The 72,089-nt window shown below is 39.3% G+C and overlaps 2 protein-coding genes and 1 long non-coding RNA gene across 3 annotated transcripts; all 3 read right to left on the bottom strand.

Annotated features, from left to right (window-relative positions):
• Positions 1-28,161: 28,161 nt before the first annotated feature.
• LOC115430205 (neuroepithelial cell-transforming gene 1 protein-like) lies at positions 28,162-35,525 on the bottom strand. The gene is made up of 9 exons (XM_030150118.1): positions 35,225-35,525; positions 32,318-32,425; positions 32,033-32,197; positions 31,513-31,575; positions 31,090-31,263; positions 30,725-30,982; positions 30,450-30,620; positions 30,026-30,212; positions 28,162-29,920 (listed from the first exon to the last, which is right to left on the bottom strand). The coding sequence occupies exons 1-9, from the start codon at positions 35,315-35,317 to the stop codon at positions 29,460-29,462; spliced, it is 1,680 nt and encodes a 559-aa protein (XP_030005978.1). The 5' UTR covers positions 35,318-35,525; the 3' UTR covers positions 28,162-29,459.
• Positions 35,526-36,507: 982 nt separating this feature from the next.
• On the bottom strand, positions 36,508-61,052 carry LOC115430610 (neuroepithelial cell-transforming gene 1 protein-like). Its single transcript, XM_030150715.1, has 4 exons — positions 60,826-61,052; positions 51,059-51,122; positions 42,158-42,220; positions 36,508-36,648 (listed from the first exon to the last, which is right to left on the bottom strand). Exons 1-4 carry the CDS (start codon positions 60,969-60,971, stop codon positions 36,508-36,510), a joined length of 414 nt encoding a protein of 137 aa, XP_030006575.1. The 5' UTR covers positions 60,972-61,052.
• A 5,424-nt stretch (positions 61,053-66,476) lies between these two features.
• LOC115429272 (uncharacterized) lies at positions 66,477-70,464 on the bottom strand. The gene is made up of 2 exons (XR_003936754.1): positions 69,669-70,464; positions 66,477-67,456 (listed from the first exon to the last, which is right to left on the bottom strand). It is a non-coding gene; the product is annotated as an uncharacterized LOC115429272 (long non-coding RNA).
• Positions 70,465-72,089: the final 1,625 nt, after the last annotated feature.

Here is a 72,089-nt window from a genome sequence, read left to right as displayed (position 1 = left end):
GGTTATTGGGATAGCAGCAGTGAGTGGAAACTGGGAAATTAGGGAAGAAAAAGTGTCAGCACATCTTATTAAGTACATTTATTGAAGCTCAAGATGAAACGGCACATTTTTTTGTCACAGGACAAGAAATGAGGGATTTAGGGTTAAATGTTTCTTTCTGTATGTACAATGCAGATAGATGACTAATTAAGACAGGATTAGAGCTGAAAAGTGGAGGTTAGCAGCATCAACAGATACTTAAACACAAACTTCACATATGCACAAATCTTACATAGAGGACTTGCCTTTTTTATTTCCAGTGTGACACCTTCCCTAATCTCTCTAACCCAATGGGCACCATATTGATGTGGGGGTCAACACTTCCATCTCACAGCCAGAAGGACATGTGTTCGGTTCTCAGTTGGATCAGGTTTGAGTTTGTCTGTTCTTGCTGTGTTTTGTGAGTTTTCTCCACCATTAAAAACATATAAAGGGTAATAATTCTCCTGTCTGTGCCCTTGGCTGAGGTAGTGAGTGAGTTAACAGTAGCAGCCTGTCCAGTGGTTTCTTTATGTGGGGGACATCGGTTAGATTTTCTACCATCTGTATGCGTATTCCTAGGTTCTTCAGTGCATCTCTTTTCTCCCTCTGCAACTGCAAAGTCTGCAACAAAAGCTACAGTTAGTCTAGAAATGGAGTCCGTTAATGGTATTAAACACCTGACTCAGCACAACACACACTTCATGTGAGAATGTGAACATGCATGAATAGTACTTAATACAAATGTCTGCTGTTGGTTATGCTTCCGTTTTAGCAGAATTAAAATCAGAACTAAAAGGAATAAACTAGGGTTGTCAAAATTTATGTGTTAATGCAGATTTATCCATCATCATGATTAATCTGATTAAAATTTTTTACACAATTAACTCATCTGCAGTGCAGAACGACTTTGAACGTCACTGCCAATGCAGTTGGGTCAGTTTGTCCAAGTGGAGTTACTGTCGCGTATGCACAAATGGGCAGTTGATCTGGTAGTGACAGGCAGCAGAACCAACCCAAAAAGATGGAAGACACTAAACAGGACGTTGGTGCTCTGGATGGAAATATGAGGACAAAAAAAACCCAAGACAGAACAGTTGACCAACATCAAGTATTATACACACTCTGCAGGAAGGAGGGTTCTTTTCACCGAAGCACTTCGATCTTAAAATACCACATTAACGTGAAGCATACGTTAGTCGGGGATTCTGTTAGCACTTTGGCTAACGCTTCACCCAGCTTGCAACAAACACTTTAATTGTATATATATTCCATTCTTTCTTGAGTCTGTTTGCTCATGCAAAATGAAACATGATTAATATAGAATGTAGAATACACTAAAAATGAATGATATTTAATCATGATTAATGGAAATTAATCCACAGCCACCCTGTGATTAATCTGATTTAAAATTTTAATCATTTAACAGCATTAGAATAAATGTTTCCTGACTGTTAGGACTCAATCCGCTATTAATCATTTATTAAAACGTCATTATCAGTGCAGCTGTAGCAGTTGTTGCTCTACAATAAAAGTACATTTACAGCCTCTGACATGACGTCAGATGAACATGTTTGGATTTGAGTCTGGGCTCATATTGATTCATACTGATAAACTGATTGTAAAACATGAAACCCTAAGCAGGTCAAGTCAGATATTAAACTTGGGTGATTTTAAACAAACTGACCTAATAATTGTTCATTTAAAGTTGTGAATTTCTTATGTTTTATAACTCCCTCCCTCTCTCCCTTGTGTTGTTCTTGTTTCGGGATCATCTGCTGCACCACGGGACGCCTCACTTCCTTTCACACTAATCTCTGGCTTTTATCTTACTCCAGGTACTTACCTCGTCACCTTCTCTGTCACTTCAGAGATGCACAGAAGTAGGTGAGCCAGTAGAGACACAATAGAGGCATTGTTGAAACCTGTCCTAGAAACATCCAGTGACACAAAAACAGGGATCTGAATGACAGCAGGGAGCCTAAAATTTTAGATGCAACCAGAGCCAGGTGTGCAGCACAATTGGTGCGGCTTGGTGAGTTCACCGCACACATGCTTTGAACTTCAAACAAACAAAAAGCTGCTCAGAGAATTGAACACATGCGGGACCAGCTTGTTCCCTCGAGGCAGAAATTATTTCATCGTCTGACTCAAACATCAATGGGCAGAGCAAGACGATGAAAAAAATCCCAACATAACAAACATGGAAAACAGTAACTTCTCATCTTATGCAGGTGGTTAATAAGTAAGTAAGTAAGTAAAATGTATTTATTTAGCACTTATCACAGAGAAACCTGGCTAAATGCTTTACAGATTAAAAGGATAGAAGACAGCAGCACACACACAAAAAACAAAAACTACAAAATGCTTTACAGATTAAAAGATATAAGACAGCAACACACAAAAGAGTACAAAGTGCAAAAGCCTAAACAAGTCAAAGCTTTTACTAAACATTACCTGAGGGGTATCAGATGGACTCACCTTTATGTGCAGCTTTTATTATGGAAAAACAAATTCTGACTTCTGAGTAAATAGGAGAATCCTGCTTCATTTATTTCATTGTATTTATGCATCTGTTTAATGGTAAAAGTTGATGCAGTCCATAAATAAAACACCACTTTTATTACATAGTTGTAATATAACAGTTCTGCTTAATGGAAAAAGTCGGATGTGACTGTTTATATTCAAACTGCAGGAAAAAGAATCTAATTTTTTCTTCTGTTCAAACTGTACACATTGTTTAAACAGTACACATGTCTTTTTTACTGTTTTGTGACCTTATGATTTGTGTTCTCCAGTCAGATACAGGTCTGATTTTTTGCAGGTTGACCTCTGTCACATCAGAATCCATGCAACGTTTTTGACATGACACTGCACGGTTCTCTTTCTCTTCATCCTCATCCGTGTTGTCAACAAATTTCCCTGCTTCAGCACAAACTTGTAACTGAGACTATAATCGCTGACTTCAGAGGCCCCAGCGTTCACATCAGTACAACAGCGGCTGTGTGTGACGTCTTTGTTGTTGTTCTTCTGCAAATGTGGGTCAGTTCACTTTGGAATCTGATAGTGGCCACATGTAAAAGTTTGTGTAAACAGCCAAATAACAGAATCTGATCTGAGCAATAAAATGTGAATTCTGCAGCAGAGTGAACGTCACCTGCAGATGAAGCTCAGTATCAGCAGAGACTGGTTATGGATTCAAAAAGGTCATGGTGGAGGTGAAGCACCTGATGTGAGCAGGGCCGGTCAAAGAACTCAATGTCCATCTACAATAGTGTTTCTCAACGGGGACGGTCATTGGGACATCTTCGGGGGGCATTTGAGAAGAGAAAGCTGAGGGGGGGGGCTCAGGCACAAATGGGGGGCGTTAGTCGCTGTTGTACATTACAACATTATACATCACTTGCCCCCCCTCACAGTGTAAGGAGCCTGTGTTCGACATATAACAGAGGCACACACTCACTCACATACTCACCCATAGTCTTACAACCCCTCCCCCCCTCCCATCGCAAATGTGCCAGGTGGTCAATGATGAGGTGAGGGGGGCTTTACCGACTGAGCTATATGACCACCACCACGTCCTCTGCAAACAGGTCTGTCGTAGTCGCAATTTTTTTTCAGCTGAATGGGGGGAGCAGGAGACTCCTGATGCCGTTAGTGGGCATTTGTTCATAAAAGGTTGAGAAACACTGGTCTACAAGAAGACTCAGAGTTACACATGTTGTGAAGGCTCTGGTACATCCTTAACCCACAAAGACCCAGTGCTACTTTTGTGACTGTTCCCAAATGAATTCGTCTGTAGATTTAACCTTTCTTAAATGATTTATCTGCATTTATCATAATATTATCCTCTGTATTTTGCTTCTTTTTTTTGTGAAAACTATGTATTTTCCTATATTTAATTCACTGATTATGTAGATGTTCATAAAAGCTCAGATTAAAGTTGAGAGTTTTTATATCAGGAATAGTGAAAACTGAAGAAAAAGTGACTTTTTTGGTAAAATTTATCATTAACTGAACATAAACCAAATGTTTCCATCCACTGTCATTGATCCAACTCCATGAGTTTTACTGGTGAATCAGTGTTGTAGAAGATGACGGTGTTTCCATGTTCACTACGGAGCCTCTGAACATCCAAAAAAGACACAAGTTATACTATTGAAAAACTGCATTTTAAATCATTTACATGTAGTGATAGAATTAGTGGATCAGCAGGTATTAAACATTTCATATCAGCTGATGCTTTAAGTTGCTGGTGGCTGTTTGGGTGTTTATAGGTTAAGGCCATCAGACTCCTTTATCACTGCCACCACAGTAAAATTGTATTTCTCATGAGTGGTAATAGACTTCATCACTCTGGAGTTCTTCACATATTTATATTTTTACATGTATACTTGTATTTATCTGTTATCTCAGTGTTTACTCTATGAATATATAATATAAGTAAGTTCCTCCCAGGTAAATAAAGTAAAAAAGTGACTTTGAGTCAGGTAAAATTATTACAAACACTGCAGCCCCTCCTGATATGATTAAGCAACATGGCATGTGAAAAATCTATATTTAAACCAAACGAGACAGATGCCCAAGAAAACAAGGTGTAATATCTTTTACAGATCCCTTCACAGGTATGGAGCAAAACAAACCGCATGACCACATAAAAAAAAACAACAACTAACGCGCATAGTTGAAATCTGTTAGATCTTCTAAACAAAACTACCTCCCATTAAAAAGAGTAAAACCCACAGAAGGAGACATGCATATTTATTCACCAAAGACATTCCAGAGGTTCTATTTACATCAGTCAATATTAAACACAAAACTTACATTTAATTTATATGTAAATGTTTGATCTTTGCTTGATGTGCTTGAAAACAGTGTGACAGTGTGCCCACAGTGCCCTTATTATTCTTAAATGAGTATGTGTATCAGCAGAAAATTAAGCATGGTATTTTGGTTTTCTACACTGAATAAAAATGCCAGAGAAATTGCTAATGCTCACAACATGATTTTATTTAATTAAGGTGATTACATAAAAGTATGTTTTGAGGGTATGAAGTTACAAGCCCAATACTACCTTTTTATTCCTGAAGTAATCCCTGGATGCCTTTTCCATTCTGTACTGTTAAATGGAGCATCATCACACTCTGTGTCCACTTGTCCCTCAGGATGTCCAGCCTAGTGTCGTAGTCATGTGACCTGTAATGGAGAACTCCACCAGGGAGTTATTATGAGATTAATGTGACAATGCAGGTAAGAATGGGAACAGTTGTGTCATGTAGCATCCCTTGGGTATACGACAGGTTATTTACTGTTATAATGACCCAGATCAGCCTGATATTCGATGTTTGAGAGTAGAAATGAGTACCAGCGTTAGTGCCAGAAAGTTATAATAAACTAAAAAGTCAAATATAGAAGTGCTTTTACAAAACACCAGTAATAACAGAACCACTTTAAGCACTGTATTTGACAGATGGGTGCTTCTATGAAACTGGTACCTAAAAACAGGACATGGGGACATGGAGAAACAATTTTTCAGATAGAACACATTTTCATATTGTTTTTATACAAGAATCCACATGTAACATGATAAAAAGGACATGAAAATTACACGCTACTATTTATTCGAATATCTTTTTATTCTCTCACAGGTACATTTTGGGAATTGAACCAGTTATGCAAGGCAGAGTGTTTCACAAAAATGACCGCTATTGCAAAATCACTCGTGATTTATTTGTGTTTAAATGGGCAGATTGTGAATGTAACACCAGTGGACACGATGGGTTACACACGAAACCTGGAATGAGACTGAGATTCATGAAAAACCCACATGTCTGGATTGGAAAAACCACTAGGATCCTGAAATTTAAGACAGTGTCTTTATTTATAGCGATATATAAGACCATTTCAAACCCTGTTTTCCAGATTAAATGCACTGACACCTAGGTAGCTTTTCCTGTCCCAATTTTGACCCTACTTTATCAAAAATTCATTAATTTTGGGATGGCTCAGAGCAAGAGTGTAATTTTTTTTTTGCATTTATCTGAGGTCATCATTAGGTACATCCTGGGGGGAAATATGTCTTAATTTCTCTTTTATTATTGGGTCTAAAAAAGCTGGCAAAGTGCCAGGTACCAAATGAACCCAGTTTCATAGAAGCACCCAAATACAGAATCCTAGGTTACATCCTGTAGTGGTGGAAATCAGATGAAAGTAGACTTTGAGCAGTGTGAGACGTTGTATTATGCAAACCATGGGACAATATTTCAGAAAAAAAAAAGCCTAATGTAATTTCTTGATCCTGTTTGAATTTAACTGTGCCATCATTGACTCAAGATGTTTAAGGATCTGACTGAAAACAAGTAGAAAGACTTAACACACAAACATCACAGAGGTGACCTCATTATAATGTTCTACACAGTCTGTTCTGTTGCTGTATGTTGTTCTTTTATTGTTTTATTTGTATGTTTTAGTTGTGAATTTAGTATTTTTTTTGTTATTACTTGCCCAGGGATTACAAATGCAAATTAGCATTTCATTTCATGTCTTCCAGCATATTTACGTCTGATGTTGTCTCAGTACAAATGTTCATTAATATACAATGTCCCTACCAAATAAACTAATAAATAAATACAATAAATAAGGTAATGGCCACTTTGGTGTTGGGGATATGTGTCAAATGTGAGGAGGCATGAGCAATGTCACACAAAACCATACATTAGTTCACCATCTTTACTGTAAACTGCCAATGTCTCCATGAGTAAAATGATCTTTTAAACTGACAGACATCATACGTGTAAACACTGGCACAATTCAAATGGAATCAAAAAAGTAGTTCTCTCACCCTTTTTTTCTGAAGTTAAGTCTTATGGGGCTTTAACTTCTCTATAGAGTGAATGTCTTTATGCAAACACAAAAATGGCTGTTTTCCCGCTAAAGGATTAAGCAAAGTCTAAACTGATGAATGACTTGAATGCTGACATGTAACAGTCAGAGCTGAACAGCAGGTTGTGTTACTGTCGGGTTTGTATTTTGTGGGATAAAAAGAACACCTGAACCAGTTATACTGCTAATATATAAGAGAGCGTAGAGTAGATGTTAACCGTACATGTTCAATGAAGAGTTCTGGTTTCTGATTGGTCAGTGACACCATGCTATATGATGTTATTGCACATAACAGTTTATTGTTGAACCTTACTGTTTTTCTACCATTTTTGTTTTGTATATTTGTAATCTATTATGTATAGTGTGTTTGCTCTTGTATTCTATGTTGATCTTATATTCTATTTTTGCTGTCTGTCATGCTGCATTACAGTTTCCCAGTTTGGGATCAATAAAATCTATCTATCTATCTATCTATCTATCTATCTATCTATCTATCTATCTATCTATCTATCTATCTATCTATCTATCTATCTATCTATCTATCTATCTATCTATCTATCTATCTATCTATCTATCTATCTATCTATCTAGAGCAGTGGTTCTTAACCTGGGTTCGATCGAACCCTAGGGGTTTGGTGAGTCAGTCTCAGGGGTTCGGCGGAGGTCAAGACACACACTCAACTCATTAGTCGGGTGTGTGTGTCGGGCTAGGTCCGTGTATGTAAACAAACAGCTTCGGAGACTCTTTCTCTGATTGACATCCAATATACGTGGTGTATTGTTGTTGCTTCTAGCACTACAACACATCCGGAAGTGTTTATAATCTCTTCCACTCATCTGACAATGAATTATTTGAGTATTTTCCACATCGTTGTTATGACTTTTGCTACTTCCTTTAAACCACGGAGGCAGCCATGTGTGGCGTTTGTTTACATTTTTCGGTCACCGCACTGGTCAGTTAGAATCATGTGACAACCGACGCACCATCACGGATGGAGAAATCGTATTACGCTAAAGCCGTCAGTCACACTGATTTGCAGTAAATATTCATTATTATTGTAGCCTGATGGAAATTAGGTGATGGATGTGTGTTAAAATGTTAAAAATGATAAATAGACTAAATACAATAAGTTCATTATTGGAACACATAAGGGTAAAAATTAAAACCATTTCAGTGTGGTAGTATTAAAAAGGTCATGTCTTTGTGAAAAGATATGTAATTTGTTGTGAGTTCATGCACTGTATTGGTTTTGTTCTTTGAACACAGTGATGTTACTGCACGGTTCATTTTGTGCACCAGTAAAACCTGTGTCTTGAATTTAAAAAAAAAAAAAATCATATTTTATTTTTTAATAAAGAAGGGTTTGGTGAATGCGCTTATGAAACTGGTGGGGTTCAGTACCTCCAACAAGGTTAAGAACCACTGGTCTAGAGGAAGAATCTTTATTTTGTCAGTAGGAAACATGCGCCACACACCGACATTTGTCTTCTACCTTTAACCCATCACTACATCACTGCATGCTAGGAGCAGTGGCCATGTCAGGCACCCGGGGAGCAAATGGCGGGGGGGGTTAATGCCTTGCTCAATGGCACATCAGCCAACAACTCTCCACTAGTCCAGGGAATCTATCTATAACTTGCTCTACATTCAGTCCATTGACTCTGACAGATCTCACTGTCAGATCAATCCAATAATGTTTGCTGTGTTTTTTCACATTACTGATGTTTCCTCAGCAGTATCAGTAGTGTAGATAGGGTGGATAATGTTAAAGGAGTCGGTCATTACTGCAAAACAAACTCCACCAGGGTGACGTATGACCAGACCAGCTCACGGTACTCTGACCTGACCTATAGATCAGTTTGTGTAACGTAAGCATGTTCTCTTATTTTTTTCCAGTATCTCTTCATTTTTTCCCTTTACATCTCTCAAACTCTTCCAAACTTTGAGACTTTAATATTCAGTTTCTTCTTCTTTATTATTTACTGTTACTATTTACCCGGCCTAAAAAAAAAAAAAAACAAAAAAAAAACACACACACACAAAGGAGCTTTATGTACTGTGTAAGGTGAACGAATATACTCCATGTCGTATCTGGTTACATTCGTCAGAAACTGTTGCGTGACAAAGATAATGACTTTGACTTTTTCTTCAAATAACACAAAGCTTTGCAAAGGAATGTGGGAAAAAACAATGGTATGCAGGTTATATAAGGGTGTTTTTATGAATAGTGACTGATGCACAGACTCTATAAAGATTATTGTTTTCATAATCCATCTGTTGCTATCATGAGATTTGTGTAGAAGGAATCTGATATCTGTGCTTGTGGCTGAGCTTTCTGATGTGGCATCACCTTCATTGTAAACGTTGCTTATTGTTTTTTTTAGTTATATAATGTTTTGATGGGGAATATTGTTGATAGGTTTCATTCATTGTTGGCTGAGTCACTGGCTGAGGGATGAGAGAGTCTAGCTTGGTTTCTTTTATCACCACAGGCAAGAGGTGTGTTTGTTGGCAAAGACCTACTTGTGCTGTGTTGGCAGCGGTGGGGTTGTCATGCATAAAGATGTTTTTCATAGCAAAGTGTGAAGGCGTGAGTAATTCTGCACCAGGATGAGTAAAGGCTTCAATAATGGGACGCGTTCCCTGAGGTGAAGGTAGAGGTCCAGGTGGCTCGCAAGAGGTTAACACGCAACGGACCGGAAGAAAAACCCGACTCAGGTGAGGTCAGACAGATGGAGTCAGCCATGAATGGGTAAAGAGCCCGGTGATGTTCAGGTTGGCGGTTTGACAACACTGCACTAATGTGTTCAGACGTGTTCACTCTGAGTGTTTTACAGTAATTTCTGAAGCCTAGAGCAAATTTTTCTTGACTTCGCTTCATTACACCTCATGGGATTCAAAACTGCGCTTCCTTTTTCAATTTGTGGCTGGAGTTGGTTTCCTGGAATTGTATCAAACTATGTGACTTTAAGGTAATTTCAACAGTTTGTTCATGCGTTATCGATGCAGACTGACAGCAAAATATGAGAGACAAATGTCAACCTCAGAAAACTGTAGACAAAACAAGTGAGTTCTGGGCCTTTCGGATCAGGGTGAAACTAATTTTTAGGTGCAGTGTATGAAGAAGCTACTCTAGACTTTTTACAGGAAGACAGACTTCGACGTCTCAGCAGAAACAGTCTGTAAATGAGACGAGCGAACCTCCGCCAAAGTCAACAGTCCACTGGTCTTCATTAAACCACAAATTATAACCTGTGTTTTCCTTCTTTTTGTCAGTTGATGCCACGGGGCAATTTAATCAACTTGCTACAGTTAGCCTGGAGTTCTACAATGCTAAAGGAAATAAAAACTACTCCAGCTTCACACCTTTTTCTGGATTTGCTCCAAAATGGGTTCGTCCTTGGCCCATGTCCCACCCTTCCGTGAAGTTTCATGAGAATCAAAGCAGTAGTTTTGCACAATCCTGCAGAGACACAGACGTCACTGATCACATAACCTTTAAAACTACTCCTACAGATCAATGCTCTCACCCTGAAAACCACACTGAAGCAGAGCAGCACATCAGAATAAGTGCTGCAGTTGTTTAGGAGCTAAATACTGTGGACATGGGATTCTTATGACCATTAGTGACCACAGGAGTCGCCACATCAAACAGGATCTAGAATAATACATATCACTCATGGATTTTAAACAAATGAGATCAACGTCATGGAGGATGTTATTGTTTCTGAGTCTCCACACCATAAATGTCTTTGCACACATAAATACAAATACATGTTTTTTTATGGTCCAATGGTCACAGATCAGTTTGGTTTATAAAACAGAGGCCATAACCCTGATTCATTAGAATTTATTCACTGTGACATTCTCATAAATCATTCAATCACATCCTCATTTATCTTACAAAGTGTCTGCTTGTACATGCACATGTGGCTGATTACTTTCAATCTTTAATCTTCAAACAAATCTTTCTCAACATTTCCTGTGATTTTACATTTTTTCCTTTCCTTTCCTTTCCTTTCCTTTCCTTTCCTTTCCTTTCCTTTCCTTTCCTTTCCTTTCCTTTCCTTTCCTTTCCTTTCCTTTCCTTGCACCTACACCTCCTCTGAGGATCTTTCCTTTTCTTTCTCATATTTCCAGTTAAATCCAGGCCTTCACCTCTAGACCTCAGACCTTAACCTCATGACCTGTGCAGCTGCTGCCTCATCCACAGCCTGCAGGCCAAACTGTAGGTGTGATAAGACCAAAGATTTCTGCATCTTTGTTTCAGTGAGACTTCATTTGTGTTGAGCCGGAATACACTATTATCTGTTTCTTCTTCTGTGTTCATCGGGCCAGTAGAGTCAGTATACAGTGGATTTATTTTGCTGTTATATAAATTATGATTATGAAACCATTGCTGCAAGTTTGTACTTTTCCTCGGTCACACCTTGACAAGGAACACCAACATGCCATCAGATGTCATACTGTGGTGGCTCGGGTAAATGTTACGAGACAATGCGGATTAAATAATTACAACTGACTCTTAGAGGTGGAGTTTCGCTCTGACATGACAGGCATGTTTGTATGGCAGTGAAAAAACATTTTCACAAGTGATTTAATGACAGGTGGTATTTTACTTTTTACTGTATGCATTAGAGGCATGTAACCGGATCTCTCTGCAGAGTTCCCACGCTCTGCAGAAATCCATCATTGCTCAATGTCAATGTGATCTGATAAACTGGAAATTTGAATGCAAGTAACAATGTGCCAAACTGATCTGTTGTTAATGAATGTTAGAAGTGGTGTCCTGATGCTTAAGATGGTTTAGCCCCGTAATCAAAGAAAAGCTCACACAAACAAACTTTAACACTTAAAGATTTAGAGCCAGTTTTGTGCCGATTTCCAAATGATTTTTTTTCTCCATTTAACCTTTCAAAAATTATTTCTCACCAGTTATATAATATTATCCTCTGTGTTTGTGATTCTCAGTGAAAATTCTTATAATTATATTATTATAACTGAATGACCATGTAGGTGTTGATAAAAGCTCAGAGAAAACAGGAGAAAGTGACTTGTACTCGTCATCTTCCACTTATCAGGGTCTGGGTTGTGGGGGCAGCAGCCTCAGAGGAGCCCAGACAGCCCCCTCCCCAGCCACTTCTGCGAGCTCTTCCAGGGGAATCCTGAGGCGTTCCCAGGCCAGCCCAGAGATACAATCCCTCCAGCGTGTCCTGGGTCGGCCCTGATGGACATACCCGAAACACCTCCCCTGGGAGGCGTCCTCACTAGATGCCCAAACCGCCTCACCTGGCTCCTCTCGACGTGGAGGAGCAGTGGCTCTACTCTGAGTCCCTGTCCGAGCTTTTGGTTAACTGAATAGAAGTATCTGCAACCGCTGACACTTATCAAACTACATGGGTTTTATTGGTGAATAAATGTTGCAGAAGATGATGGTGTTTCCACGTTCACGATGGAGACTCCTAACATCCAAATAAGACACATCTGATGGTGCTGAAATGCTGGGGAGCTGCTTTTTACCTGAATTATTTCAATGTATTGGTGGGATTAAAAGTTAAAAAAGTTCTTAAACATTTTACATCAGTAAATACTTACGGTCACTGGTGGCTGTTTAGGTCTTTGAGAGTTAAAATAATAATAAAAGCATAAATTCTACATCGTTATTCATAGTTTTCAGTCATGTAACTGTACAACATCTGGAGGGCAAAACCACCATAGACCTGCTGTGATGTCCCTTCTATGTTTAGTTCATCTCTAAAAAGACAAAAAAAAAAACAAAACAAAAAAAAAAAAACAACGATATGCTGACATACTTGTCCTAACGTACTGGCTCCGTTAAGTCGACCTGGACATTCATGGTGCTGCCAGAAAATGTGACATAATGAGGATCTGTGCAGACCGGGTGTAAGGACTCAGGGGGATTAGTTCTGCCTGCTCTAGGGCCTTCAGAGACATTACGTCTCCAGGTTTAATGGAGGATCAGTGGTCAGCAGGAGGGAGAGCACATACTTTTACTCTCAAAACCCTTTGATGTTGTGTGGCAGAGCAGCGATGTGGAAATGCATCATGGACTCTGTGTAAGTCTCACCCACCTCATTTAACTTAGAATGGGAGGTAAAGCAGTGAGGAGGCTGGAGGTGACAGTGAAGAGCTTTAACGTTCCTGTGAATGGTTTTGTGGTCCCAGACATTTTACTGTGTTTAATACATGGTCAGAACATTCTTAAAAAGGCCACTGCTGTCACTGTCACCAGCTGTTGTCTTCAGTGTATGGGACTGTCAAATCAAAGTGACAATTTCAGTTTTTTTGTTTTGTTTTGCTCTTTCGGTTCATTTCTGTGTTTACTTCTCCTTCATTCTGTGATATCCTCCATTTCCAAGGATTTTTACATGCCCAAACTGGGAAACTTTCATCACTTTCTGTTATTATTGCCTGTTTTTTGTGAGCTGCTGATGACATTGACTACAGATAATTAAATTAGGTCAAGACTCAGACCAATGAATGTTTACTGGTGCAAGGTTACAATAGTTTCGGATTTTTCATTATAGTTTAGTTTTATTTAGTTTGGACTTTTTTTTTCTCTAATTCAGTTAGTTTTAAGTAGTTTTTACAGCAGGTTTGCTAGTTTTTATTCATTCATTCATTCATTCATTTTCTGAACCCGCTTTATCCTCACTAGGGTCACGGGGGTCACTTGGAGCCTAGCCCAGCTACATAGGGGCGAAGGCGGGGTACACCCTGGACAAGTCGCAAGTTCATCGCAGGGCTGACATATAGAGACAAACAATCACTCTCACATTCACACCTATGGGCAATTTAGATTAACCAATTAACCTATTAGTGCATGTCTTTGGGTGGTGGGAGGAAGCCGGAGTACCTGGAGAGAACCCATGCAGACACGGGGAGAACATGCAAACTCCACACAGAAAGGTCCCACCCCCCCGTCGACTGGTGCTGGAATTTAGTGCAGTTTTTATTAGTTTTCGTTATTTTCTAAATGCTTCGTTTTAGTTAGTTTTAGTTTTTGTAATATCTTTTCTTCTCCGTCGTATTCAAATAAATCCCAGACAGGACTCTGCTGCTTTCTTCCAACTTTAGTCTCCATGTTTCCAGGTAGAGTGGGGACGAGAAGACAACTGGAAACCACAAGTGACGGACCGTTAAATATCATATGGTGCCAGCAGCTAAAATTATTCGAGGGAAATAACTTGATTTCGTATCAATCCGATACTGATAAAGACGAAAATGAAGGGAATTTTATCCATAATTTTCATACGTTTTAGTTAGTTTTGTAAACACACAATACAGTTTCAATTAGTTACCGTTTTTTCTTTTAATCATAGTTTTTATTTATTTCAGTTAACGAAAATATTTTTTCAATCATCGTCAATCATTCATCATTTCGTTAGTTTTCGTTAACGATAATAACCTTGTACTGGTGTTTACTCCTCGTCTTCTAGTAGTTCAGTCCACTTTGTTATAATAACACTGTGTTGGCAAAGCTTAACCAGTGAGGCATTCCCAAGCAGAGTGACATGTTTAAAGTAACTCCAATGAGGCAAGAAAAATGACTGGATGCTATAATTCTTTTATGGAGAGACAACTTAATTGTTTGAATTACAGGACTGTGAGGCGTTGTACCCTTCTACTTATGGGATGGTTTAGTCTCAGCTTTAACATTCAGACTTGTACTCATTATCCCTGTCTAGAGATGAGAGAAGCCCAGCGTTCAACAGACAAAATGTGGGAGGAGAGCAAAGGTTCATGGGATACAGTACAACAATGTCCCCCTGGTTCACTGCTGCTTCACTGTTTTGTCTGACAAGAGCACTGTTATGCACAGCAGAGGAGTGGGACAGAGGAGAGGAGCCCTCCAACACACTTTCCACATCAAAAATCTCTAGTTTTCCAGACCTTCACTTAATAGACGTCATTTGTTTACTCTGCAGTTGTTTGTTGGAGTCAAACAGCTGTTTATACCAGACTGTTTTTGGCTCTAATGATCAAAATCCACACTTTAGACCTGCTTGAACACCATGTTAGTGAGAAAAAAAGCAGAAAACAAGAAACAGAAGGTGTCGGGGTATCAACATTATCAAACCTCCAGGGCAGGATTTCACTTGACACAGATCTGTCTGGCTCAGGTTCACTCTTTATCCCGTCTCCCCTGAACTCCACACACCAGTTTGGACAAACGGAAAACAAAAGTTGACCAGCTTGAAGGATCAGTACTGAACTTAGCTCCTAATTATGATAATCAGCATATGTTTTGGTTACAGATCTCAGGTTTTAGGGGGACCACACAGCTCAGAGGAAGTGCCTTGAGGGGGGTCAGTCTAACAGATTTCCTCCTGAGTCAAAGTTCTCACATATAGACCTGTGTGGTCCTTCGAAAAGCACGATATCACACACACATATCTGTAAATGCTGCTGCAGGTTCCCCCACATATGTTTTGTTCAGGAAATAATGATTTAAAACAGTGTGAGGGTTGGTATATTTTGGTTCTTCTAAAAATCCAAATTCACCTTAACCTGTAGGAGTCTGAGCCTATTTTGGCTGTTTTTGAGTACTTTTGATTTTGCCTTTATATACTATATAAAGAAGTGTTTACTATACCCATGTTTGATATCTTTATTTTTCAGCACAACTTCATCTATATCATCTGCATATTATTTTTTCACTTTAACCTACCATATCAACACAAAAGGCCAGAAAACACACAAAAAAACATAAAATTTGATTTGAAAAATTTATATAATTTATTGCATGAATAACACAAAGATGCTTACTGAACCTTTTCAAAGACTTTAAAAGTGAATATTGGTTCCAAATATTAGGAATATAAAATCAAAACTGTAATAAATTAAAACTATACTCAAATATTTGACATGAAAGCATATTTTTACATAGGCCTTTTCTCCAGTCCCATGTTCATACTTTTATTCATGATTGTTTGCTCTGGTTTCAAAACGTCACATCTCCGGTTGTGTATCCGGTTTGAATGCATGGTCTGAATGGTCTACGTGACCAACCTCCGATGCTACAATGTGTTGAAAATGTAAAAAAAAAAAAAAAAGAAAAAAAAAAAAAGTGTTGAAAATGTCGTGTGATTCAGTCTCAGGGCTGTGACCGTGGACCCCTAAGGGTTAAACATCAGGTTTCCTTTCATCTTTGTGTCCTTATGATGGGATGCCCAACATTCCTTTTACAGCTTCACTGTAAAACCCTATGATTTCCAAATTTCAAAGCAATACAAGTCTGATGAGGTAAGATTTTAGCCTTTTTCACAGCTGCATTCAGGGTTACATCAGTTAAAGCCCTTAAATCTAAATATAAACCTCACAAATCTGTGTTATGTTTGGACCCTTTGCACAGAAACAGCTGCTATCAAATTAAATTATATCATAGAAGATACACAACATGAGCTCAATCGATTATAGTCAAACATTAGTGTAAACTTTAGGAGAATAGATAAGCAGCTCTTGGCAAAACAAATTTTAGGCCAGAGATGCTGTGTACACAGATGTAACTGACCTTAAAAACAGGAATAAACCACTGTGCAAATCCTTCTTTTATGAGGCCGTGTTCGCACATCCCACATCTTTGTATAAAACACACACATGCGCAGTACTCTCAATGTGCCTTATATAACATGTTGATCCCATAAAAACTATGTTCTCACCTTAATGCTATGAGTTGGGATTGTCCAAAAGCTGTAAAACTACAACCTGCAATTAATTTTTCAACAAAGTTTGATCAGCCCATCAAATAGTTTACATAAGTCTGTTATATAATGTTCAAAAATCAGGTCAAGTTTACCCACATTGATCCTGAAGAATACATTGACGTGCGTGGCATTAAAGAGCTTAGCGCAACGACATTTGACCTTAAAATAGATATAGTCTAAGTCCTGATAAAAAACTCATCATAAATCAAGTCCTTTCAGTCCTTTAATCAAGTACTGCTTTGAGGTCTCTGAATCCTGACCTTATAAGGAAAAATCAAATTCTCCTCTTTTAGTAATTGTGTCTGTTTAGTCATGACAACACTGCACTGGTGACTTCACTTAAAATAACTCCAGTGAAGTGCAGAGACACGATTGGAAAAAAATAAACAAGTACTATGTTCATATCATCTAAAGCAGTGAACTTGGTCAAATTTAACCCATAAAGGCCCAAAGAGCAACTGGCCACCAAAATCATCTACTGATCTAAAATGAAACACTAAAGCTTTCATAACATGTAAATAACTGGTGTAAAATGCAGTCTGTCATCTTTTCATGGTCATCAGATATGAACAGTTTGGACGTTCAGAGGCTCTGTAGTGAACGTGGAAACACTGTCATCCTCTATAACAGGGGTGTCAAACATGCGGCCCGGGGGCCAAATGCCAGTTCGGCCCCTGGGATGTTTTTGCCAAGTGCAAAAAATTCCACAGCCTCATTGAATTAAGCAAAAAAATTTTTTTGCTTGAATTAAGGAAAAAAATCTTGAATTAAGCCAAAAAAAATAAATAAATAAAATGTAAAAAAAATCTTCAATTAAGTAAAAAAAAAAAAAATCTTCAATTAAGTAAAAAAAAAACTTCAGTTAAGCCAAGAAAATCTGAAATTTAGCAAAAAAAATCTTGAATTAAGTCAAAAAAAAAAAAAAAAATCTTCAATTAAGTAAAAAAAAAAATCTTGAATTAAGCCAAAAAAATCTTCAATTAAGTAAAAAAAAAAATCTTCAATCAAGCCAAAAAAAATCTTCAATTAGGTTAAGAAAAAATCTTCAATTAAGCAAAAAAAAAAAAAAAAAATCTCAAATTTAGCAAAAAAATCTTGAATTAAGCCAAAAAAAATCTTCAATTAAGTAAAAAAAAAATAAAAAAATCTTGAAGCCAAAAAAAATCTTCAATTAAGTAAAAAAAATCTTCAATTAAGCCAAAAAAAAAAAAAAAAAAAAATCAATTAAGTAAAAAAAATCTTGAATTAAGGCAAAAAAAAAATTAAAAATCTTCAGTTAAGTAAAAAAAAACAAACCTTGAATTAAGCCAAAAAAAAAAAAAATCTAGAATCAACAACTTAAATTTTTCCTCTTTGTTTTAGTGCAAAAAATAACATTAAATTATGAAAATATTTACATTTACAAACTATCCTGTAACACTAAAATGTGAATAACATGAACAGATATGAACAACCTAAAATGTCTAAAGAAAATTAAGCACAATTTTAACAATTTTTATGCCTGTTCCTTAGTGCTTAGTGTCTTTGTAGATCTGATCCATAATGCACATGTAGACATGATAAATTGAGGAATAATATTGTTACAACTGCACTAAATTTTCTTACGTTTTTTAATTTAAATTTCAGTTTTTTCAGGGTTTTTTTTTTTGTGGATAGTTTGTAAAAGTAAGTATTTTTGATAATTTAATGTTTTGTTTTTTTTTTACACTAAAACAAAGACAAAAATTTGGAGTTGTCATTATTTATAGGTTATTATGTTATTATTTTTCTAGTCCGGCCCACTTCAGATCAAATTTAGCTGAATATGGCCCCTGAAGTAAAATGAGTTTGACACCCCTGCTCTATAACATTGATTCATCATGGAGTTTGATAAATGACAGTGGACGTAGATATTTGGTTTTATGCTCAATTTAGAGATAAGCTGGTATCTTTGCTTAAAAAGTCACTTTTTCTTCAGTTTTCTCTGTTAATTAATATAATAACCTTCAACTTTTATCTGAACTTTCATGAACATCTACACAATCAGTAAATTAAATACATGAAAACAAATGATTGTCACTAAAAAATGCAAAATACAGAGGATAATATTATAATAAATGGTGATAAATCATTTAAAACAGGTTAAATATAGAGAAAAATTCATTTGGGAACTGCCACAAAAGTAACACCAGGTCTTTATCAGTTAAAGTTAGTGCTCAACATGTTGCACAGAGCTACAGCATGTTCAGTACATCCTCACCTTTACATTGGTTGGGTTTGTGGGACACTCTAATTGTCCAACTTGTCTTTTCTGTGCACTGACTTCTGCTCTCAATATTGTTGCTAATGCTCTTGGAGTACTTGTGTCTGTGCAGAAACACCAAAGTCAGGAAGTGATTATTATAACTGCATGCTCAGCTTCCTAGTAGATATTAGTGGATATCAATCTTTGCATCTAATGAGTAGAAGGCAGTTTAAATCAAATATTTTCTCACATGCCAAACTGGTCCATTAAAGAAAAAAACTAAACAAACCATTTTGTGAATGATGACAAATGACCGATCAACTATTTCTGGTTTTATTAATTCATACATAGTAATATTTGTCCTTATTTGCACAATTTCAGTGGTTATGGTGGTTAACAAAAAAAAAAAAAAAAAAGATGCAACTGTTCTCTGTTGCTAAAATGCATGCTGGGATTTATTCTCAGAAACTATCACACTACTTTCTCAGTGACAGTGGTTGTGATTGTCTGAGCTATCATCAGAAATGTTTCATAACCAGAACCATTACCTGGGAATGTTCTTACTTTTATTCCCACTGGGCCTATGAAAGAATATTTATGGAAATCATACCGTACTGTAACGGGTCCTGAGCCAGGAAGTAGCTGGAGCGTCTCACATGGAAAATTAACTGTGGCTCCTAATGCAGACATGGAAAATTGCAGGACCATTTATGGGTTGCGGTGCAGCGAGAAAGGGGGTTCACAGTATCGAACTCTCAGCACAATCGGAGATAATCTCAGATGCTCGGGTTTCCTCTAGCTTCACTTTCTCAGATAACCTCGTTTCCAATGTTTGAAAGCCTGGATGGGGAAGGGAACAGTAAACAATCCAGTGACAGATTTTAAAACAAAGCACTCACCCGAGGAGTTTTCATACCTGACAGATTGAGTCAATGTGATGAGGCAAGCACAGAGGCTGCCAAACCACTATTTTAGCCTGGTCCTAATCTGTTGGTGAATGCATGATATGTGGGGCTGGTTCCTTTTTGAAGGCTCTCGTGACTGAGAAAGCTAAATCAAAGCAGGAGCATTCTTCCTAAATATAACCTATGTGTGCTCTCAGAGGAAAGTATTTGATAACCATCTTGTTTGTAAGTTATTATACCAGTCTTGGCAGGTCATCTACCCTTAAAGCACTTCTGCTGTCCACCGCACTTTGCCTCAGCCAATGTCAGCATATAAGGAGTGATTACCCACTCCCACAGACTTACAACATGAAAAGACACTAGAAAAGTTTGGTATTACTGACGTCCAAGCAAAACCTCAGTGAGCTCAGAGTGAGGAGCCGCTGTGTCACGTCTGCAAAACCCAGGGCCTCCTCGAGAGGAAATGAAAGAAAGCTCAAGGCTCCCTCGAACACAGAAAGCAATATGTTGGAGGATAAATACCATTTCATTGAAGCTCACACACACTTGTAAACATTTGTTTCACATTTTCTTTCGACTACCATACACAAAGACTGGCTTGTTACCTTTGAGCCTGTGGATTGTTTACTGGGACTCACAACTCACAACAGGAATAACCTTATTCAGTCTGTCGTAAAGCTGGATCTTTTTGGACATTTGTGAGTTTTTGTAGACGATTGGAGAATCACACGCATCATTTCAGTGTCTTAAACTGAAATGATGAAAGGGACTAAAACAAAATCCAGCTTTTGATGAATAGAAACTACAATAAAAGTAGAAGAGTCAACTTTGCTAACATTAGTATCTATCAGCTGGAGGTCATTTTGGTTCATGATAGTGGAGTTCATGTGAAGCAACACAGTGTTTACCTGTAAAAATGTATTTTGCATGATAATTGAGCAATAAGTTTTATATATAATTCAGTTCTGGGTTGTTACTGTAGTGGAATATTAATTGTCTTCTGGGGGTAGATTGTAAAACTACTCATTACCTTCCCCCTGAAATAAGGTCCATGTGTATAAACCATATGTCTGTCCACACCGGCCTCAACATCTACTGCACATTTGAACAGAATTTTACACTTGGTAGGTCTCAACCGTACTCAGTCCTCCACGAAGATGGTATGGATCTGAAGACGACGCAGAACTGGGAGCATATTTAATAATAATGGATTGGATTTATATAGCGCTTTTCTAGACACCCAAAACGCTTTACATTATTAATCCATTATTAATTCACTCTCACATTCACACTCTGGTGGTGGTAAACTACATTTGTATCCACAGCTGCTCTGGGACAGGCTGACAGAAGCGTGGCTGCCAATCTATGCCCACGGCCCCTCCGACCACTATACACCAGTGTGGGTGGCACTGGAGGCAGGGAGGGTGAAGTGTCTTGCCCAAGGACACAACAGACTGACTAGGACAGAGCAGGATTCAAACCGCCAACCCTTCGGTTATTGGACGACCGGCTCTACCACCTGAGTCACAGCCGCCCCCAATACATTTAATCTCTAAATCTGTCATATTTGATGGTCGTTCCTGACCCCAGTTTTGAACCTTTTGAACCTACCAACTTCACATTTGGTATTTCCATTTAAGATCAGTTCAATCTCAGTCTGGTATTATGAGTACTGACACTAAAATCACATCCACCACAAGTAAAATAAAGTTACAATTTGTGATAGAATCTTAATCAGTAAGGACCCAGTGTGACTTTTGTGGCAGTTCCCAAATTAATTTTTCTCTGTGTTTAACCTTTTCTAAGTGATTTATCACCATTTATTACATTATCCTCTGAATTTTGCTTTTTTTCCCAGTGGAAATCAACTATTTTCCTTTGTTTAATTGACTGATAATGTAGGTGTTCATAAAACTCCAAAATTTAAAGGTCCCATATTATGCAAATCTCACTTTGTGAAAGTTTTCTTATAGTAGTGTGTGTTGCAGTAGCCTCATTATGAGGTTCGAATTTGAAAACTGTCTGTTTCCTCCCTGCCTTGCTACACTACATTTTGTTAAAATGTCCGCTCGAACGGCCGAGTTTGAGTTGGGTCCGCTTATGACGACATAAGCGGATTTAACTCCTCCCCCTGACTGTGCCCCCACCCTGCATGAAAAGGTAAGCCCCATCCTGGCAAAGTACCTCTTGGACAACAAACATGGCGAAGGCGAGACACGCAAGTTGTGGTGTTGTTGGCTGCACACACCAACACGAAAGTTTATTTTTGCTCCCCACTTCCGAGCCTCTCCGTAAAAAGTGGCTGGATTCTATCTGTGATGGTCATGTACCAAACAACATTCCCAAACGCTTGTATGTGTGTGCCCGGCATTTCACGGACAAGTGTTTTTTTTAACATGGGCCCATACAGCTCCGGCTTAGCACAAAGACTCCGAATCAAGAAGGACGCAGTACCAACGCTTCGTGACCCAAGTACAAGTGTGGGAGATGTAAGTTCTGATCATTTTTTTGTATCTTTACTGCATAACCCTACATTACGGATAAGCTGGTGGTTGTTGATGTGTACGTCTAACGTTAGCATGGCAGCTAACATAGCTCGGTTACTGCTGCTAACGTTTGCGTTCCCGTTAACACAAACGTCCTGCTGCAGCCGCAGTGTCGGGACTTCATCAGGAGCCTCTCCTTCTGGGTCAGACTCTGGGTCGAACTGGTATGGCTGAACTACTGCGTCCCAACGAGCCATGGCTTCACAGTCAACATTTGCGCGTAGTACCGTTAGCTTAAGCTGCGTCCTCTCCCAGAGAGGGGAGGGGGAGTGGGCGTGGACAGATGCGTTCATTTGCATACCCGGAAGCAGGCCCAGAAACAGCCTGTTCTGAGGAGGGCAGGTGAGAGTGACTTTTTCGACCGCTGAAACTCCGGACAAAGGATGATTTTGGGGCGAACAAACTTAAATACTATGTTTTTGGGCTTCTGAGACCTATATGACGTGACTGAAAAATAGCATAATATGGGACCTTTAAAGGTTATTATATCAAAACAGACAAAAAATGAAGAAATAGTGACTTTTTCACTAAAATATATCATTAACTGAACTTAAACCCAGTGTGTCCATCCACTGTCATTGATCCAACTAGATGGGTTTTACTGGTGAATTAATGTTGTAGAAGATGACGATGTTTCCACAATAACTACAGAGCCTTTGAATGTCCAAATGGGTCACATCTGATGACCATGAAAAGAAGAATAAGTGTATTTTACGCCAATTATTTACATGTGTTGATAGGATTAGTGGATCACCAGTTAGATAGATGCTTTTGGTCGACGATGGATGTTTGGGTCTTTATGGGATAAATCTGTGTTTTAAGGATCAATGAAATGATGTTTAACACCTACATGTTCCTTTAGTGCATTAGTGAATTATTCAGTATGGTGGATATAATATGTGTGACTAATGCCTCTGATTGTTTAGGCTGGTGACATGAAACACTAAAAAAGAGGAAAGTGATGAGACACTAGGACTTTTTTTTTTTTTTTTGTAATTTAGTTGAGTTCAGTTACACATACATGATTATCTCAAGGCACTGCATACAAATGTGATTGAGAGGAGGCTCAGCAAAACCTCAACATTCAAGCCCAGGGCGACAGCAGGAAGAAAAACTTCCTTTATAGAAGGGAAAATACTCTGACAGAACCAGGCTTTGGCTTTGTGGCCGTCTGCTTTGACCAGCAGTAAAAGGTGGTTTAAGTAAAACCAAAACTTAAAGTTGTAGAAAAACACTGGTAGAAATATCCTCACTCTACCAAACTAACATCTAACATCTGAAAACAATAGAAATACTCTAAAGTTTAATTCAACTAAAAGTTTGAATAATAGAAATCTTTTGAATGTCTGAAATGTACTGAAACATCAGAATGGACTTTTGTCTTTGCACCTTTACATTGGCTGTCTGATGGCATACGGTAATTAGAAGAGATTTTATTGGCGTTCTAACACTGTTCCATGTGGCTCCGACTGTTAAAAGTACACTTTGGTTAAATAAACAAGCCTCTGTTATAACAGGTACAACTCAGACACAAACTGCCTGCTTTTGTCCTTGTGATGAATCAATCATTTCTACTATCTTTTAAAAAATAAATGTATATTTTACTGAGTCATTAGTTGTTTTTTGTGTTTTTCTTACCCACCCACACATGTCATCTCCTGAGGCAAAAGGAAATCCCAGAGACTAAGGTGAGATTTGTCTGTGAGAAAAAGCACATTGAGTTGACAGTTCCTTTTGGCGGAGTGTGAGTGATGACTGAATGTGCTCCTGGTCTGTCAGGACGAGTCCGACTGAGTGTATTTTGACATAAACATAAAGTCCAGGTTGTGATGGGGGGGTGCCGTGAACCTATCTGACCTCTAGTCTTTTAAGGTTGCCTGAAGCCCTGTAGTCATATTCTGTGCAGAGCTTATTGTGTTATTGGTTGTGGGTGTGGATTTGGTAAACTGATCTTAAAGCTTCATATCCAGGGAGTTTCCAGTGCCTTCCAGCATCTTACCCACTGGTAATAAAAGAGATATTGTTGGATTTAAGTGATACATCTGCATCAAACTGTCTACAGAAACCACACAGTTTGAAGGCCCTCGCGTGTTTGCATGTTAATCTCACAGACAGTTACTCTGTTATATTATCCCCCTGTGTGTGGGGCTGCGTGGCCTTTTTACCATGCATGGACCATTCATCGCCCACATGGTCTTCAATGAATGCACTGACAGAGGGTCTTTAACAATTGCCACTGTCCTGTTTTCTTCATGAAATACTGTATGCTTCCGTCTACATGCTCATTTGACTTTGGTCACGTTTCTGCGGCTGTTTTCGTCAATGGCGTCCTTGCTTGTCGACCTTTGTGTTTGCAGTTTCATCCAAAGCTTGCAGATACAGGGTAGTTTAAATACTGTCTGAGCTCATTTAGCTGCTAAATACATCTCCAAGCAGCGAGCAGTGATATTCCTGTACTGGACAAAACCATTGTGATAATTACGTTTATAGATTTCATTGTTATGTTGTTAATGCACATATTATCAGCCATAAAAACTGATGCTACAAAAATAATATTTGCAGTTACCTTTTAGCATGCTAATGTTTGCTACTAAATGCTAAATGCCATGTGCACCCATGAAACACCACTGACATTTTCACCTTTGTTTGGTTTTGTTTGACCTTTATCACTGTGCAACTGTTTCTTTCTTAACTTTTAATCTTTCCATTGTAACCAGTTACGTTTTAAGCACTTGTTTCTGTGCATTAACAGTTAGGCGGTGATTATCACAGCTCCATGATCAGCTACATGCTCAGCTTTTGGGCCCCTGGCTCCAGACTTCCCCACAGATATTAGATGTGTATCAATCTTTGCGTCTTATGACTAGAAGGCAGATTGAAATATTTCCTTACATGCCAAACTGCTCCTTTAGAAAAAGCAATAAAAAAGCATTTTGGACATTATTACAAAAGACCCTGCAACTATTTTTGGGTTTACTAAACCATATTTGGTCATATCTGTCATTATCCACACAATCTCAGATTTCATATACTGAAAACTAAGTGTTGGTGAGCTTCCAAAAACTGCAGCTCTTCTGTGTTTATAAAATTCAACCATTTCTCAGAAGTGAATCCACAACTTTCAGATGAGTCAGTTCTGTATAATGATAGAGAAACACATGCTCCGGAAACTGTAGATGTATAGTGGTTTCTATATTGCAGCATACAGAAATGACCTAATGTCTTGAAACAAAAGCCAGAAAAAGCTATCAATGGATTTAGTTCCTGAAAATGTGCATTTCATTTCCAGAACTGTAACAGCTTTGAATTAATTCATCTGAGTTCATTGTTACATTTGTCAAAAAGTTCAGTATTACGTGTCACTTCCACATTCTTGTTAAAGTCCTATTTAGTAATAAGGAAATGGGCTGCGTGAGTCGAAACAGTGTGGGAACCTTCTGCTTCCTCCATTTCGTTCAGTCCGTGGTGAGTGTTTCTTGACACCTGCAGCCACAGATGATGGAGCTGAAGGCAGTTTGTAGCGGACAGGGAGTGTTTGTGGATGTTTTTGGAGGAGGGAGATGAGTGTCAAAGGATGTGGCGTTGACGGATCACTGACAGCAGGCTCAGCTGTTTGCATCTGTCAATCATCCAGTCTGCTGCTCTTTCAATAGCACACCTCAGCTGCTGAGAGAAGTTTCTGGTACGATGCACAGAGACTTCTGGAGAGTTTATGTCTGCGTCTTCTTTTGCTATTTAAGTTCAAAACAGAATTTTGGCCCTGGTTAAAAGCATGTGTTTGTTACATAAAGTGTAAAACCCCAATCAGAATAAAACTGTTACGCAACAGCAGCTCGTGGAGTTTGTGGTATCTTCAAATCCATCTCAGTTACTCAATGTGAATACTCAGTAGGGTTTCATTCAGCAAAAGGTTTAAACTGTAGCACATGTTCTTTCATTGTAATGGCAAAAAAAAAAGGTTTGATAGCTATTATTTAGTCTCAAACCATCATATACTGAATACATTTTTGCTTAAAGCCGCAAACAGCTGCAAATTCCTCTAATCTGGCAAAGACGTCCAAGACTGTTTCAGTAAAGGCAATAAATACAAACATTGCAACATCAAAGATGCGATAATTAGTATTTTCCTATTAACAATACATCAGATGAAAATGTGAGAGTGACAGGGGTTGTTCGAAGTGACAAATCTACACTGACTTATTATGCAAGTTTGTAGAGTCCCTCAGCTCATATGGGGAACAGTGATCCCTCCAGCCGAGCAGAGAAAAGCACAAAAAGAGAGTTTAAGAAGAGTCACATGTGTTAGTAGTGTATCCATAGCTTTGTAGTTACTTCTATAAAGTCTTAAAGTGAAAGTATATAATTCCTCCATTTCTCATGTGGTAAAATGTCTTTTGAAAGTCTGTGTTATATGGTAATTCATCCATATGTGTTCACTGCAATCAGAAACACTTAGTATTAAAGCTGAATCTTCCTTTGTAGGTCATTCAGATGCTCTAACTCCTTTAGTTTTGTCGAGGCCTTGTCATTAAGGCAGTGTTTTTCAACCTTGGGGTCGCCTGGAATTCAAATGGGGTTACCTGAATTTTCTAGTAATTGATGAAAAAAAAATTACTGATAAATATATTTTTAATGATTCAGTATATATTGCAGCACAATTAAAACACTTGTCGTAATAAAATAAATAAAATGCAGGATATAATATCTGAGAGGGCATATCTTGATCGACCCGATCATGTGACCGCGTGCTTTACTACACTTCAACCTGCCTGGACAGTCACAGTCAGAAAACCGGACCGAACAGAGAAGGGAAAGATTTCTTCACACACATGGCCCTACTAAGACATCTCCAAGAGAAACTGAGAAGCAAACACCAAAAAGGTGCATTATATACGCTATATAACCTAAATGTCCTCTAAAATTAACATTTATTTGTAACATAGTACAGTAAACTATTACATGATCAAAAACAAATTAATTTAAGAAAGAAAGAAGAAAGAAGAAAATCTCTCCGTTTTGAATGTCTGGGGTTGCCAGAAATTTGTGATGTTAAAATGGAGTCACGAGCCAAAAAAGTTTAGGAACCACTGCATTAAGGACTTGAAGTCACCTACTAAAAGTCCAAAAGTTGTGACTGTTTCTTTACCGTCGTAACAATCCACACTACCACTTCCTCTACTGCTGGTAAAGGTCCATTAAAGTAAAGGAGCGACAGTGTGGAGAGCATGAGTGAATGTTTGGAGAATGTTTTAGAGTCAGACATGAGGCCAGTGCTCAATAAAATCACAAGCGACTCTAGATTCTGCCAAGTAGACAAATTAAAGGGAAGAAATTGTGCCTCGCTCCAACGACTCAATGTCTTGCACTGCAAAAATCTCGCCGTGATGGCTGAAATGGAACTCTTTATTTTATCTCCTCCATACAGCGGGATGAACGGAGCAGCCCTGCCAGTCTTAAATCCTTTAAGCCCAGTGTGTTTGTAAAAAACGTTCGAGAGGCTCTTGTGGACCATTTGTCAGGTCTTCCAAATGGAAAGATCGTGAGGCGTTACCTTATTTAAAAACTCTGTCAACAAATACGTTCTCTCAAAATGGGACCAGGCGGAGATGTCGCCGGTTGAAAAACCAAATCCAGAGTAATTCCTACACTGGAAATATTTTCCTTGGCACCTGTATGGAACCGACTGTTTAGTTAAGAATTAAGCTTGGCCATAAATCAGTGGGTATCTCCTTGTCTTTTCATTTGGAGCACTCCTCCTTCAGAGAGGTGTGAGTCATATGACCTGGCACAGCAAAGAAAACGTGCAGTATCTATTTTTCAGACAGATAAGTCAAAACAGAAGACATGAAACTGAAAATTCAGATGCAAATCTTACACAGATCTTTATTGTTCTTTTAGTTACATACAGTTCAGCCCTTTATCTTCTCTTGTTTTTCCTTTAACAACAATAGTCTCTTATGCACATACACAAACCTCATTTTTCATCTCCCTTCCCCTACGTACTTTCTCCTTCATCAACACTCACTTGATTTTATCCATCATTAAGCAAGAGATCACATCAACTTAAACAAAACGTTGATGGAGTTAAACATCTTGCACCGACAATACATTTCCATTCAAAAACTCAGCTTTTCCATCCTTTCTCTTTTGCTCTTCAGCCTTCAGACAATCTTTGTTTTCCTCAAACAGTCTTGTACACATTTAACTGTCCCATCTGTCTGGACAGGTAAATACATCCTGCTGCCTCTACTGGTACAAGAAGTGTCCACAACTAAAGCTCCATGCAAGATGCTACACTGAAAAGTGATTGGTTTCATTTGGAAGAGTCAGCTTTTTTAAAAAACCAACATGGCTCAGTTCAAAATTTAGTGTTTAACAAAATTCCACAGCTCTTCTCTGATGTGATTTTGTCGTCTGATGATTTCTTATAGTCATATTCAACTGGGAGTAATAAATGCTCCACTGTGAATGGATTTATATTAATGCCTCTGACTGCAATAAATGCAAAAAATAAAATAAAATAGTGTCCGGATGCTACCATCTGTCATTGCAGGAATGTATTATGTATAAAAATAAGACCTACGATAAATCGAAAAACTTTTACAGAAAAAATTTGTAGCTTTGTATGATACATCTCAACTTTTTTTAGGGGATTCATTTCCATTCTTGCCCATTTGACATGCTCAGAATTTAAAATAACTTCACCTAAAAGCTAAAACAGTGCTGCTTTATGATACCTAAAAAAATACTACATTTTAAAATATAAAAATGTAAAACTTTCATTACCCCCACAATGTCTAAAATAATGCTTAAATATCAATTTAAGAGTAAACATGATTGGATGCACCACCTCTATCTTCAAGAAGTCAACAAACACACATATGAAAAGTGTATATGTGTTTTGTCATTCCTCCCTTTCTTTCAGAGCCGGTGAAAGTCGTGCACGTCTCTGCAGAATACTGTGTCTCTGTGGGATGCACTTGAATGGAGGGGTAATGTAAATAGCTGCCGAAGAGGACAGTAATGCAGAACACTGTTGTAATAATACGCACGCACGCAGACACACATAAATACAAGTCCCACGCTTCTTTTGCGCCGTTTCGTATGTACAAAAACAAAATGTCCAACCAGGAGTCCATTTTCTCCTGCCTCGTTTCAAACCATCGTCTCTTTCCGCTTCCCTAAAGAACACAGCGACTTCTTGTCCTTTTTGGATTTGTGTGATGTAGGGAAGGAAAGCGGTGATGAAGATGATGACGATGTTGACGAACATGACGAGGAGGAGGAAGGTGAGCAGGATGAAGGGGAGGTGGTGGTGGGACTGGGGTCGGGGTTGCTGCATGGAGAGCTAGGAGCAGACTGAGAGGTCGGCTGTGGGCAGTTCTCATCGGTCTCCTCCATGTGGACGATGGCAGACACTGAGGAAGGGCGGCGCTTGGAGCGGGCGTCGGTCCCCGACAGGCTGGGGGTGCTGGGCTCGCTGAGCGGCTGGTGGACGGAAATGGCGCTGCGGAGGCAGTTGAGCCACTGCTGCTTGTGGAAAACATCGTTTACCTGCAGCGTGTGGGACTGGGCCTGGCTCGGGTCTTGGGAACGAACACGGAAAATGTTCTTGGCTGCACAAAAAGAAGAATAAATGAGGTTAATTCCATGAAATATTTGTTAAAATATAAAAAATAAACTACATTTCAACAGGTTTTGAAGTTTTAAACGACCCTCACCTTTGTCTGCGTTGCTGAACGCCCCTCGGAAGGAGCCGCCCATTCTGACGTCTCCATCCTGCAGGTCCTCCAACACCAGATCCTGCACTGGGATTGGCTGTCGATAAACCTGGAAGCACTGACGCTCGTTCCTGGTGACAGGACGGGTCAGAACCAGCAGTTCGGTGAACAGGAACACATGCAGCTTCTGGAAGGAAGCAACAAATACAAACATTTACAACAAGAACATTACTTATTAATAAAATATGTAGCCTTTAAACTTTCCTTAATTACAAATTTAGTCTTATTTACAGTTGCCAGACATCATAAAGTTAGTTAGTTTAGTCATAAGTTAATTGTAATGGCCTTATATGCAGTGTAAGGCTTTTGTTGATGTGTGTTGAGACAAAGTGTTAATGACAGGAAATGTGTGTGTTTTGCTCACCGTTCCGCTCTTATTACGAAGCTCTCCATGACACAGCAGACTCTTGCACTGTTCCATGCGTGGGTCCTTTTGCCTGTCGTCTAGATATTCCAGCTTATCGATGTAGTACTGGCACTCTGACTCTCCCTTCTTCATGTTGATGTCAGACAGAACGCCCTGGATGACGGTGATCTAAGTCAACAAAAAGTGAATGATTAGCATCAACCCAGTTTTCGGATGACAGCTTTTAATAAAATTTTCGTTTCTTGGGTATTTGTGATGCATCCTTGACTTACAGCTTGTTCCAGGCTGGCAGTGTCCGGGTGCTCTGATGGAGTGTGTCTCAGTATTTCTTTGAGCAGCAGTGGGTACTTGACCAGGCGGGACCGTGGGATGTCCAGGAAGCTCCACAGATCCAGCTTCCGGCTGAAAGGGGACTCCAGGCAACGCTGCAGGAAGTCCTGCACCCGTGGGTCTTGCTTCTTCTGGTCTAGCAGAGCTTTGGCTGCCAACTGGTTGCTGCAGTAGTCCTTGTAGGCGTTAAGTCTGGGGAGCTGCAAGAGAGTAGTACTTTAATGAGTTCTGCCTTCGTTACTGGACACAGAGATAGGTTAACAAAAGAACTTTAAATAGGAGCTACTGGAAATTAGCGGACACTTACCCAGCTAACAACAATCTGTCCGATCTGCCCCACTGTCCCATCTGGACCAGTGGCTTTTGAGAGCTGTGCCAGCAGGTCCTCATGTAGAGGGATGTAGGCATCCAGGTTGCCAAAGATATGAGTCAGCTCCTCCTCGGACATGATGGAGAGCTTCAGCATTGGGTCGTGGTACGCCTGTGGACAGGAACAGAGCCAAAACGGTCAAATAACAACCCCACTCTTATTTTAATCATGCAAGCCAAAAGGAGGTGGATACTAAGAATAGCCTAGTGAGGAGGTATTAGGGAACAAGCAAAAGACAACAGAATAATTCCTTTCTTTTTATAGTTCCTGGCTTGACTGTGTGGAAGGCCTGCCAGACTTTGATTTAATCTGTTTGCTTTATATGTACTCCCACTGCCTCAGAGGTTTAAAAGAACAAACCTTGCGTGCAAGCTGGAGGTCCTCAATCAGGTCCTGTTCTCCACGAGACAGCTCAAATATGGCCTGAACAAAGGGAGGAGGAACAGAGAGATACTTTTTAAGCAAAACACATGAATCAAGGTGTCATTACAACCAGTATCCATTAGACTACACCTACACCTATACTGGTGCCAAATGACTGAGGTCAACGATGAGATCTGGCTGTTTTCTCCCCCCAGTCTGGCCTTTCTTGTTGCTTTCTGTATTTAGAAGTTTATAGCTTCTGACAGTTGGTTAAAAGGTCTGACGTATGTGGTAAGGATGGGGAGAGCGACAGTTTGTTGGCTTATCGTGTACATGTGAGACTACAAGGAGTGGGAAATGAGCCCTGGATGGTTTTCTAGACCCATCTAGACTGACACAAATACTACAGTGACATGTGAAACTGGTCTGGTAGACTGCTGTCTGGATTTCTCATTCATCTGTCTACAGCTGCACTTTTGTTCTTGTTTCCTCCTTTCTTGTCAGTGCTGATCCTCACCTCTTGTCTCTTAATTTCTTTGGTGGAGAAGGTTCCCTTTTGGTGGACATCTAGCGTCTCTGACCACAACGTGCTGTTCCTCCTTTTGGGCGGGGTGGGGGCCGCTGCCTTATTGCAAGGCTTCTGGGGCACGCCCGGCGACTTTCCATCACCCCGGAATGAGGCCTGTTGATGAAACAGGAAACCCCAGTTGTCAGACATGTTGCAATTACAAGCTTCTTAATGCAGCATGTAAAACAGTTGAACCTGAGGTGTCTCCTGTTTGTGGAGAGTCACGGTGCTCACCTGGATGGTTTGGCCGAAGCGCCGGACGGCCCCATTCTTTACCGGAGAGATGAGGTTGGCTAGCGACGTCACCCTGCCGAGAGGACGGACACGCTTGTTGCTGGGTTCCTGAGGAAGCAAAGCAAAATAGGAAATAGAGATTAGTCAGGCAATTTTTCTATAGCTCATCTCAAAGAAAATCTTAACATGCTCTGTACATTTGCACAGAACAAATCAATTGGTTATGCCAACTGTGAGACCTCAGCAGTAAGTCCAGACACTCCCTTGTGACTTCCTTGTGACAAAAAATGTCAAGTTAAGTCATAAATCCTCATAATTGACTCCACTCCCTGCTTTGAGGCGAGGAAATAGGAGTAGCTGGAGCCGAGATCGAGCCACAGACAGACAGACTGGCGGACCAGCGGACACTGAGATACTGTGCCGACTCGGCAGCGATGAGGAGGAGGAAGCAGCCCGAGCAGCTGTTGGCTCCATCATGTGAAGAGACTTGGGCCGGCCAGCCCACTGAGCACAAAGACCCTTTCTGACTGCTGATCTGGAGGGGAAGGGGGCTTGGAGGAATGCCAGGAATGCACGGGACCTTATTCTCAGCTGTTCAACTCCCCTCCCAACAAACACTAAGCAACTTGCCTATCGGGCCTGGCAACAGCTCCAGCTCCACTTGGAGTGAATTTGTTCCACTACAGTAACAGTGGGAGATAAAAGCTTCCTGATTGCTGCAGCTCTTTAACTGCTTTTCCCGCAGTAACAAAGCAGTATAGGACAGTATGTCAGGACTGTTCAGCGAAACAGACCACCTGTGCAGTGAACTGGGGGAAAGGAGCAGTCATAAACAGACAGTGAATCCATCCCCTCAGTGTTTACAGAGTGCAGCGTCGCAGGGGGTTCACAGCAGTCTTTATGTCTGCAAGTTGAGACAGGTTCTTCAGCAGGCCTTGCGTGAGAGTAGCACTACACCTGGGCCAGGTGACTCCCCTCCTCCTTTAGCCTTGAGGCTGGGAGAAAGGAGAGAGCTGCTTGGCTGTTCGCCAAGAACAACAGGCAGCAGAAATCAAAGAGGTAATGATTTCAGCCCACGGAGCCTTCAGTCCACAAAGCATGGCAAGATGAAATAGACATAATCACACATTTCTAGAATATGCACTCCTTAAAAAACATTTCACATTTAAGCACTTCACACTAATAAGGCCTTGCTCACTGAAAATGAATACTGCACTACTAGAAGCTGCTCATATTTTCTCCTGACTCAGACCAAATAGGATTTTGCTTTGGCTCAGCATATCTGGGAAACAGAGCAGCCTTTGAGGCTCCAGGCCCTGCAGACACAGCTGTGCAACAGATCCTGGCTCAGTCTAATGTGGCCTGTGAGCTGCTGCTGTGGTTGTAGTTGAGACACAGCCTGCTTCGGTCAGGGTCACAACTTAAGACCAGAACAACAGCCTTGAGAACGTGTCCTTTGCTGGAAGGGTAAAGCAGAGCCATATTACATGTAACAGTCTTAAAAGTGATGCAGAGGAAATAAAGACAAACACCAAAAGTTGTAGGGGTGGGGGTTTCCAAAGTCAATATTGGAAAGGTTGGAGGGCCATTGTCCTCTTCCTGTCCTTTGGGGACTGGCCCCAAAATAACAAAAGGCCACTAGTCCTACTCTTTGTGTATCTGCTGTAAAGTGAAACTGTGCAGGCAGACAGGGAAAGTTGCTATTCCTGGCAGTTTAACTCTGGAACTCCGCAGAGTAAGCGAGCGTCTGGCTCACTTCAGGAAACCAGACAGATCCGGGGTTTGTGCTGCTGCTGTGAATAACTTTCATCATCATCAACGACCCACAAGGACGGCCGCTCACATTTCCAGCAGCAGCATGTGTGCTGCACTCCCCAAAACCCTAACCTCGAAATCCCTAGATTACAACCATGTGAATGTCAGGGATCCCAGAAACGCCTGTCTTGCAACTAGCCTTTGATGTAACCTCGTGTGGGCCATGAGTAAATACCCCAGATGTGTCCCTGCGATTACAGCACAGCTTGAGCTGATAGGTGCTGAGAACAGAACAGGCAGACCATAAATGAAAGGGCTGAGGTCATCAGTAAGTCACAGGAGAAACCCACTAAGACCAAAGGGTGTCTCACATGTGAAATTCTGTGAGAAAAACATTCACTTCTTGAATTGTGCCTGCACTTCTCCTTTATCCAACAGTTTACGGTCAGTAAGGCCACATTTTGGAGAAGAACCTCAAAACCTCCAAAAGGGGGAAGGAAGAGAATCTGCAGTTGCCTTTTACTAACAGAGAGAGCACACCTGGGTTCCACAGCTCAAGTGTGTTTAGTTGTGATTGCAGCTTTGGGCTGTTCTATTAAATTGCCATGAGAGTTTAACTTTTCTATGCTGGCATCAAAAGCCACAGGTCAAATGTAAATTATTCCCAGATGGGACTGAGCTGAGGGGATGCAGGGATGTTAACTGAGTGCTTACTCCCTGCTGCGTCACTGTTTGTGGTGTTTCTCCGTCTCAGTATCACACCAAAACAGCAGAGATGCACATTTAAAAGAAGGGGGAGATGGGTAATACACAACTCTCCAGGGGGGCATTGCAATGTTTACTACAACAAAAATTCAGTGCAATCCAATCATTAACTATTCCAGGTTAGCCAGTATCTCCAGCATTGTTCTTCAGTTGCTTAACACAAAGTACAAAGTCTCCACTCACAGAGCAAATAAGATGACATAAACAAACACTGTGTCCAAGCAAGATAAAAGTTAGGGTTGGGTGATGATTCACTCACAATCTGACATAGATATGACTTCATCTAAATGAGTTCTGGTCAAACATTTACTAAAAGACATAGACAGCTGCCAAACACGCTTCAAGTATCACGTACCAACACCATTGTTGTGTATTTTTGCATCTCACCTCTGACTCTTTGTTGGCTTGGTTCTGGTAGTCTATCACTTGCAGAGTCCGTTTGATAGGCACCAAGCTACCCAGTTCATCGTAAGCCACCATAGCTTTCAATAAAAACACAATATCCTCTTTTAATCCTGGCGTGTCAGCTCCAAGTAATCCACATCAGAGAAAAAAGTACAAAAGTAACAAAAAATGACTTAAATAAATAAATACACCTTCCCCCGTTTCTTCTTCTCCTTCCCTAATGGGACGGGGTTTGTGAAGGTCTCCCTCACTCACACTTTCTAAACTTTGGTCTGAGGTGGACTGAGGGAGGGAGGGCTTTATATCAGCAGTGCAGACAGGGGAGGGACAAGTCTCTGCTCAGCCCTCATGACTGTAAATGAGGCAGGATTGGTTTACTCGGGAGTGAGGAGAAGGAGCCCGCAGGCTCTGTTGAACCATGCAGTCAGAGTGAAAACAGTAGTAAGAATTTTTAAGATCACGGGTAAAGTTTATGGCTAAACAGACTTTACACAAACAACTGTCATGAGGGTGACATTTTCTCAGAAAAATGGGTTGAAGTTCTAAAAGCTTGATGTGGCACTTTATGAGCGCAGTAATTTGTACAGACATTTTGGGCAATCTTCCTTCACATTGTGCGCAAGATCATATTTAACTATGTCAAGAGAAATGTTTCAGGCAATGAAATCTTGAAACTAAATTGTGATTAGCATACTGTAAATCTACAAAATACAACTGTTATCTAATCTCTCCTTGTTCGTTAATCAAAGTACTTTCTGCTCCATGGATGACTGCCTCTAATACTTTCTGTAACAGCTTTTATCAGTTGCATTAGAAGAAGTGGGGGTGAAGTGATCAATTAGAATATCAATAGTGGGGTTCTGTGACACACTCAGCCAGATGTTAAAACTGAAACCTGTGTATTGAGCACCGCTGGGGGTGGGGTACAACTGCCACCCATATGTTGATTGGTCTTATAGGGGACAGCATGATTACCAGTTTCACTACAAGACAAAAGACTCATGTGAGGGGTGAAATCAAAACTGTGGATTTTTTTCCCACTCAGAATGTGTACCCACATGAAGAACATGAGGGCTGAGATACAATCTCACCTGAGGCCACACACTGGACACACTTTAGCAGCTGCTGCAAAAATTCACAGAGATGTAATGGAGGTGTTAGGCCTGATGGAGCAGCTAATATAGTGCAAAGCTGACGTGTCACAATGTGTGTGTTTTGGACAAATGGACGAGTCTGTGGTGTTTTCTTCACTTCAGCCTCCTGGTTCAACACTGAGGTGTGAAACAGGACACAGACTCCGTGCTGTTGCCGTGTGTGAGACAAAGCACAGATGCTAATCGAGGTGCCAAGTAGCTGACAACTTGTTCTTTGGGCTTGTTGACTGAGTGGTCAGAAGAGCTCATCCGCTGCACACCAACAGGACACAGACTGTGGGTTACATCACCCAAAGGCTCTCAGTACACACGGAGAGTGGGATCATGAATCAAACCGCTTTAGGATTAAGGATAAAAACTGGTCATGATGGGTTTCGTGAGAGACGAGACAGCAGAGCAAAAAAAGTATGTACAGTAGACTGAGGAGTCAGAGAGGATCCAATAAAAAGTGAATCTGTCTGTCTGTGTATAGTCTGTGTCCTCCTTCACAAGACGCTGTGTGCAGTCCTGCTGTTACTCACTCTGTATGGGGAGACCTTGGGCTGAATCAGCTGTATGTCTGGCCCAGCCTCTATAAAAACTAAACACAACATGGCTAGGCCTGTCGGTCCTGTTTGCCTGTAGTCACACTGAGTTGCAGCTGCAGTATAGCCGTGATTTACACTTCCAAACACACACGTCTGATCGAGGAGAGGTAGAGTATAATGACTAATGCTGTGAGCTGTGGGGTTTCACCGTTGTATAACCTATGCCGTGCCAACGACTGACTGAGCCTCGAGGCTTGGGGGCTGAGGTGAGTTTACCTCAACCTCAGCAGCAGTGAGTACTGGATGCGCAAAGCCTAATTACAGATCTGGGAAGGCAGCAGTTCTGGGCATTCACATGCATAAGTGCTGACTGAGTGTCCGGTGGTGACACTGCTGCCCTCTGCTGATAGAGGTCAGTAGCAACACAAACATGGGATGCATGATCTTAATGCAAAAAGCCCTCAGTCAGCTCAAACTCCAACCACCGGTCATAAATCACATTTTTGATATGGCTGAATAATCAATCAGGTTTATTTATGAGGCACAATATTAAAACTTTTACATTATACAGCTCTATTAGTCTTATTGTACAACTGCAGGGATATCACCAAACTTCCTGTGAACTGTCTGATTTATTCATTAACATCATCACTGTTGTAAAATATATCTTTGAGCATTTATTTTATTTGGAAAAAAAAACCTTTAGCCAACACTTGATTCAGCTTACACACTGTAGACCTAAAAGAAAAACACAACTGACACACTTGTTCCCTAAACCGTCCTTGCTGCGAAACTGGTCTGTCTTGGCCTTAACTTGGTCGCAGCTCTTTCGAGTCTTTGTCTTGTCTAAGTCTTGATGCGTTCTGGTCTCTGAAATCTCAATGAGAACATATTATCGTTCCTGATTGTTTGTCTGATACTGATATAATTACTATATTGATTTTTATTACATTTGGTGGATGGATAGAACATGGGCCAAAGAGAAATCCCTTAAAAAGAGACAGGACCAGGAATTGTAATAAATGGTTAAATAAAAAAATATATAAGCAGTGGCACCAAGTCTCTAAAAATGAAACATAGGTTAAAGAATTACTGATTTTTTTTTTTTTTTTTTGAGGACATTTAATTATATTGTGAATCAAGCTCTTTCTTTGAGAACACTTGTAATGTCTACTGTGTTTATGATACTTGCTCCCTCATTTATTGTTGTTCCTTCATCACTCTTGATTTGATCATTTGGTGGAATTGGTATCTATAACTGGGGATTGAGTAGATTTTGACAGGCTCTGTGTTTCTAATTCAGGGCTCCATTAATCTGTGATGAGAGACTTTAACTCCAACTTAATCTAGGAAGTTTCTGTTCTAAAGGACCTAAACTATAAATACCTACACTCCCTGTAGTGGTTAAATAACGATGAGCTGAAACAGACGATCTAATCTCACAACAGTCTGCAGAAACAATGAAAACCACAGTTCTCAAACTAGACTTTCTTCCCTGTGTTACTCATGCGTGAATTTTTTGGTTTTGTTTCATCACTTGTCCCACCCACAGTAGAGCTGGTTGCTACCAAACAAAGCAGCGTAACCAAGAACTACAAAACACTGGCACTATGTTGACTGAATAAACAGAAATGCTGATAAAAAATCATCCAGAGGAAATGCAAATATGTATTTTTGTAAGAGCGGTATTTGCACAGCAACATAGTGGAAGTTAAAACGGGACATTCAGTATTTATGGCCTGGGGGACAAAACAGCGCTGTAACGCTGAGGGAAGGAGAGGATACAGGTACTCCTTCCTGTATTTTTACCTAACTAATTGTGTATCTTCTTACATTGAAATGGGTGGTTTTCACTGAAACAAAAGTGAAAAAAGTGTCATTTTCCAGGTCTGTGACCTTCATGGAATCCAAGCTCGAGTTACAACTGAGGTGCTGAACTTCAAAACAATACGTGCGTCATTTACTGAGAAATTCATATTGCAGCAACAGTCTTGTTGAAGTGGGGTGTGAACTGAAGCCAGGACATGGGGGTGGGAAGTCATGTAGTCAGCAGACTCTGACAGCACTTTCAGAAGGGTTGGCTGGTATGAGGTTATAGAGTAACAACTTACACATACAGATAATGCATGTTAAAGTACAAGTTTAGCCAGCTGTCAGCACTTTGTTAGCATGCTAGGCTGTTATCAGGTTATGCTAGGTGGCATGTCCAGTTATCTGGACTAAGCATAATAAAGTAGTCCAAAAGCAGCTCTGAGTAGTGGTTCACCCACTGTGTGCATCATCTTTGAACTGCAAGTTTAGACTGTACAACACAGTGTAGGAGCAGATATTTGACCACACTGAATGCAGATACTAGAGTTTCAAACAGTCTAAGAAGCTGAAAAGGTCCCTGCTGTCTGTAATATACTGTTGCCCCAAAAGTTGGAATAATTTTATTTTCAGACACATTCTTCTTTTTATTCCTTTTATACACATCAGTAATTACCTCTGATCAGGTAAAATTAATACATACGGAGTCCCAGTTACAGTTAATCTATCAAGAATAAATCGGATTGTCACAATCATTTTATGAGAAAAGTCCAAAATATTTTATTCCAACTCTCATTGATCATACAGTATGAAAGTTTAAAATCCAGTTTTTGCCTCTAGTTCTGTATGAGTACATCATACAAAGACATTTAAAATGATATAAATCACTGTATTACTTTAATATATCTGACTGTGTGTCTTCACACAAGGCCACAGTATGTTACCATCACCTGTTTTAAATTTTTCTTATTGGCAAGAACATTCTTATCTTGATTCTTTTCTTTTTATTTTCAATTGACAACTATAAAATAGGTGGAAAGTGGAAAAGAATATGTCAAGTCTTCCTAAAATAGCATAAAGGAACAGCTCGTTTTCTTGTAATGTCCTTCATATTTTGCGCAATAATATGCAGGTTTTTACTTTTCAAAAATTAATTAACTAACCAAAAAACAGGTTTCCTCCCACCATCCAAAGACATGCATTAGTAGGTTATTCTCAATTGCCCATAGAGTGTGAGAATGGTTGGTTATTTGTCTCTATATGTCCAGGTCGTTATTGAAAATGAGAATCAGTTCTCAATTTAGTAAGTGTTTATGTAACAGCAGATGGTATGTGCAGCTCCATTAGAAAAGAAAACAAAGTCAGAGTAGAACACAGAGATCTGTTCTGATTTGAGTAAAGGAGTGGCCCCTGGGACCTTCACAACAGCATATTAGCTTTGTTTGGTTAAAGCACAGTGACTGATCTGACTGGTTACAGAATCTAAGTTGTAGCCTACATCTCTGCTAATCTGTCTCATGTGTCTCAAAGGATCATTTTGTACACAGCAGAAGGGCTGTCATACACTCAAGCAGCAGGAGATCTTAAATAATACACAATAGAAAAGTCTAAATTGTGAAATATACCTGAGGGTGAAGGGTGTTCAATTATGATGTCACCGTGCTGTGGGAAAGGAGGACAGATCTGTTTGTGTTGAAGGGAAGGTGCGCACATTAACACCCACACACTGAACCATATTTTCCAACCTGGCCAGTCCATCCTGTCAGATCTCTTAAATGGAGAAACCACAAACCTCAATGAGCTCTTCAACAAATAAGCATGATCTTTATCTATACGACTCCCAGAGATAAGTTGAGTCATTTTGAAGATATGCTCTGAATAAACAGGAGACAACCTCAGTTGGAGTGAAACACCAGATATCACACCCAGTTTCCACTTTAGCAGTGTGATGGTTGAAATCTTTCATAACAGCTGTGTGTCCATCTTCACAATGTACACAGGGATAGGAAAACCTGCATCTATAATTATGCCTGAGGCCCTTTTCCAAAATAAGTGCTCCACAGTAAAACACTACAGGAATAAACACGCTGCTCATTGTCCTGTTCTTTTGGCAGTGAGTGACATTAGGCAACAAAGCATACATAGGAAAGTGTGGAAGAGAAACCCAGGATATATGTCTGAGAGTGACTGTTCAGGAAACGGATGTTGTCAAAATGAGATCAGATTTAGCCATAATATAACTGACTAGCAGAAAGAAAAGTGAAACAGAAAAAGAGTGAGATGAAATGAAACATGGCATATCAAATGATATGTAAAATGTATATGGATAGACAAAAAGAACATGTTTAACTTAGCCTAAATTTTTACTGCTGTGCTGACTACTGGACATAATACAGTGTTTTATCAGTAAAGAATGTGGACAATATAAATAATGTAAATATCGTGAGTGGAGAAGACCCACATGTATCGACTGACCTCATTTATCCAAAGTCGTTTGTATTATGGGTTAATACGACCAAAAACACAGCTCAGTCAGTAACTTAAAACAGCAACATGGTCATGGCACAAGATAGGCATTTATGACAAGTCGTCAATGATTATTTCAGAATTTTAAAGTCATTATCTGATTAAAAAAGACTTAATAGTAGCAGAGAAGTAGAAATCTACACATAATACGACAGTTTTGCTTATAACTATGGTGGTCAAGACCCAGCAGATAATCAAAGCAAAAAAATCTATTGTATTTTATTGAATTTATTGTATAAATGCACTTTTACATTCAAAACTTTATCTTTTTAATTAACCACTTTTAGTGAAATATTCAGCAATGGAAAGTAGAGTAAAAAATACATTTAAGCATAAATTATGACCGAGAGTACATCAACATTAAGCACCTTAATTATTTCAGTAAAAGTAGTGCATGTTAAATTTGCATTTTTTTCTGCTCCACTAAAACTAAATGATGGTCCAAAACTAGAAGAGTGAAATATTGAACAACAGTTTCATATGCAACCATTAACAACGCTAACTCTAATTTAAGCTGCAACGATTGGTCAAATGCTATTTTCAACTGAAAAAGAAAATCACGTTATAGAATCTATTGATTGGTGCTAAAGCAAAGATATTTTCTGAGGAAAAAACATAGATAACTGGTTAAATTTTGCTTATACTGGTGAGTTAAATATCTCTAAAATAACCAAGATTTCTCTTAAATAAGCAACTAAACATCACATCAGGCTGTGAGTGACTATAAATGATTCATGCTGTTCATCTGTCCTTCCCATCAGTAGCACAACTGTTTTATTAACTTGTTTTTTGGCAAATTAACATGGTACAGTAAGGTCATAAAAATACAGTTACAGAGGTGTGACACAGTTTACATCCCTGCATGGTATTGGTGTTAGCGCTGTTTGAGTTTGTTTTACCTTAAAGTCGAAGCTGCAGAGGCTGACTGCGTCGCTGTCGTCCTTCTCTCTTCGTTTGCGTTTCTGTTGAGAGATGAAAAAAGGAATATTCAGCATGTGTCACTGCAAAATGTTCATGCATCACCCAACATATAATAAAGCCCATTTTGATGAAACAAACAAGAATTATTAAAAGTAGTGAATAAGCTTTATTTTATTCTTTTCTAGATTCTGGTGTCACTAGCCACTTTTACGCAGAGATCCTGGAAAAAAAGCGAGATGGTGATCCCATCTTTTTTCCACCATTGACCGATTTCCACAGCCAAGCCAAAAGAGTAACAGAGGTGAGACAGGCTGGACTTTTACACAGCGGACCTGCATTCTGGAATCAAAGGGGCGGTGACGCAGTGCAGCGTATAATGTGCATATGGAGACACTGGCATGGATACTGTGGCAGCCGCCCCAGGTGCTGGTACCACGGCATTGTGCCATGGGTGAAAATGGCATGTAGCCACAGCATCCCTGACACAAAGCCACAGAACCCCTGGCGCAGAGCTGTGGCACACGGGGCTGCTGCCGCAGAATCCATGCCAGCACCCTCATATGCACCTGCTGTCTCTCCGGCGCGGGGGTCGCCATCATCAAAACATCACACTTTGGTTGGGGAACGAGAGGTGTTCCTTTTAAGGTGTAGACACATCAATCCAACTGCCGATCGTCACCAGAAAAGGTAGCCCGACTGATCAGTTGGCTCCAGTCTCCCCCGACATGGTCAAAAAAGTGTGAGGAACACACCAAATCGACTACCGACTTCAGCATATGTTCTGCGCTGTGAGACATAAAACTGGGAAATGATGGAACATCGCTCTCGACCAGGGATTAAAGCAAAAATTTTTCATCTGATTGAAAATTTTCTTCTGGTCAAAATCTGTGGCCACTATTAAAAATGATGCAATACAATACTGCTATAGCGTACAAGTTTATATAGTCAAATTTGGCAATACTGTAAAACACACTGAATGGGAGAGTGTACAGGTGTAGAAGATTAGTAACATGGATAGAAAAAAATGTCATGAGTGGTATTGGTGGGGGGTCTGGGGGTCCTCCCCCAGAAAATTTTAAAGCTTCAGGTCAATTTTGGTGCTCTCTGGTTAATTTTAAAGGGTATGAAAACCTTTGAAGCAACTGAAAATTACTGGAAGAAAACCTTACTGCAAAAAATAAGTGAAAAACTTTTTATTTAACAATTTAGGAACTCCTAAAACATAACTCCAACTCCAACAGCACATGAATTTTGGGGAAAATGTCTGTGTAAATGTAACCCTAACCAACTAATCTTCCAACTTCTCAGATTAATGGTGGATCAGGACTTTTTTAACCATTGGAACCATACAGAATTTTCTTGTGGCAAACTACGCACATGCACGCACCAGGCTGCTTCATTTTTTTGCACCATGATCTAATTGGAGTTCCATCGTCTCCCTTCTCATCAAGCCACGCCCACCTCCATCTACAGGGTGTCCCATAAGTCTCCATACGTAGGAACAATAAACGTTTCTTGACATAACCATTTTTATTTATATAATATGCTCTATATGACTGCCATTTTGTCGGGAACACATTTCAATGCGTGTCCTCCACTGCTGAAGAACTATAAAGAAGAAATATAAAGAAATACATGTTAGAACCATGTATGTATGGAATGTATTATGTCTCCTATGTATGGAGACTTATGGGACACCCTGTATTTTTCATGCATCTCTCAATAGTTACCACTTCAGCACCTTCCTCTACAAACGTGTCCATGATGTCGTATATGCTAGCCAAAATAATCTGCACGTCGTCAAACCTGCGTCCACAACCCCCCCCCCCCCCGCCAATATCATGTTCTTTTGATTGGAAGAAATTATGTCAACTGAAACAGAAATTATATTCCGTTACAGATACTCTCTGAGGGTATTTAAAATACAGTGGCTTTGCAAATACCAAGGGTGTTACTCATTCATTCAGTTTTATCTTCGTACTGTACCACACAGATACAAATAAGATGCTAAACGGGTCAAAATAAAGCACTTATGCAGTCGGGCGCGTAACCGCGTAAGGCCGCGGCGCGCACAGCCGCACGCACGGGAAGGGCACATACACACAAACACACACACACTAGTCATATACCGGCAAGAGGAGATAAGCTATGAACCCAAACATGAAGGTACATGTAGATCAGTTCTGTCTTCTTCCCTATTCGCTGTGGTTCTTTCATAATGAAAGCTACTTGTTAGCACTAAACTACAGTTAGTCTGGAGGCTGAACTTCGGTAAAGCTGAACTTGTCCATGTGTTTCTGAGGCACAGAATGAGCAGCGTTTCCTTCCAAACATAAATAGTCATCAATCTGTCCTCCCGACATAAAAATAAAGAAGTCATCTTATTATCATCACTGTTAAACTTATCAGCCCCCTGTGCGTGGCGTGTCTGTGTTAAACACCTGCAGACCCAGGACAGCAGACCCAGGACCCGGGACCCGGTGCCGACTGGACTCCGCGAAACACGTGGGGAAGTTACTTCAATATGACTTTTTTCCCCCTTCAATTTTTCCATTTGACGGAAATCCGTCGTGGTGACAGAGAACTTTAATCCCTGCTCTAGACCAAAACACAGAGCTTGCTGTCATCAGTCATTGTTGTCAGCAGAGAGTGTCGAGTAATCCAGAAGGGTTGTTGTTGTTGTTGTACTTATTGAACGGATGGTTAGTAATAAGATCTTATGGAAGAAGAAAGATGTCGCAGGCAAAAACAAAGGAGAAATCGCACTTTGCTAACAATGCTAACAGTGTTCACTTCATGGAATGAATGAAGTCCACAGGCAACACTGACTGGCACGCATTCAGATACGATATGAGCAGTGAATGTCCTATTATAGAAGACAATAACAGTGTGAAGTACCTTGGCATAGCTGTAGTCACATGTAAACTTCTTGTTCACTGATTCACTAGTCAAGGGCTATCCCTCCACTAATCAGATTGGTCCGACTGAACGACGGGTAGTGGCCAATTATACATGTTGAATTGTCCGAAAAGACTGGCGACTGCATTAAGGACAGCCGCTTGCTCAGAACACACCAAGCAGATTCATGTCACTGACCTCCCCAGACTGCCCAACAATGTCTGGCCGCCGAAAATCGGTTTGGTGTGTCTTCGCCTTTACATAGCGTTCCGAAATCATGATTCCACCTTTATCACAGCTCTGTTACTACCTCCAGAGGCATTACAAAGTCATGATAAAGGTGGGACCAAATGATCCCACCATTGCTTTTACACAGATGTCGTTCTGTAATAAAGGCGAAATATTCCCCAAACAGAAGTGCTGTGTCAAAGGGGCTTGTATCAGTCCACCCTGAGTGTAAAGAAACACACACTGAACCTAAATACAAAACTCAGATCTCAGACTGGGAAGCTTTGGGTTCTAAGACTTTTTGTGAGTTTATCATTTCATTGCATTTCCCTGTAAATCTCACATCCCCTACATATATAAAAAATTAGCACATAACTTCTTGTCTTTCTGCTTTTTATCTTCCTGCCTTTGTGATGCAGCAAACATCTTTGTCTGGATGCCGAGATGAGACTAACATACGGAGAAATTTACAGCCTCACCAGTGCGCGTTTGTACTTCTCAGATAATTACACTCATTGGTCTTGTTGCTCTATTGTCACACTACAATAGACACTGCTGGAGGTCCAACTAGGAACAGGAAAGGATTAATTAGGCAATGGGACACTTTAGCACCTGCATGTGGACTGTCAGCCAGCACCTCAGAAAGAGTCCGTTAGCAGGTGAGAACAGCGGTCTGGCCTGTTTAGGCTGAGGGTTGTAAAACTCCCGAGGAGCAGTGGTGGCCCCCGGGACCCCCAGGGCTCTGTCACTGTGGTCCATTAAGCAGCGAGGCCAGACCGCCTCTGGCACAGGACAACAAGACCTGATTGACCAGTGAGGTGAGGAGCAGCTAAATGGATACATAATGGTCAAGGGTGGCTGACAACAAATCACCGAGTTGTGTTTATTTGTGCTGAAAGAGGGTGGGAGTGTAGGGCATTTGCCCTCTAACCTGTTTGTTTTCTCACATCCATAAAAGAGCTACTTCTACTGGACACCTTCCAACATGTCTCCTTATGCATTTCATATGGTTCACCACGTTGCTGCAGCATAAGTACAATGCTAGGTCATGGGTTGCATACATTTCAACTGAAGGGAAACAAAAAAATGTGTAATTGACTTCACCAGACTGATTTATTCAAAGCCTCAGCACAGCAGCAGGTCCACTTTACATTTTAAAGACAGCTCCAGGATGAACCCATAACAAGGCAAAATGACCTGGGATCAAACTGTTGAAGCATTCAAGGTTTAAATGAAAGGATCTTATCACTTACTGTTACCATTTCATATTCTGGAAAGATAGCGGTTTGGTAACACACCACATTTTGTAGAACTATCATCTTAGTGTAACAATTTGCATGTTATTTACATAAAATGCTGAGGCTTAAAGTTCATATTTAGAAGATAAAAAGAAAAAAATGTTACCTGTTATTTATTTCATTAAATTAATAAAAAACAAATTTCTTATAATTATTTTAGCAGCTAATGGTTCCTTTATGTTCATTAGCTAGTTGCTCTCTGTGTCTGTCTGCCATTTGGTGCTGAACAGGAGGAAAACAAGTGACTGCTCCGTTAAAAAAAATCCCTATGAGCAGGAACAATCAATCTCAAAATTAAAGACATGTTTGAGAATTAATAATAAATACTGTGAATTATTATTCAGGCCTAACCTAAGTTAGCCTATATATGTACAAGTCAACACGTGAAGCAGTGTTAGTAGCTCACTGTCCATGAAGTTTGCGTGCTAAGTGTGAATGCTCCTTCCAAGTTAAATATTGCTTTAAGCTCGGGTCTTACACATAAGATAAAAACGACTCGAGAGTAATCTCTGCGCAAAAACAAAGGCTGTAAGGAAAAGGAGATGAAAATTAGACCTCCTGTTCCTGCCACCTTTGGAAATCCCTCTGTCAGCATCTCACAGATAGAATAACACCCTCCATGCAGCGACTTGTTCAAGTGGTGGGCCGAGCTTAACGTAAATACCCTGACTCAACAAACACGCCCCCCCCCCACCTTTGCTCACTAAACACAGACTCAGGCTATAGAAACTGTCGTGACCTGGGCCGGGTTTCTTTGTTACTCATCTAGGAGACGAATGACAGATTTGTACATTACATGAAACAGCCATAATGTAGACAACAGACACATAAAGAATCAGCCATGATGTTCAGTCGCTAACACCAAACAAGTTTCAACACTTTCAGAGAGACAATGAGAGGTGTCTGCTTTTATGTCTTGAGATACCAGCCTGCTGAACAAAAAGAGGTTTGCTCTGCTGCCTGCCTGAATTCAGACAATATCTCCGTTTCGTATTACCATGACATCATGGGTCAAACTTTCAAAGAAACATCCATCACTTGATCTGACAAACGAGTCATTTCAACCTACCTTTGGATTAGATAGGAGCTAAACTAACCAAAGAAGCAAGAAATAACATACAGTTTGAGTGTCTGGTGAAAAGGAAGATAAATATTTACTGTACGGAGGGGAAGGGGTGGAGAGAGACAGTCAGGTAACAGACACAAATCAAATTAAAACACTACAAAACCTGTTGCCTGCATGATTTCGGTCAAGTGTATTGAGTTAAATAGTCACAGAATAATGGACCTGCATGTTTGTGAAGGGGTGAGGGGCTTTGCAACAAGCTGGGTGGAGAGCCATTGGTCCCAAACCCCCACCCTTCATTGTCCTGCTGTATCTCAGTCTCATGTAAATAACTGGTCTACTGCCAGAGTACACACATGCGTCTGAGTAAAGGTAGAGTTAGAAGATCAGTTTGCCTTTAAACACTTGGATCAGATATGTTCACAAACTGCAGCATTACAACATACATTTATGATGTTCTGCCTGTAAAACATCACAGAGAGCTCGTAAATGCAGGCAAAATTTTTCATTTGTTATCAGTTATTAAAAGGCATGCATCTAAGAATCTGAACAGCTGCAAAGCAACATCAAAAGCGATGTATGTGCCGCTGTAGTGGGTGCTCTTACAGACATGGAGGATAACACCTTGGATGCATTACATGTTATCAGAGGTATGGAGATAAATATCCTGCTCTCAAATCTGAGGAAAATTCAGACAGTGGTTGGATTGAATATAAATTGCCGCTGATATGGGCGAGGCCTTCCCACAATAATTATCAGCGTTTGTGTGAAAAAGCCCGACGCGACAGCCATATTAAATCACATCATGTGATTAAAGCTGGAATGCTGCTTATCAGACAGGCCACTCTTGAGGCTGACATCTCTGGCCGTCTGAACTTGTTGCTTGAAGAGTCAGAAAGCTTAGACTCTCCCTCCCGTTGTTGTTAATTACCTTTGCATTCCACCAAACATCAGTCTGGTTTGATCTGCACCACCTTGGCACTGGGCTGGAAACCTGACTCAAACATCACACCACATTCTCACCATGACAGAAAAGCCCTCGAGGCCTTGTGCCCAATGCTGTCTAAGGGAAGGCATCAAACGCCCAGAGAATGCTCCGGAGAATGCCTTGCCTGCTTCCAAGGTTCGCCTCAGGGCCAGTGTACCCCCACCTGTACCTGCCCCAGCCAGGAGGGAAAAAAATCCCCCATAACCACTTCAAGGCCTGAAAAGTTGGCTAAACTTTATTCAAAGCCTTGGCATAACCTTCAAGATAAACTGGTAGAGTTGAGATAAGACAGGTGATGAGGCAGAGATACTTCCAGCTTTCTGTTATTGCTGGATATTTCTTAGATTTATAAATGTCAGATGGGGGACTAAATTGAAAGGGAAGCTAATGAGATCCATATGTTTTTAGTGGATGAGCTAAGCTTGCCATGTTTGCAAATCAAAGGCACCAGGCTGGCACAAGATTAAGAGCTGTTCACTTCTCTCTCTGCAACCCGTGCTTTGATTTCTCCTCCACTGCCTTCAGATGAGCGGTGGATTGTGTTTCGGGCAGCTATAAACCCTGGTATGTCTACACACTCTAATCTCTCCTCTCTATTCTGTTTCTAATCAGCTTGTCTCATTTAAGTTGGCCTGTAAACCACAAGCGGGCCAGTCTATAAGAAACAGCAGCGGTTTGTATGCCATTATGTTCCTCGGGCAGGGGGGATAAGAAATCGGAGCAGGCTGGATTTTCTTTATCCAGTGTTTGTTCTCTGGCTGCATGCACAGGCCTGGGTTCAGCCATGAGGGAGCCACATAACAACGGCCATCAGCATCGCTGAGAGAGGAATTAGATGCAGATAGACTCTCAATGCTGGAATCCGCCAAGGAGAAAGCTGGCTCCGAATGTAAAACGCATTTTATAGATCGGTCTTCACTGATAGCACTTACTGTACAGGAGGATCTAGGCTTAGACTGCTGAAAAGGTTTTGCATTAAGGTCAGAGCCAGGCCTTGAGAAGCCCGAAGTGAAACTATGCCAAGGTTTTGGACAGGTAGTGCTCAACAGATTGAAGTTGTGTACCTTCACAGTAACTTCCAAACTTGTCTTGCACTTGTAACAATGAAATCATTTTTTACAATGTCTTCAGTGCAGGAGTTCTTGTGTAAAGAGGCCTGTAAATCTCACATGTTGCTACAGACTCGTTTATGCCAACAGGCACTGTTTAATAGACCTTTCTGCCCTGTTAGTGCCTTGACTCTCTCTCTTTTTTAAAAAAAATTTATTACATATACATTGTAAGTGTACATTGTAATAACAGTGCAATAAAAATTAGGCTGGATAAAGCTGACTTCTTCTCCTTTGAGAGATAAATTTATATATATATATATATATATTGTATATATATATATATATAAACACACACATACCTAGCAAGTCGAGCAGATGCATTCCTTACTGTAATTCTGTTACAATAAATGTTCTCGACTAAATAAAAATGCATTCTGTTATTTTAATTAAGAGTTTAACACTAAAACATTCTGCCAATCTGCTGACTGAAGACTGTTGGAAAAGTTTTCTTACATTGACAGACAATTACAGACAACACTTACATAAGCGAACAGCCACTAAACTGTCAGCACATTTTTATTCAGATGTTGCTGTTGTGGTTAGTGTGTTGCAGCTGAGTTCTTCTCACATTAAACAGGTAAAAAAGCAGGTATAAATACTTCCCTCCTTGAAAAAAAACTGTCCTAGTAGACTACAGCTATTTGCATTGCAATGTCTTTGTTTTCATTGCCTGCAACCATTGTGTAATGTCACTTTGACACGGCCTTCCACCTCCCTGCACTGATAAGTAAAATGTGTTGTCTTTTGACCCATGAATTTTCATGTACATAAACAAACAAAAATTTCAGTCAAGTAAAAGAGACTCTGTTAACACAAGGACTGGCATTACGCAGAAATTGCTCCAGATGATAAGGCATTTGTCCTCCAGGGTGGATGCTTTATCAGGGTTACAGTGGCGGTGGGCCAAAAGGAGGCACCTTTCGTCATGGTGACAATGAACAGGGCTACCATTTCCGAGACTTTGTTGAAGCCTCTGAGGCGAGGTTTAAATCCAAAACACAACACTGTGATGGGAAGCGACCCTTAAGTGTGCTCCAAGTTTGCACAAAAGGACAGAAGTCGGCCAAAAGCTAGCTCAAGGAAGATGTGCAGACGGTAAGTGTATACACCACACATACACTGAGTATCTTGTATAAAGACAAAGAAGCTGGCAATGGACCACATTGTTATGATAGTTAGGATAACTCTGTTGTAGGTCATTTTGATCAGTGATTATCTAGTGTGTGTTTGTGGCTTACACGTGACTGGTATGCAACATGTAAAATGAAGAATATGAGGGTGGTACTTACCAGAGTGAAGTCCCATTGTGGTGCTGGGGTGAGGAAGGTGAAGGAACTTCCTCTTCGCAGTGACCTGTGTAACAACGCAATACATGAGATTTACATCAACAATACATGAGCAACAAAACCCACCACCTATAGGCCTGTTTGAGAATCATCCTCCTTTGCCCTCACTGGCATGTCAGTGGTCATCCTTGAAACCCACCACAGCGCTGTGACTCAGAAACAAACCATGTGAATAACTGAGAACACCAGCCAAAGAGTGAATTAAGCAGATGAGTGTGTGAGTTCAAGTGGTGATAAGAGATGAGCTGTGACTCAGGGAACACTGGTGTCCTGAGAAAACATTAACCTCCTCTTTCCTTTTCCACCTACCACAGCCTCAGCATGGTGGAGACACAGCACAGCCCTGACCAGGACTGACAGACGCTGATCCACCCAGTCACAGCAGACAGAGGATCATGACCCCCATGCACTTCCTCAAAGAGTCCTCAATCAGGTCTCGAAGCTGTCCTTAGACCCCTGTGACATTTGAAGGAGGGGTTCTTTATCCACACCTTTTTTTTTTTTCCACACAGAGATCTCACCAAAACCCAAATACCTTATTGTGGGGAGGGGGGCAGCTTTGCCTTTTTTGGGGCTCTACAACTGGATAATCAGGAATAACACTCCCCCAAATGAGCCAAGCCTACTGTCGGTCTCTCTTATGTCAACGTATCTTGAAATTTGCAATTATTCAAGTGTTAAAATAAGGTTAAGCAAGCTAAGGCCACATAGAGGACAATTACACAACACACCACGCTCTGTGAATGGATGGTTACATAATGAGAAGACATTTCAAAGCAGTGCTTAAGATCAGTCTGCTAAGCTATAATAAATTGGATTTTTATTAGGACTTTATTTCACAGTGAAGGAGCACTTTCAATGAGAAGTGTGTCTTGAACTGCCGTACAAGGCTAAGTAACTGGGCTGCTTATGAAATTACAAAAACAGACCACAAAAGCGATGTAGTCCAGGCAGCGGGGACCGTATGCTGTTACAAAGCATTTATTTGCGTACCTCATGTTAAAAGAGAACAAAACCCTGACCTTTTTAAACACCTGCATGATCTCATGCTGTACATTACTGATATGTACAGTAGAAATGTGAATATTTCCAATAAATATCAGAGCCACGAATTCATACAAAAATGCAAACACAAGACAAAATATTAAGACACTTTAAAGTATGTTTAAAAGCACTGTGATGTCACAAAGGTTAATCATACTCAGCAGACATGAGAGCAGAGTAAATAAAGACCAGCCTCTTTGCTTACATGTAATCATAAATGTTGTCATAGATAAGAAATATGTCTTGAGGTCTTAGATGGAGGGGCCTAAAAAGACATCAGTATCCGGAGAATGCCGAGCTGCTCAGAAACACTTGTTCTGCGTGTGTGTCCAACAAGTGCTGCTCGTAAGGCTGGGTCATTCCAGTCATTCTGCCGGCCAACTTCTGTTGCTCCAGGTGGCGTTCATCCAGTGACACAGCAATTGGCCTTCTACAGTCAGTGGTGCAAGCAGCTGCAGCACCCTGTCACACTTCGAAGTCATGTAAGCATTCATCTGACTAACGACTGACAGATTATTAAAATAAACAGAGGGGTGATGATGTTAATCTTCAAGAAATACCAGCACTGAACTGCGATGCCAATTAGATAATGATGTTTGGTTTGAAAAATTATGTCATCCAACTTAAATGATATGACTATCCATATTTTACTGGGAAAAATAGGCAAACTTCTCTATCCAATTTGTGACTTTTAGCCAAAATATAAATCTACGTTTTCAGGCATCTCTCAGACATCTGGGCATGGCAGCTTCTCACCAGTCAGGAATGAACTCCAGATTTGGTAGATTTCCAGCATTGAATTAATTCATGTTTGCTTTTTTTTTTTGCCATTTTTAGCAGATGGATTAAGAACTTTATTCATGGTAGTAAAAGAACGTGTCATAAAAATCTAAGGCTGGCTATGGAGGATTAAAATAATAGGGCAAACCATTCATTAGAGACTATTGGAATGTTTCAGAAAGGTTGAAGATAGAAAACTCATCTGGTTAAAAAATAAGGTTTTAAAAGATCTGTGAATACTAATAAGAATTATAAATAATCACAAAGTTGACCCTGCACTACTGAGTATAAGGTAACTATGTTGTCATGTTTGACAAAGTAATACAATGAAAAGCCAACAAGAGAAGGCACATCCTGTGGGCCACAGTTGGTTAAACTAACACCAACACACTGTAGGGGGACTCTCTGTTAGGACCACCCATGTTGGTAATGTGTAGAAACAGTACTGTAAGGTGTTTTGGATAAACAGTGTATGAATGTTGCATGTGTTGTGGAGTAACAATTGCTGAAGGGAGAAGGGAAACGAGAAGCACCCTGGGTGTCCTGAAGCAAGTTAAGGGACAAAGGTCACAGTAGGTGTTGTTCAGTCGATGCCGTCAGAGCTGAATTAACTTGCCACTTGTTATTTTGGATTTCCTCTGACCTAGGGATGTAACGATTACCGGTATAACGATAAACGGTGGTAAAATTCCTGATGGTTAGTATTACCATTTAAATTCTAATTATCATGATAACCATGTTTGATTACCGCACTTTGAAAACTCACGGTACTGCACATTTCCTGGAGAAGTACCTACCTACCTAACCACCTATCCATCCATCCATCCATGAAAAAGAAAAAATACTCAAACTTGATATGGAAAATGGTAAAAAAAAATGGCCATAAGGTTCCATCTTTAATGCACATTTGTATATTTGATGTTTACATGTTAATATTTGAATGTTTCTGCCAACCAAAAGTACATTGTGCCTATTATTTTTTTTGTTTTTCTTTTTTCAAAATACAACTTGGTTACATTATTTCAGTGGATGTATAAATACCGCAATAATAATGATAACCGTAATCATTTTGGTCACAATAACCATGATATGAAATTTTCATATCGTTACATCCCTACTCTGACCATGACACGTCACTGTTTCATATTCTAGAGAAGTGTATGTTTTCCAGTGAGTTTTCTGTCCATGTGGTGATACATATATGCTGTTGGATATAAACCCCGGACATTCCCAGTCAAAATTCTGTGGGACCGACGTTGATTGATGATCCTTCATATGACATACTGAAGTTTGACCGCTGTTCCTCCCTCTTGTCCACAGTTACGTCACTGTCTTTCAGTGGACAGAGGTATCTTGGGAAAATATGTGGGAGGCTGTCAGCTTCACCACAGTTTGGTTCTTCCGCCTAAAACAAGCATTTCTACTGAAATGATGTGTGGGTTTCTAAATTACACTGTGACTTCAGCTCAAGAGGAGTATCACGTAATAGTGTAATTTCATTTTTTTTATTTTAGTTTCATTTGCACTGACAAAAGCTTTGAGCAATTTTGTCTTCCTCACCCTGATTTATGAGTCCATGGGAGCATTTTCTACCAACTGAAGGATTTCCACATACAGTATATTGAATAGTAGTTGACTCTCTCTCTTTTTTTAACAATGTAGTCCAACTCTTCCCTTGCCATCTCTGTCAGGCTAGGGTGGTTTGCTTTGATAAATTACTTTTTCATAGCCTAGAGGTGTGTAAATGGTTCATCTGTCAGTCATTCAAAAAATTAATAATCCTGAACTTTCTTGAATGATTGATTCAGATAGTTTTCAAGTGTACATGACTATATAATTATTAGCATTTCCTGATCTGATTTTTGTTTATTATAATAATTATTATAAATGTAAGAGTCAGTGAACTATTACTAGGATTTGTAGTTTTCATCAACAATCAAACAAGAAAATAATTGGAAGATCGATGATGAAATAAAGTGCTAGTTGGAAGCCTATCATGGAAGCCTAATTATATTCCAACATACTGATGGTGTGAAACAGAAGATAATCCACCCAATATATGATACAGCCTGCAAATTGAAAAGGGTTAATCAAGGCGAACAGTAGCTACTTTGAAGAAGGTGAAACATAAAATACATATTTTTTCTCCGATTGTTTTACTCACCATGTAATTTCTTTGAACAAAAAAACAAACATAGAATGAGAAGGTATACCAAACATCCGGTGATCACTACCGTGGTAATAAAATGATGAATGGATTCCCTACCCTCATCTTTGGTGGGCACGCAGATCATGAAAGACCCTCATTAGAGCCCACGTTTGTTTTGTCTGTTCAGGGCTTAATAGGTTAACAGGATATTAAGCCTAGTTCACAATCAAACATAGTGACAGTGACATTATGCATCTTAACATTGGACGGCACCCAATAGAAATAAAAAACAAAAAGAAAACATAGGTTAAGTCCATTGAGGTAGGCTGCAGTAGAATCATTGAAACGCAACATAGTGGACTGTAGATGTAAACAACTCATTCTAAGGTGATGAAAATACAGGGATAGATATGTTACAGCATCCTGAACTCAGCACTGCTCAAAAACCATCCAAACAACCCAGATAACTTTTACCTTTATTCTTGAATGATACTGTAGGGTACCAGAGCTATACAGCACTGGTACAGTCCTAACAAAGTGTAAATAAAGGTTTGGATGTTTGAGAATATTGATGCTTTTTCAACTTGCCTAAACATGGCTTGTCGATGTTTCCACTGTGTGAGAGCAGGGACCACCAGGTACCATCAGATACTATTTCTAGTATCACCTTCACCAAGGTTCCAAGTGAACCAAAGTGATACCACACACAACACAAAACCACTGAGATCATAGATTGGTTGATCCAGAATAGTCGCTGCATCAGTGAGTACAGTACATCACTGTGTCACGACATGAAGCACTACGCCAGGTCAGCAGGAAATCTCAGAAGCACACTTTCAACTAGACTCTCTGGATAAATCAACCACAGATTTGTGTCAAACAACTATATTCTTGTTTAAGAAAATATTAATAAATGTTTTATTTCAGAAATAGTAACTTCTCACTGTTTAAGTTGCATTTGAAAGTTTGCATGGGTATGGTACAAATGCAGTTTTCAGTAAAGCTGCAATAAGACCAAATCTGGCATACTGATAGTGTGCCTGGAGTTTGCTTACCGTTTGAACACCTTCACGGGAAGCTATGATGACGATTACTTTACAGGGAAGTGGCTATGAGTTGGCTGACGGTAAAGCATACAACTCTGTGGAATGCACAGAGCTTCCAGTGTCACTGCAGGTCACTGAAACATGACAAGCATTAGCTCAGATCCCCCTACCCCCCCGTCACACACGCTACACAGTTACTGTTACATCATCAAGCTGGTGGCCGAGATGTTAGACCATTTCTGGCACTGGGGTGAGAGACATGCTGGGAATTTCATTTGTAATCCAGGCCAACAGCAATGAAACATAACTGACCTCCTGCTCACTGACTTCACATCTCACTTTTGAATCTAAACAACTGTTCTACAATGAGCGGTTACAGAGAGGACCAGCGCACTTGCAATAAAAGAGGTTTCCAGAAGAAACATGAGGAAGTAGTCATAGATTACTGTACCTGTTCACAAAAAGGCGATTTTCAGCATCAGATTTTATATATACAAGTGAATGAGTTTGCAAAATCTGATGTATTATTAGATTTAACTACAGAGCAGTCTGCAGTAATCAGAACTGTTTCCATCTCCACCCACGGTACCATTCATATGTTGTCCACAGCTATATTCTAAAAACCAAGTGGCCTCTGTGTGTGTGTGTGTGTGTGTGTGTGTGTGTGTGTGTGTGTCTGGGGATTCACACAAAATCTGGAAAGAGCTGACTGCTGCAGTTTGGCATACTTATGTACTTTTGGTCAAAGAACAGACTAGTGAAAACGGCAAGCTGATAGGACCAATATTTTAAGAGATATTTGTAATTTTGGAATATAACAGCCTTACAATCATGTTGCTATACCCAGGATGCTTTGGTGGTGACTGCTGGACAAATGCGGTACAGCTTGCACAAACACACAACAGCATAAAAACTACCACATTTAGAACCAGTGGATCCCCACTTGTCAACGCGCTAGTGTTATTAAATCTGTAAAAATCCACAGTATGGTTCCATTCCAAAGTACTTGCGACAAGTATATTTTCTGTGAATACCTCTCTACTTTTAGTTTAGTTTTAGTTAAAGGCAGAACTTTTACTGGAATGCATCTTTTAATAGTGCAGCATTTACTTTTAAGTAGGACCAAACAATACCACAAATGAATAACTGATGTGGTTCAAGATATAAGATTTGTATCAAATAATGCACTCTAATCGGAAACACTGGCATTGTTTGTTTTTTTTAATGTAATAATCCAGCATGGTTTTGGGCATAACTTTTAGCTTTTAAATATGCTTTTTACAATGTAGCATCTCATAATTCTTTTCACAGGCTGACAGGAGATTGTCTTTTATTATTTATTTTTTGCAGTCAGGCGGCCCCATTGTATGTCTGTTAAAGTGTCATTTGTGTGTTAGAACAGCTATATGTGCTCTCTTTTGTTCATGATTTTTGTGAAATCAAAAACACCTCACAATACCTTGGGCTGTAACATTTCTGGATTCTCACACCTCCTTTCTATTGAGCAGCAAAAGACTTGGAGTCCAACTCTGGCCAAGTTATTGGTGAGATCATAGTGAGGTGGTAAGTTCAGCCCTTTTAACCAGATGTGTGACTCAACAGGTATGGATCCTTTCAAAGTGCTTTGAAAAGAGAAACCCATTGTTTGTATATTGCTTGTGGACAGATGATTAACATCAAACTGTGAAATATAAAGTCCTCAACAGAATAGAGCTCTTTCTGGTGGTGCAGGGGTTACTATACCTCTATAGCCTTATGGACACATGACTATCCAAAATGTTTCCCATAATGAGCCATTTTGAAAGCCAATAGTCCCTGCGTGTAACGTTTTCATGAATATGTGATTGATATCCCCACATATATGTTACTGTCACCGGCCAGGGGACAAAGGTCCTTTCTAGTCATGTACCTGTTCATGGGTATAGAGTTAAGTGTGGTTCATGAGTCAGTGGTTTACCATCCCAGAATGCCCTACCCTTGTTTGTTAAAGCTAACTCTGAAACTGAAATAGCTGAGCCCTGACCTGCTCCCACATCTTTATTTTAGACAAATACTATGGAAGGCGCTCACCAGGAACATGGAGGTTTTCATGAAGTTGTCTGGTAAAGCAATATTTACTGAAGTCTTCGCTCCAATGCATGTGCCTAGAACCAGTATATGAAGTCTATACAGAGTGAAGTTAGTTGTAAAACATTGAAAACATTCCTATTGTATGAAACAAAAACCCAACCCCCTGAACTTTCATAAAATGCAGGCTCCACCCACTGAATGTGATATTATCACCACTGCTTTACATGGACAGTGAACCGGTGAGTTCACTGTCTGCAAATTAGCCTTGTTGGTTTCTGTTGGTTGTATCGTACACATGCTCAGCCATGAGACCACGCCAAAAAAAAAAAAAAAAAAAAAAAAACACTGCCAGACTAGTATTTAATGCCAGTCTCACTTGGGAAATCAAGCTCTGACTAAACATTTATATTTTTTCCATAAACCTTGTTATGGAGTTCAAGTTTCGGGTGATGTTTTTTCCATGTTTGTCTGCAGAGTCAGTGGGCACTGAGCAGGGCTGGACCACTTTGGCACACAACATGGAAAGCCTTTCAAAAGGGTCCAATATAAACACTCCCAGGGGTTTATTTTCCAAAAACGCACAGATTATCATCTGCCAGTTAAAGGGTTTTCCAGATAAATTAAAAGATAAACAGATATAACTGACCCCTGAGACACTAAGGACTGATCACATTTATGGCCAACAAATTATAAAGATTACCCTGGGAGACACAACAGTGTTTGGGTTCCCTGGATCCAAGAAAAAACAAAACAAATGATATGAAACTTCACAATTTGTGATTATGCAGGCCATACAAAGCAGGATGGGAAAATCACTGAACAATGGCTGGTAGACATACTAATTTGAGAACTACTTTAGGAATGTTGTGGTTGATAACTAAAATGGGCAATGTTTGGGTTTAATATTATATATGGGTTTGATGGGTTTTTTCCATTATATGTTTGAGTAAGCTTAATAGAAAACAAAGGTGGGGGGAACATATAACATTTATCTGCAATGAACAGAAAAAGAAGCAATTGGATTAAGAAAAAAATAGAAAAATGATTTTAAAAACTAGTCAGGTGCTTAAACACATTTCTTCTGCACGGCCTCATAGTCCACTAATTCAACCCAAACCCTTATTAACCCTCAGAGACCAAGAACTGTTTTTGTTGTACCTGACCTGTAGTACTTTATTTAGTTTTTTTTTTTTAAAGTATCTGTCAGAATCAGATGCCAAACATAATAATAATAATAATAATAATAATGATGATGATGATGATGATGATGATGATGATAATAATAATAATAATAATAATAATAATAATAATGGATTAGATTTATATAGGGCTTTTCTATGAATGCATACTCAAAGCACGTACAGTGGATCCATTATTCATTCACTCACACAATCACACTCTGGTGGTGGTAAACTACATATGTAGCCACATGAGGCAGACTGATGGAAGTGTGGCTACCAATTCGCGCCTACAGCCTTTCCAACCACCACTGAACATTCATACACATTCAAACACCAGTGTGAGTAGCAGCACTGGAGGCAAGGAGGGTGAAGTGTCTTGCCCAAGGACACAACAGCGCATGACTAGGACAAACCGGGATTCGAACCACCAACCCTTTGGTTATTGGACAACCCATTCTACCTCCTATTCATCCAGTTCATTTAAAGTCACCAACAGCTTAGATTTTTTTTCTACTTACTCAGTAAAACTGAATGTGGATGTTTTAGATTTCCAAATAAATTACTGTCTGCTATAATTTTCTACCTTTCTGGAGAAAATCAGAGCCATTCATTGGTACATGAATCAGTGGTGCACAATGTTAAAAATCTAAACACATTAACTATATTCTCAAATAAAAACTATGTAACATCCCTGAAAAGCTGAGAAACTTTACATTTAAAATCATATGTGTGAACCTTTATGAAAAATAAGACATGTAAGCCACAGATGATGGTCCTGGGGTAAAAAAAAAAAAAAAAGAACAGTAAGTAAATAGTATATCTAAATTAATTTATAGCAGTTTTTAATTTGTGCATTATAATGGGGTTTGTTCTTATTGCTTTAAACCTAGCAGTAGAAAAACAATATCCTTCATTATTTGTGTTTGTACTTATTCTGCACAAGGACTTTAAATGTAGAACAAACATCATCAAGTCTGTCTATCATAAACTAATGTAGTCATACTTCACATTAACATCCTTACTCCAGAAGGATGAGGAAATGAAGCCCAGCAGGAGGAGATGGGACTCAGTGGGTGGCAGGTCATGCTCTGGTGTTGTGTCTCTGGACATTTGCTGACATCTTGTGGCTTTTGGGCGCAACCGAAGATACTCTGCACTCTTAAAATCAATTGTGGGTGTTTGGTGTCCAAAGTTTTGTCTAGCATGACTGGTCACTTGCAAATTTAAGGTAATTCAACACGTATACATTACTATCTTTACATGTTGATATTATATTAAGGAGGAGGAACGTTTCTTGTAGTTTGTTTGCTAACGCATGCTACACACCTTTAGCTACCCCATATCTTCACAAACTCCATTCGTAGCTGAAACTCGTTAGTTACTGTGTTTATTACTGAAGTGAACATTGTCGTGGGCTGTGGATCGGACAGACACTCTCACCGTCTCAGACTTCCTCTGCTGTTCTCCAGGGGACACTCGTCTTCATCAGATGAAAACTTTCTCTTTAGGTTCCGGCTGCTCGGTTGTCTTTTCAGTTTCTCTTTAATAGTCGAAACGGGAGCTTGAACTTCGCCGGATTCACCCATCTGAGTACTAACAGACAATGGCTACTCGAATAATGCGGTATTGAGAAGTTTAACAAAACAATAACAATAAATCTTATCACAATAGCAGAGACTTGTGACTATTTTTGAATATGGCGGAAATCCAAATATCAACCAATGAAAGGACAACAAAGGACGTCCATATCGGAAGTTACGTAAAGTAGGCGTGGCCTGCGTAATTCAACTTCAGGCAGTGCTGAATGGATGTAGTACTGGTGGTAATAATGGTGTAATATTAGTAGTAATAATAATAGTGGTAATATAACGAGATAATATCATGAGTGCATAACAGATAATATATACATTTGATATGAACATGTTTATTTGCATTCACAAAGTAATTTAATATGGTTTGTACAATCACTAACAGACCTGTCTATATATTTCTTGTTTTATATATTTTCATATTTTATTTATTTCTATTTATTTTTGTTTACCTTATATTTACTTACCTCCTATAATAAAATTTTGTGTATTGCAGCCATGGAGGCTGCAAAACTATGTTTCAGTGATTTGATTCTGTTCTTAACAATGTTTTTATAGTGAAAATAAAGATCTATTCTATTCTATTCTATTCTATTCTATTCTATTCTATTCTATTCTATTCTATTCTATTCTATTCATCACAATTATCATCATTGCCGTCATCAATAATTAGGTGGAAGTAAGTAATTTATGACTCCTCTGGTTATGTTTTTTTTTATATATATATAATTTTTGACATTAACCCTTTCATGCACGAATTATGAGAACCTTAATCAACATTTATTTCCTGAGTGTTTTTATTCCTCTTTAGGCATGAAAAAAACAATGTGACAGAAAATTTTCTTATGAACCTATTTTTCATGGAGTTAAAAAAATGTCAGCTTGACACCATGCGTTTAATTTTGGAAGCAAAGAAACATGGATTTACTGATATACGAGGGCCGTTCAATAAGTTCATGGCCTCACCCAGAACAGAACAACACAGACTGATAATTTATATTTTATTTTTCAACATAATCTCCATTTACAGCAATGCACTTGGTCCATCGATGTTCAAGCATCACTATCCCATCACGAAAGAATGTAACATCCTGTATTATAACAACCAGTATTTCTGGGTGAGGCCATGAACTTATTGAACAGCCCTCGTATCATGTGAAAACTATGAAATAAAAACCTTTTTAATGCTGCTAATCTGCTGTTTTCTCACATTTTAACATACTCTAATACTAGACATTACTCACTTCATGGCAATAATATGCAAAAAAAAAAAAAAAACTTTTTGTTAAAAAAAAAAAACAAAAGTTAATTACAGTTTAGTAACAATAACAAGCAATTTATTTTTTTATTATTATTTTTTTTTTTTTAGTTTAGTTTATTTTGAATATGCAACAAGACAAAGTAATCTTACTTAGTCCTTAAGAAAAAAAAAAACAGGTAGTAAGAGGTCATTGAAGAAAACAAAAAAACAAAACTTATACATAAACATGACTTCATTTGCACATTCTAAAAGGAGTGGAGGAAGTATAATTTATTTATCCCACCCCTTCAGCACTCAAACATGTTAGTTCACATCAGGTTTATCAAGAACAGCAAAGTTGCACTAATGGTATGAATGTCAGTGTATGGGATGATGTATAAGCGTCCACTGTGTTGACTGATATGGAACTAAAACAATAAAATCCATGAGTATACAAGAGAACAGCTGGAGAATAACTGTCCACTGTAGTGACCAGTATGCATGAAAGCATTAACAATTCTTTAAGAATTTTTACATTGTAACAAGGGACTTCATCTTATTAGGTTTGTCATGTGTGATAAGCACTGATCGATACATGGAAGGATCATCTTTTCTCTTTTATTGTTCCATTATTTAGGTTGAGATTAGTCTTAAAATGGGGAAGGTGTGAGATCATGAAAATAAAATGTTGCAAGAATTAACAGGACTGTTTTGAAAATACAAGAAGCAGAAAGCACAGATATTCTTGTTAAAATGTACAGAATTTAAGTAAGAAAAAACTGATCAATAGAAAACACTTGATACTTGAAAAACCTACTTTAGTAAAGCAATAAGTATTTGTAGTTTGTACACAGCTGATAACAATGACACTGATGATCCGTTGAATATTTTATTTTATTTTTTGCATTCTTTTCATTGCTTCTCCTTTTACGAATTATGTGACTAATATGACTACTGCTGGACTCACGTGGTGCTTTCTAATGTTGCTGCCTGAGGAGGTGTACTATGATGCAGACCTTGAAGCACTGCATCAAAATGCCAAAAGAAATGTTGTATCCAAGAGGAAGAAAAATCCACATTGAGAGTATTGCTCTTAAGATTGATGGACTATGAAACTACTCTAGATCTACAATATCCTACTTATCCACAGCTGGATGACACCAGTACATTAAGACACAGCTGCACTTCAGTCTGAAACACTGAAGGCTTCCACATTGTGATAAAACAACTATTCTGCTTTTGATTTTCAGCTGAGTGCAACAGAGGAGGAAGAGGAGAGTATCATATAACAGTAACATGCACATCTTGACTTTTTGTGGCTGAGGTTGTTGCGGCTCTGTGGACACAGAGGAATGAAGTGAGACAATATAATCCTTGTTAAACTGCAGCTAATTTGGTGTCATTTAGGCTGAATAGTAAACGCTAAATGTAGCCTCATGTGACACAAGAGCTACAAGCTATAAAGAGAGAAAACAGACTCTGTAATGACAGTTTAACAGAGCAGTTTTACCAACCAATCTAGACTTTATCACCATCACTATTACTTTAGGTTTTCCGGTTTTCTCTGACAGTACAACAAGATGCATTGGACCTTTTTACAGCATTATTTAGGCTACAGCTAAAGTCATGCAACCTCTGTCACTAATCTGTACCATGAGGATATGCTGTGATTATATGCTATGCTATGCTGATTGTCTGGTTATGTCATTGATTTTTGGATACTTTTCATCATGTTAATACCTGTTAGATCTTTGTTCTCTATTCCACAGGTCTTCACTGTTATTGACATGTTTTTTAATTAGCACAAGCAACAATGTTAATTATATTTTACTCAGTGTAACACATACAGCATCTGGTTGTTGGGGAACACACTCAAGCTTGAAAACTGCTTAATCCAGCATTAAAAATAGACCCAAACAAGTGCCAGTACTTTCATGATAATGTGCTTGTAAACATACAAATTGTTGACTGTCTCTTAGACGGGGAGGCATTTTGTTACGGTGAGTCATCACTACAAACCACACACACACACAAAAACAGGGTGATATTGAGTTTCTTTTTGCAGTTTTTGGAACTGAGCCCTTATTCACAGTATATTTATATCTCAGGGTGGGATTTGGGTGCACATGGATCTGTCAATGATCTGTTAGTAAGAACATTTTCAAGAACATTGTGCTTAACAGAGTAAATACCCAAACATTTACAGGTCATGTTCACTTCCAGATGCCTCAGTTTCTTCTGTGTCTGGTGGAAAGGATTGATCTTATAATATCACAAACGGTACCCAGACGACCTCTGAATAATACTCGATATGACCCTTTACCCTTTACTCATCATGTTCACTGAGCTTGTCATAAATACTTCATAGACTTGACATACACATAATTTCTGCAAACACTGCTGAGGAAAGGCATTCTCACAGCTGTTCTGTACCTCAGTGGTTGTAAAACTTTGCCATATATGTGCATGAAAGTAACTGTAAGATGGCTTTTTGATGAGACATTCTTTGTCAGATCTTGGTGTTGCCTTGTGCTTTGATATCTTCTGCCGTCAAAACCTCAATTTAAGACTTTTGCATGTAAACCTATGGCCTCTGATCCTCTTCATTTGCACCACATGGAAACATTTAGACCAGGGGTGTCAAACTCATATTGGTTCAGGGGCCATATTTAGCCCAATTTGATCTCAAGTGGGCCAGACCAGTAAAATAATGACTTAATAACCTATAAATAATGACAAATACAAGTTTTTCTTTTGGTTTTAGTCCAAAAAACCCCAATTAAATTATGAAAATATTTACATTTTACAAAAAAAGATGTGAATAACCTGAAAAAACTGAAATTTCATTTGAAAAATCAGTGCAATTTCAACAATATTATGCCTCGACTTATTATTTACATTACACACAATGTTACATAAACATTTGGTAACAGGCATTATGCTGTTAAAATTTTGGATTTTGGGACTAAAATTTGAACAATTTCTACAATATTACATCTCTTATTACTATAGATCACAGTGGATCCATAAATCAAAAACATTTAGTAACAGGTAGAATATTGTTAAAATTGCACATTTCCGGTTGTTCGTCTTTGTTTTTATTTATGTATTTATTTGCATTTTATTGTGAAAGAATAGTTTTGTAAATGTAAATATTTTCACAGTGTAATGTTTTTGGGTTTTTTCACTTAAATTTTTTCCACATAATTTTTCACAATGAAAATTTGTCGTCGTTATTTATGGGTTATTGTGTTGTTATTTTTACTGTAGATCACGTTGGTCTGTATGTGGAACCTGAACCAAAATGATTTTGACAATCTGGACTGTTCAGGTTGATTTTTGCACTTTCATCCCGCAGGCCAGAATGGAACCTTTGGCGGGCCAGATTTGGCCCCCAGGCCGCATGTTTGACACCTGTGATTTAGTCTTACAGAGAACAGGATAGAAAATAATCCAAAAATACAGTAGTGTAAAATCTGTAGTGTTTTATTGTTTGCAGTTAAAAAAAAAAAAGTCTACAAGAAGTTATTGGTAACATAACTGATAGGTTCTAGTGGCTGTCAGAAGACACTAGTTTACAGTGGCCTGTAATAGATATAAAACTAATCTTTAATTTTCAGAAACAAAAAAAGATAAATGGCAACATCCACAACCAAGTTGGAGCCCTCCTGCTCATCCCGGATTTCACTGGAGACCCACTGATGCACTGATCCACAGTTCTATAACCGATTTCAAATGGTGCTAGAAGACAGGAGTGGACTCTAAGCACCAGAGGAAATCAGTTATCTTTTAATGGAGACAGAGGAGGAGGGGCAGAGCTCGGCTTGTCCTCCTGAGGCTCCCTCACTGCCAGAGCTGTCCTCCTGTCCCCAAGAACACTGATTTCAAATGGTGCTAGACAACGGGAACACAAATCTAAACCACCACGTGAAACCAGCTTCTGGAGGAAGATGCTTTGGTGTCGGACCACAGCTGCAGCGGTGAGAGACAGTTGTATTTAATGTTCTTTTCATTTCTTTTATTTTCCTTCTAACAAGCAAACACACTCAATGACTTATTCCATTATGTTTGTAACAGATCTGAATCCACAGCCTTGGGAGTATGCATTCTTTCTAAGTGCAAAGCCTTTTCTATCTTTAGCTCTATCTTTAAACCATCATAATATAATGGCGGGAGTGGATATACATATACAACATAACAGCATAATAAAAGGAATAGCAGTTACACATTAACAGGAGCTGAAGTCTAACAAAACATCAGTATAAAGTTTACAATTGTAGTTTTTATTTCATGTGTGCCAAAGGCTCTATTTCACCTCATACTGGAGAAGTGAGGGTTATTATAGTTAGATAAAGAAAAACCAAGGGCAGTAAAAAAAATAAAATAAAATAAACAAAACACTGTTATAAAACAACCTTAATTTGGGGTACACTTAACATTTTACAGCACATCTTCAAGTGTCAAAGGGTTTAAAGTACAACAACATTTTTTGGTTTTAATATATGCTCAAACATAACATAACATAACATAACATAACATAACATAACATAACATAACATAACATAACATAACATAACAATAATACTATTCTCCAGTGAAGAAGAAAGTTTGAGTTTGGGCCCAAAAATAATAGATTCACTACTACTTAGTAATAGGAAAATAACAACTACAAAAATCTAAATTCTTGTGACATATTATAATAAAGTACATGCTGATGCCTGTAGCCACAGTCACAATCACGTCACAATACAAGTGTAATGAAAGCAACAGTACTATGAAAAGCCATGCATCCACAAAACAGCTCCACATCACCAGCAGATACGTTGAGTGCAGTCAAACTCTATCCAAGTGACAAAAAAACAGCATGCTACATTCCCCACAGTGCATCCATGAGTCACGCTGTCAGTATATGAGGCGTCCTGTCAGAAGAGCAGAACGTGCTTTTTATGAAGAGGAAGTCTGCCTTAAACTTAAATGTGGTTGTCATGGCAGCAGAGTGACATGGATGCCTGTCACGTGAAAAGCGGACTCGATGCCCCTAGCAGCAGACAGAAACTCCAGCAGAACACAGACATTACAACGAACGAGACTGACAGCACATGTATTAGGAGGAATACTTACAGGGCGTTGTCAGCTGCGTACTGAAGCGCAGTTATTTTAGACATCACATAATATGTAATGATGTGAACTATTCTAAACCACGCACGGATATACTCACAGCTTTATCTTTGTCGCCTTGATCCTGCAGGGAAAAACACAGAAGAATCACATGACAACAGTGTGGAAAGCCCCTGTGAATGAACTGTATACATTCTTATTGTGAACACACCCTTAGACTCCAACAACAGCTCATTTAACATCCTCTGATCTATGGTTCTAAGTTGAATACACCTGTCCTGCAGGTATATACGTGCACATGACAGACACTTATGTCCATGTGACAATGATGAAGAGGAAGTCTGCCTTGAACTTGCACGGAAATGAGATTTTAATGTTTTATTTTCCTAATAAAAAAACCCTAAAATTCACTTGTCGTTGGAGTTTTTAATGACACTTTGATCTAAATCATGCCCACTGTCTCCTGTCACGTAAACACAAATCAGATTTTCACAGGACTAAGTGGCTATCTTCCTAAGTGGTTTCCCCTGACACATGAGGAGAGGAGCTCATACAACTGGATGGATTTACAAACAGTGACAGTGTGTGCAATGTCAGAGCACAAAGACCTCTACGCGCCGCTGTTTGTGGGAACCGGTGCCCAGCACTTATATAACCTGCCAGGTTGTCATGACAACAGGGCTACTGTAAAGTGCTGTATTGTCCTGCGGGCTATTACAGGTGTTTAAAAGGTGGGTGTCAGATGACCTGTGACGACCAAGGTGTGAGAAGGTCTGACACGAAACACATGCAGAGTGAAAAACCTTTGCTCTGGTCTTGATGATGGCCTGCTGCTGAGGGAGGAGGGGGGCATTTGGGGGAGAGTAAGGATATGAACACCTCATACCAAAACTTGTGATATGAAGTGATATGATCTCACAGCAGGATGTATGTTTATGACATAATATTTTGTCAAGCTGTCATATGTGGTTAGAACACAGCTCCTGTAATACTAGTCATGAGCACAAGAGGGCAACATAGCATTTAAGAGCTCAGGAGTGGGTTCTGTGCCAGGGAACGCCTGCATCTCTTCAGTCTTAACTCTAGTAAGGTCAGAGGTCAGGGTCATATTCAAAAATTGGTGCTATTGTCACGGAGTTTCACATAATACAGCACAGCAGACAGAAAAGTGGCATGATTAAAAGCAGTCTCAGCAAACAAAGGTTCAAAGTTTGTTAGATTGTCTAACCTTTTAGGTCTTCCTTCTGTTATGTTCACCTACTGAGGCTATAGAGGATGAACAAAAACGTAAATTATCACCGATGTTTAACACAAGTATAAGACACCTGCTGTGGTTCATACCAGCCAATCCACAAGGGTACGCCTGAAAACAATCCCAGTCCCAGAACACAATAAAAAAGTTAAAAAAAACATAGCATCTTATCATCAAGCCATTTTAGGCTTTCTGCCTCTCCTTGCACCTTTACTCTTTTATTATGTCTTTGATCAATGTTAAGTACATGGAAAATAAATCAATAAATCAATATTATTTTCCATTTTTTACTCATAGAACAATAAATCAAAAGCAAACACATAAGGAACCATACCTTTTTGGCACTCGTCTAAAAATGTCATCACGTACATAGACATTAGAGAAGTGTTAGTTTAACTACAATAAAAAACAAGGCCACACAGTCTATATACTTTTATACTTAAACAGCATAAAATAACAGATCCATACCGCCATATATCAGGAGAAAAACTGAAAATCACTGGAGCGTTTGCAGCACCTGCACAACTCTGCCTCACTCACTCACTCACTTTTTTTTTTTTTTTTTAATCTCATTCAAATACCATATATGAGCTGAATTTCTAACTATCTCACTTAAATAAACTTTGCTGTAGTCACTCCAGTAGGCCATTACAGATGGCACTAGAGCGTGACCTTTGGGTATAAATTAACTTTCTAGAGGCAACATTTATCAATTAGCAAAAAGATAAATCTCAAGAGTGTTCCTCGAAAGGTTTTAAAAGGGTCATACTTTAGTTAAAAGGGAATGGAAACTGTAGCGGCTCACGTAAATCCTGAACCAACACAAGCATTCTGCAGCATGAATGCAGGAGTGACACACACACGCACACACACACACACACACACACACACACACACACACACACACACACACACACACACACACACGCCTCCTCAGGGGAGAAAGGCTTCCTTGTGGAGGTAAGGCAAGTGCTTGTTGTCGGCTCTCACTCTGGCTTCCTGTTCTATTCTCTCCCAGGAAGTGACACGCAGAGACAGAGGCTCCCACAAACACACAAACACACACACACACAGGAATACACACCACTGTCATGAATGGCAGCCCTGGCTCCCACGGATGATGGTGATGTCATTGGCGCTGGGGGGGGGGGGGGGGGGGGGGGGTGTCTGCGCGTCTGTCCATGTTGCCTGGAAAGAGAATTAAAAATGAGGTTAAATGGTGACGATTCCAAGTTTATATAAGGTTTTTTTTTTTTTTTTTGGCCTTAGGTTTGGTTTTGCTGAGTCATGGTGCAATGCTCCACTGCACTGATAATTGGACTTCTTTCATAACAAGTGCAATTTTTCAGGTCAAACATGAAGCTTTTCTGAGTCATCGTGTCATCCCGGAAACTGCAGTTTACATCACAAACCCTGTATAACAGACGAAACAGGTCAGTGAATGGATGTATAGGACAATAGAGAGGTGACTGTGGGAGAGGCATTGATCTCAGCGATGCACAGGATGTTCATGCTGTTCAGCGTCAACTGTTAGTCACACTGCAGCAGCTCTGTCCAAACCACCTGCCACAAGCCGCATCATCACACACCTTCAGGTGAGAAATGGAGTTAGCAATCTGCATGTGGGTGGGTGGGCCTGTGACAAAAATGGATATTTTGCTGTGTCAGTGTGAAAGGAGTTTTACTGAAAATCATATATGGTACTTTTTTGCAGTACCGCTTCAAAATGGTGGTGATTTTTATATAACGCAGTAACATTCTTTAGTGTTATGAGTTCCACATGAAGAAACTACACTGTAAGAATGAGTACATGTGATCCGAGATGGGAAAGAGAGAAGGGGAATGACATGTAGATGTAGATTTGCTGCTCGCCCACGTGATACAAGGATATTTTAAGTGAGAACAACGTAAAGTTAATTTGCATAATTGCTCTTTAATGATTTCATATTCACATCACATATTGGAAAACCTGACCTCTCACTCTAATTGTACATACTGGAACAACTCATCCTTAAGGTGAGAATGGGATTCACAGATTCAGATCAGATGAAATAAACAAAATCACAGTAAGTTACAAATGCCAAGGTTGCTCCATTAGGAATGCATTATTTTAAATGTATTTATTACTATTTTAGCAACAACCCTCTTGCTAATTTGGACAGGAAAGAGGAAAGAAAAGACAACCAGAGAAGATGTTTTGACAGTAGAAGTTACAACTAACAGAAGTCTGAAAGATCAGTAAGTAACATCACGTGGTACATATTTGTTTCCTTATGTTGTGATATAAAGGGGTCAGCTCTCTCACCTCTTATAATTAAGAAAAGTATAAAGAAAAGAATAAAGAACAATTAATGACAAGCAAATCAAGCTGACAATACTGCCAGCAAAGTTGTGCTTGCTGTGTTATTTTTACGATGAGTTTATATCTGCTCGTATATGTTTTAACGAAACAAAATGATCTACGTAATATATTCTGATGGATGTAATGGGGTTACACTGTTAAATTTGAGACCAAGATACTGGTTCTTTATTAATTTTCTAAGTGTCTGTTTGTACAAAATATGAGGTTCATGAATGGAGCTCTGTGAAGTTATTATCAGTCAGATGAACCTTTGACCTCATCATTCACTAACATTCAGCACTTATAGCACTGTTAATAAAAGTGTAGGTTAAAAAAAATAATAATAGTAATAATAATAATAATAATAATAATAATAATAATATCGGTTTTATATAGCGCAAACAAATACTTAAGCAAAAAGGTAGAGACAGGTTAATGAGTTCAACATCTAAATCATATTTGAGCTAAACTCTATTTATTTTTGGAAGGGTATGTATGTTTTAAGTTGGCATGAATGAGCTGTACAGTTGGTATTTCCACAGAAAACAGAGAAGGTTTAATCAGATAATGAAGACAAATACATAAAAGATTCCAGTTTGTGTGTATTTCTCAAGCTTTGTCATGTTTGTAATGTGACCCATTACACAACAAATAACACCATGACAAGATTTTGCAGGTTTATAATTGGATTTGGAGTAAGGTGGGAGCTGTGATATCTGAGCTACTGAGTGAATGTGAGAGAAAATTAAACTATTCCTCATTAAGTGTAGTTCCCTGTACCCAAATTCAAGGACTAATACCTTGAATATGCATCATCACTGTTTTCATGAACTTCACTTAACATTCATTTCGCAGGCGTTATGCACTGCAGTGTAATGAAATAAACCCTTTGCTTGTTCTTGGGAGAGTATGGCTGAAAGACATAGTGGCATCCGCAGTATTAAAAAGCATTAATCATCCTGCATGTTATGACTTTTGTAAATTCTCCCAGTGGTCTAGGTTTCCAGCAGCGGCCTGTCAAACAGATCCGGTACCTCAAGGCCACTGATTTGATACTGATCCTCCCTTCCCATCAAGAAACCTCCCACTATGAGCGGTCTTATTGTTCACATGTATCTGTTCCCGGAAAACTGGAAGCAAATCTGCATGACAGACTCAATGGTA

Source organism: Sphaeramia orbicularis, chromosome 12, assembly GCF_902148855.1.
Source record: "Sphaeramia orbicularis chromosome 12, fSphaOr1.1, whole genome shotgun sequence".
NCBI classification, from domain to species: Eukaryota; Metazoa; Chordata; class Actinopteri; order Kurtiformes; family Apogonidae; genus Sphaeramia; species Sphaeramia orbicularis.
This window is presented reverse-complemented; position numbering and strand designations above follow the sequence as displayed.

What these genes read in the sequence shown, in the direction of transcription:
- LOC115430205 (XM_030150118.1), bottom strand. Translation starts at nt 35,317, where the DNA reads ATGGTGGCTTACGATGAACTGGGTAGCTTGGTGCCTATCAAACGGACT. An exon ending in AAGCCAACAAAGAGTCAGAG is followed by an intron (nt 32,426 to 35,224) that starts GTGAGATGCAAA and finishes TTGCTTCCTCAG; the next exon opens with GAACCCAGCAACAAGCGTGT. An exon ending in AAGAAATTAAGAGACAAGAG is followed by an intron (nt 31,576 to 32,032) that starts GTGAGGATCAGC and finishes CCCTTTGTTCAG; the next exon opens with GCCATATTTGAGCTGTCTCG.
- LOC115430610 (XM_030150715.1), bottom strand. Translation starts at nt 60,971, where the DNA reads ATGGGTGAATCCGGCGAAGTTCAAGCTCCCGTTTCGACTATTAAAGAG. An exon ending in AGCAGAGGAAGTCTGAGACG is followed by an intron (nt 51,123 to 60,825) that starts GTGAGAGTGTCT and finishes GTTGTTACACAG; the next exon opens with GTCACTGCGAAGAGGAAGTT. An exon ending in CACAATGGGACTTCACTCTG is followed by an intron (nt 42,221 to 51,058) that starts GTAAGTACCACC and finishes ATCTCTCAACAG; the next exon opens with AAACGCAAACGAAGAGAGAA.